This window comes from Peromyscus eremicus, chromosome 2 (assembly GCF_949786415.1).
Source record: "Peromyscus eremicus chromosome 2, PerEre_H2_v1, whole genome shotgun sequence".
NCBI classification, from domain to species: domain Eukaryota; kingdom Metazoa; phylum Chordata; class Mammalia; order Rodentia; family Cricetidae; genus Peromyscus; species Peromyscus eremicus.
Genome location: NC_081417.1, coordinates 19,037,365 through 19,109,453, shown reverse-complemented (window position 1 = coordinate 19,109,453; position 72,089 = coordinate 19,037,365). Strand labels below are relative to the sequence as shown.

At 39.9% G+C, this 72,089-nt stretch overlaps 1 protein-coding gene across 1 annotated transcript; it reads left to right on the top strand.

Moving 5' to 3' along the window:
- The first annotated feature begins 19,664 nt into the window (after positions 1-19,664).
- Positions 19,665-55,254, top strand: Ripk2 (receptor interacting serine/threonine kinase 2). Its single transcript, XM_059253896.1, has 11 exons — positions 19,665-20,084; positions 24,906-25,059; positions 27,619-27,774; positions 36,122-36,279; positions 40,177-40,226; positions 41,107-41,268; positions 46,222-46,307; positions 49,811-49,897; positions 51,080-51,173; positions 53,427-53,588; positions 54,123-55,254. The coding sequence occupies exons 1-11, from the start codon at positions 19,912-19,914 to the stop codon at positions 54,458-54,460; spliced, it is 1,620 nt and encodes a 539-aa protein (XP_059109879.1). The 5' UTR covers positions 19,665-19,911; the 3' UTR covers positions 54,461-55,254.
- Positions 55,255-72,089: the final 16,835 nt, after the last annotated feature.

The window sequence follows — 72,089 nt, the reverse complement described above, 5'->3', positions numbered from 1 at the left end:
TGGTATTGACATAATAACAGACACTTTGATCAATGAAATCAAATTAAAGACCCAGACATAATTCCATACATCTACAGATACATTGTTGCAGAATATTTGTTTAACTATGCAAAGATAAGTTGCATTTGTTTAACTATGTAAATATTGCTGTATTTGTTTATATTTCAGAATATTTGTTTAACTATGTAAAGATGTGTTGCATTTGTTTAATTATGTAAAGATGTGGTGATGTTTTACCTTGACTGTCTAATAAAAAGCTGAATAGCCAATAGCAAGGGAGGAGGTATAGCTGGGACTTCTGGGCAGGGAGAGTAAGTAAGAGGAAGAATTTAGGTTCAGAGGGAAGAAAAGAAAAGAGACACTAGGGAGATTCCAGGGGCCAGACAGACAGACACAGAGGAAGCAGGAAAGTAGGATATACAGGATGAAATAAAGGTAATAAGCCCTGAAGCAAAACATAGATTAATAGAAATAGTTTAAATTAAGTTAAAAGAGCTAGTGGGACAAGCCTAAGCTAAGACCAAGCATTCATAATTAATAATAAGTCTCCATGTCTTTATTTGTGAGCTGGTGGCCCAAAGAAAAAAACAAATACAATACCTTCCTTTGACAAAAAAAAAAGTCAAAAATACACACTGTAGAAGACAGCATCTTCAACAAATGGTATTGGCCAAACTGGATAGTTGCATATAAAAGAATGAAAATAGATTCTTATCCATCACTCTTCATAAAACTCAACTGCAAATGAGTTAACAGACTCATCATAAGACTAGATATCCTGAATGTGATAAAAGTAAAAGTGGGGAATATGTTTGAACTCATTGGCACAGGAAAGAACTTTCTAACAGGGCCACCTACAGCACAGGCATTAAAACCAAAATTAATGAATAAATGGGCCTCATGAACTGAAAGGCTTTACAGCAAAGAAAACCATCATTAGAGCAAAGCGGCAGCTGACAGAATAGAAAAAAAACTTTACCAATTATACATTTGATAGAGTTAGTATCCATTATATACAAAAACAAATGGACATCCAATTTCTACAATGGAATATGGACCTAAACAGAGAGCTTTAAAATATAAACACAAATGGCTGAGAAAAACTCTTAAAATTTTTCAACATCCCTAGCTATCAAGGAAATGCAAATTAAAACTACTTTGAGATTTTATCTTACCCCAGTTGAAATGCCAAGATCAAAACAACAAATGACAACACATGCTGTCAAGGATGAAGGGAGGGGGGACACTTATTCATTAATGGTAGAAGTACAAACTAGTTCTATGGAAATCAGTGTGGAGGTTCCTCATAAGCCAAAAAGCCATCTACCACACTATCCAGCTATACCACTTTGGGGCATATACTCAAAGGAGTCTACATATTTCTACAGAGATACTTGCTCATCCATGTTCATTACTGCTCTATTCCTAACAGCTAGAAGCTAAAAAAAAGAAAAAACCTAGATGTCCATCAACTGAAGAATGCATAGTGAAAATGTGGTACATCTCTGGAATATTATTCGGCTGTTAAGAAAAACGAAATTAGCAGGCAAATGAGTGGAGCTAGACATAGTCATCCTGAGTGAGGTAACCCAGACCCAAAAAGACAAATGTTGCATGTTTTCTCTTATATGTGAGTTTTAGCTTTTAAGCTTTTGATGTGTATCTTTCAATCAGAATAAGCAAAGAATGGGAAAGGGATAGAAGGGCAAGGTAAAGGAGGGAATATGGAGAGGGACCACTAACACTAAAGGCTGTTTGAAAAGTCATATGAAAACCAACTACTATAGAAGCTTCCGAAAACATATACGTCTATAAATGGAGTCACTATAGGATAAGAAAAACAATGCCCCAACTAGACATCATATGCCACCAAGTAAATCTCCAGTGACAGGAATGAGTTACATCTTGTTGATTCCTTGGCCAAAGGGGTCCCCATAGATCCTCCTCAAACATCACTCTATTGCCAAGGCTATTGTTTACTTCCCACAACCTGATCGTAATGCTCTATTGCTGAAAACACCACTTGTGTCATGGAGAAATCAAGCTGGTGCCCAATTAGAAGCGTCACATCTACTGACTAACATCCACAGTGCTGGTAGGTACTTTGTGTGCTACTGGAGGAGAAAAGTAATCACCCAGCTAGACATCCTGCAACCTACAACAGTGACCTGCCTACGAGATCTATTGGTGCAATAGTGGAACAAATGTTACTGTAGTAACCAACCACTTTTTGATTGGATTTAAGACTTATGGAACCCATACCTGACATTGGTGCAGTGGCCAAGAACCTGAGAGTAGATAGGTCTTAGGCCCTAGGGAAAAACCTACTACTATTATTCTGCTAAATGAACATAACAATAAAATTACTCCCGATGACATATTGTTATATCCATAGTTCAATGCCTCAATTAACCCCCATCAGAGAAGCTTCTTCTTTCAGTAGATATAATTAACACACCCACAACTACATAGAGTTAGAGACTTTGGAGTACTCAGACCTAAACGGGATTTTTTTTTTTTTATACACCACTCCCTTAAGGCTCAGGGATCTATGTGGAAGGAGGGACAGAAAGATTTTCAGAAGCAGAGGTGGTAGATGAACAGCATCTTCCAAACACAACAAGGCTGACATACATATGAACTCATTTGAATGATAGCACACACAAGACCTGCACAGGATCAAACCAAACAAAAAACAAACATTGAAACATGGAAGTGGACACAAAGTCCCACCCTAACCAAGAAGTTTGTTGCAATTGATGCCTCCCAGCAAAAGAAAAAAATTAGCTTTCCCCAGTTAGTGTCACTGAGGGTATCAACCACACTCCAGTTCAGGCCCCATGCTCAGAGGTAACTGCATGAGAATGCTTTTTGTTTTGTTTTAGTTTGGCTTGGTATTTTTTGTCTTTGTGGTTGTTTGTTCGTTTGCTTATCTGTTTTGATTCTTGTTTTTTGAGAGTGGAGAGGGAAGGAAAGAGAAAACAGTGTAGAGTTGGGTGGGTAGGAAGGTGCGGAGGATCTGAGAAGAGTTGGAGGAAGGGAGAGAATATGATCAAAATATACTATATGAAAAAAATTAAATAAAAAGACAACTTTATCAACCAAATCAATAAAAATTATAAAGAACTAATGAAATAACTCAATTACGTTTTCTGTGGGAAGATTTTGAAACTCTGCACTTTGTGAATAATCAGGTTTACTGCATAGATAATACTGAAAAGCTCAACACTCATAGCAAACACTACCTGAAGCCTGGGCAGCCAAGAGTGTGTAGGATGCTATGAGCAGTAACTGCAGCAAACAAAGGGATACAGAATTCTCTGAATACTTTGAGGTTTCAGGGAAAAAGTGTCTTAGAGAATGATTCTAGTCAAGTTGTGATCTAACTGCATTTAGAGAGAAAGTACGAAGCTCTTGCCTGAATCAGATGTTCTACATCAGACTCTATAACAAGTACAAGTCACAACATGCACGGGAAAGACAATAAATCAAAACCGAACTGGTACACTAGACTTTAAAAGCCAGTGTGATTACTCTGCACATTTGCCAATTCCCATGTGTAAGATCACCTGCTGTGTTGTATGAATGGAAGTGTTAAATCCCATTACCTGATTTGCCAGTCATACATATGATAGTCAGCAGAGAAGTATTTATTGAGCCTCCCACAGAGGAGTAATTTTAGAAACTATATTAACTAGAAAAGATCCAAGGGTAGAATAAGTACTAAGCTCCTTAAAAAAGCAACAAATCCTGTGTTCCTTATAAGAACCCAGCACAGAATTCACCCTCAAAACAACACTAGGCTAAAATAAAGAAAACTTAGTCTGAAGCACAGTCAGGATCTACAGTAAAGACAAACTGTGTTCGTGACGCCTTATCTGAAACATGCCTTATCTCATTCACTCCTCCTCCGACTCACAAATGATGAAAGCAAGTTTCAGCAAGAACAGGCAACATGGGTACTGAAGCAGAGACAGCCAAACCAAGCACAGGCCTGAGGAAAGGGTTTTACATACATAATAAGGACTGAGCACACAGTGAGATTTCCAGAGCTTTTCCCCACCTACCTACAAATCATAGATAGGGACTTACACATTCCTATTATGACACTCAACTCTTAATACTTGGCATTGCCCCCAGAGTGTCCCAGGGACAAGGCTGACAGAGCAGAACTACTGTTCCCTTGAACCATGCAGGCTCACCAGTAGTTCTGAATAACTCGGTCCTTGTTCTTGGAATTATGGTCCTCTATAAAATGTGTCACATAGAGCCTGGGGACACTTTCCTCTTGTCTTTGTTACACAAACTAGCCTTTCCCTTTAAATTACACCTTTAGATTGCTTGTTGCTTTAGGTTTAGCTGAATCTCAAAATACTTTGAACTCTGTTCTTTACTCACTACTTCCTTGGCAATATTCTCACGTGAGCATGAATGTTACTTTATCTCTTTATATTTCTGTTAAACATGTATTTGTATATACTTATTTACACTTTACAGGCTCAGGTTCACCTAAAGTTAGGAACTATTGAGGAAGATATCACCATCCCTCTGTCCACTGTGGACTTGTCAGGAGCAAAGTTCTTTTGTAGGAATAACACTCTTTGCCTCCCTACTTCTTCCTAAGCTTCAGCATTCCTCCCTAAGGGGGAAAAAAATATCTCACCAAGCTCTGAGTTTGAGAGCATGTCATCTCATCCCCTTTCTCTTTACAATCTTCTTGCCTTCATAAAGACTATCTTCTGCCTTACTTCTCCATGCAATACACATGACAGGGGCAGGCCTCTAGAGGGACAAGATTGAGTTTGTTCTTACTACGATTAGGTGAGTACAGAATTAGCAAACATTGTCAAAACATCTAAATCATATTCTTCAAATTCCACTAATAAAGTTTATGTTTTGGTGCCCATCAATACTGTCTTTTGCTGGCTTCCACAGTGGTTCTAAACTTTAAGTGAAGAATATAATTTACTAACATCATCATATCACACTAGAGATAATTGTTGCAGGATTGCTATAAAAGCCAGGGATAGTGGTGCACACCTATAATTCTAGCACTCAGGAGGAAGAGACAAGATCACAAACTTAAGTCCAGCATGCTGGATACTTTTATGTCAACTTGAAACAAGCTAAAGTCGTCTGAGAAGAGGAAACCTCAATTAAGAAAATGATTCCTCCAGGGCCAGATAAATTCAGCAAAATTTCTACTAGACGTTCAAAGAAGAGCTAATACCAGTACAACTCAAATTATTCCACAAAATAAAAACTGAAGGAACATTGCCAAATTCTTTTTATGATGCCACAGTTACCCCAATACACAAACCACACAAAGGCTCAACAAAGAAAGAGAATTACAGACCAATTTCCCTCATGAACATTTATGCAAAAATATGCAATAAAATACTGGCAAATCGAACCCAAGAACACATCAGAAAGATCATCCACCATGATCAAGTGGGCTTTATCCCAGAGATGCAGGGATGGTTCAATATATGAAAATTTGTCAGTGTAATCCACCATATGAACAAACTGAAAGAAAAAAAAAGCAAGATGATCTCATTAGATGCTGAAAAACCCTTTGACAAAATCCAACACCCCTTCATGATAAAAGTCTTGAAGAGATCAGAGATACAAGGAACATAACTAAACATAGTAAAAGCAATATACAGCAAGCCAACAGCCAACATCAAATTAAATGGAGAGAAACTCAAAGCAATTCCACTAAAATCAGGAACAAGACAAGACTGTCCACTCTCTCCATATCTATTCAATATAGTACTTGAAGTCCTAGCAGAGCAATAGACAACAAAGGGAGATCAAAGGGATACGAACTGGAAAAGAAGAAGTCAAAGTATTGCTATTTGAGGATGATATGAGATTATACATAAGTGACCCCCAAATTTATACTAGGGAACTCCTACAGCTGATAAACATCTTTAGCAATATGGCTCAATACAAGATTAACTCAAAAAAAAATCAGTAGCCCTCTTATATACAAATGATAAAAGGACTGAGAAAGAAATCAGGGAAACAACACACTTCACAATAGCCACAAACAATATAAAATATCTTGGGGTAACTCCAACTAAACAGGTAAAGGTCTGTATGACAAGAACTTCAAGTCTTTGAAGAAAGAAATTGGAGAAGGTATCAGAAAATGAAAAGATCTCCCATGTCCATGGACCTGTAGAATTAACAGATGTCCATCTTACTAAAAGCAATCTACAGATACAAAGCAATCCCCATCAAAATTCCAACACAATTCTTTACACACCTTGAAAGAACAATACTCAACTTCATATGGAAAAACAAAACACCCAGGATAGCTAAAACAATCCTATACAATAAAAGAGCTTCCAGAGGTATCGACATCCCTAATCTCATGATCTACTACAGAGCTACAATAATAAAAACAACCTGGTATTAGTATAAAAACAGACACATGGATCAATGCAATCAAATTGAAGACACGGGCATAAATCCACACACCTAGGGACACTTGACTTTTGACAAAAAAAAGCCAAAATTATACAATGGAGAAAAGAGAGTCCAGACATAAATACATATACCTATGGACACTTGATTTTTTACAAAGAAGGCAGAGCTATACAATGGAGGAAAGAAAGTATATTCAACAAATAGTACTGGCTATTGGATGTCAGCATGTAGAGGAATGCAAATAGATCCATATCTATCACCTTGCACAAAACTCTAGTCCAAGTGGGTCAAAGACCTCAACATAAAACCAGATATACTGAACCTGATAGAAGAGAAAGTGGGAATAGCCTTGACTGCATTGGAACAGGAGACAACTTCCTGAACAGAACACAAACAGCACAGACACTAAGACTGACAATCAATAAATGGGATTTCATGAAACTGAGAAGTTTCTATAAGGCAAAGGACACTGTCAATAGGACAAAACGGCTGCCAGCAGAATGGGAAAAGATCTTCACCAACCCTACATCTGGCGGAGGGATGATCTCTAAAATATATAAAGAACTCAAGAAACTAGACACCAAAAAAACAAACCAATCAAAAAATGGGGTGCCGATATAAGCAGAGAATTCTCAACAGAAGAATCTTAAAGGCAGAGAACACTTAAAGAAATGTTCAACAACCTTAGCCATCAGGGAAATGCAAATAAAAGCAATTCTCAGATTCCATCTTACACATGTCAGAATGGCTAAGATCAAAAACACAAATGACAGCTTATGTTGGAGAGGATGTGGAGCAAGGGGAACACTCCTCCATTGCTGGTGGAAGTGTAAACTTGTACAGCCACTTTGGAAATCAATATGACAGCTTCCCAGAAAATTAGAAATCAATCTACCTCAAGACCCAGCAATACCACTCTTGGGAATATACCCAAAGAATGCTCAATCATACCACAAGGGCACTTGCTCAACTATGTTCATAGCAGCTTTATTTGTAATAGCCAGAAACTGAACACAAGTTATATGCCCCTCAACTGAGGAATGGATAAAGAAAATGTGGTACATTTACACAATGGAGTATTACTCAGCTGGTAAAAACAGTGACAGGAAATTTGCAGGCAAATGGATGGAACTAGAAAAAAATCATCCTGAGTGAGATAACCCAGACCCAGAAAGACAAACGTGGTATGTACTTACTCATAAATGGGTAAAGGATAACCATGCTACAGACCCAGAGAGGCTAGGTAACAAGGGGGGCCCAAGGGGCGTATGCATGCATCTCCCAGGGAAGGGGAAATAGAGATCTCCTGGGTGGACTAAGGCAGGTAGGCATGGGAACTTGAGAGACTGGGTTGCAGGGTGGGCAGAGGGGTAGAGTGCTGAGGAAAATGACTGGAAAGGGGGACTTTACAGAGTCTGATGCAAGAGAAACTCCCATGAGTCTACAAGGATGGCCCCATCTAAGACTCCTGGCAGCAGTGGATGCATAGCCTGAATTGGCCATGCCCTGCGATTAGATCAGTGACTACCCAGTTGTCATCAGAGAGCCTTCATCCAGTGACTGATAGAGGCAGATTCAGAGACCCATGGCCAAACATTGGGCCAAGCTCAGGGAGTCCTGCTGAGGAGAATATAGGAGCCAGGGGGTCAGGGACATGGCAGGAAAACCTACATGAGCCTTCTCATGGGCACTCACAGAGTCTGAACCAACAACCAGGAGCCTACATGGGACTGACCTAGGCCCTCTGCATGTATGTGACAGTTGTGTAGCTGGATCTCTTTGTGAGACTCCCAGCAATAGGAACAGGACTGTCCCTGGTACTTTGGCTGGCTCTTGGAAATGTCTTTCTCATACTGGATTGCCTTGCTGAGCCTGAATACAGGGGGAGGTGCTTAGTCTTATGGTAACTTGATAAGCCATGCTTTGCTGATGCCCATGGGAGGCCTGCCCCTTTCTGAGTGATTATGGAGGAGGAGTGGATTTAGAGGGAAGAGGAGGGAGGGAGAAGGAGCGAGAGGTGAGGAGGGAAGGGAGGCTGTGCTTGGCATGTAAAAATAAATTAATTAATTTAAAAAAAAATGCTTCCATAATATCAAGCTGTAAGGCATTTTTGTAATTAGTTACTGATGTGGGAGGCCCAGCCCATTGTGAGTGGTGCTATATTAGGGCTGATGATCCAGGGTCTATAAGAAAACAGGCTGAGCAAGCCATGTTGAGCAAGCCAGTAAGCAGCACACCTCCATGGCCTCTACATCAGCTCTTGCCTCCAGGTTCCTCCCCGAAGGAGTTTCTGTCCTGACTTTCTTTAATGATGGACTATAATTTGGAAGTGTAGCCAAATAAACCCTTTCTTCCCCAGCTTGCTTATTGGTTGTGGTGGTTCCTCATGGCAATAGAAACCTTTACTAAGAGCCAATTTGTCTGTACAGACAGTTCTAGGCCAGTTCTAGAGCTACATAGCACAACTGTCTCAAAAACAAGCAATACACAAAGGATTGCATTAGAAATATTGTATTTGGTAGAGCATGAAGCACATTTTCTATATAAGTAATTCATATTTCAATTTTATCATATCTTTCATGTATCTCCTTCATAGTAAACTTTTATGATTTATTTCTTCCAGTGACTGGTATTTGATTAAATCTAACATTAATACATTTAAGTTTAATATTTAATTGAAGCAAGATATTCTCCAACCAAAGTGTTCAGTTGTACAGGATTTATTTTTAATATGTTAATATAATTTAAATTTCCCAAATCAGTTTTAAGAAATGCCACATTTGAATGCACACTAAAGTTGTGAGAACTATATCAATCTTGACTACAAAGATTTATTTTTTTCAGTACTAGACATCAGATATTGGATGCTATGCATGCTAGGCAAGAATTCTACCACTAAGCCATATCCCCAGCTCAAAGTTTTTTCATCTTTCTGTGAGTGTGAGTGAGTGAGTGTTTGTGTCTATGTGTGTGCAAGTGCACAGCATATATGGAGATGAGAGGATCAACTTGAGTGTTGTCCACCCTGTTTAAAAGAGGGTCTTTTGTTATTCACTAATGCACATGCCAGGCTAGCCAGCCCTCAACCTTCTGGGGTTTCTCCTATCTCCATCTCTGATTGATTGCCTCATAGGAGAAATGGGATTACAGATGTACAGCACTACATCCAGTCTTAAGTGTGTTCTGTGGATCCGATCTGAGATCCTCAAATATGCACAATGTAGGAAGCATTTTACCTACTGGGCTATCTCCAGAGCTCAAAGATCTTTAAACATGAACCTGGTAACTGAGAAACTGAAACTTGAAATATGTATGCCAGATAATCCTGCATGTTTTTAATCCAGGAATTGTTCCTGGATTTAATTCCACAAAGTTTAAATTACTCCTGACAATAAGCTGCTGAAGAGACATATTAACATTTCAAGGTTGCTAGACTTCACATCCTTAACAGAGATAGCCATGCTCACAGCTAAAGCAACTCTTCAAGTAACAGTGTGCTAAGTAGTATCAACTCATTCGTACTCCACCTCTCAATAGCCTCATGACATTCTGGTAGAAGACCTAACCACGTAGAATGTAAAAATATGATTTCCTGAGTTCAGATCTGGACTCTTTTACTCAACAATGAGGAACTATACACAAACAACAGCTCTGTACCTCAGTTTTCCATCTGTAAACTGAGAATGATAGTAGCCCTTTTTGGAAAGTGTTGTTTTACATAAATTATTGTGTGGAATGTGCTTAGAACTATCTAATACACATCTTACCATCCAATGGCATATACATGTTAGCTATTATTTTTGTTATTTTTAAGAAATGTAATACCTTGGGTTCATGCCCCCATAATTCACAAAGTGAAGGATGATATTATGTCTAGACATAATCATTTGTTGACAAGCTCTGTTCTTTGAAGTAGCACCAATGCCACAGAAAAACCCTTAGAAAAGTCCAAAGAGTCATCACTACCTGAGATACAATAAGGGCTGGTGGCTGGCTAATAATTACATCAACATTCTGTAGCCAAAGACTATAAGAGCTCCATCTACAGTGACACAAACTGGATTTATTGGTTCATTTCAAGCAGGAAAAACAAGCACCATAGGGCCCAGAGGGAACTCCAATAGAGAGTGTTAGGAAGAATTTATTGCCGGGGTTGAATCTACGGAATGTCCAAGGAAATAAGGATCCTCCTCAGATTGGATGCTGTCTAAAAGCAGGGATCATTCTGAGTGAGCAGCTTAACGTTTTTAATCCAATCATCGAAAGATAAAGGCTGAAGTAATGCTATAATTGGAAAAGAGGCAATGGTCACTCATTAGCCAGGAAAGAGGATTGTTTGGTCATTGTCTTGGTTGACAGTGTTCTTTTTTTTTTTTTTTTCCTTAGGGCATCAGATTTTATTGCAGATGGTTGTAAGCCACCATGTGGATGCTGGGAATTGAACTCAGGACCTCTGGAAGAGCAGCCAGTGCTCTTAACCACTGAGCCATCTCTCCAGCGGTTGACAGTGTTCTTAATTTTACCTCTTCAGAGATTCCCATGAAGAATCTACTTCTGTCTAGCTGCACTACAGGCTCTAAGTTGTTTTGTATCTGAGGTTAGTGTCCTATGAAAAGTATTTACCTGAAGAAGGAAGCTCCTGCCCTTCCCAAAACAAAGGATTGAAAGCTAAGAAGGCAGTGCTGAAAGGTGTCCCCAGCCACAGAAAGAAGAAGATTCATAGTAAAAGGTTTTCTGCCCCCCAACCCCACCCAATAAGTTTCTCCACACACGCAGTAAAGCAGATTAAGCTGAACTGAAAAAGTATAAAAGGTATATAGCGAGCAACTCCCAGGCAGTTTCTCCATTGGGACTAGAAGAGTTATGCCCTCAAATGAAAGCAGGGAGATTTTACTGGTTGTAGGTGAGGGGTGATGACTGTCTGACACAAGCTAGATTTGTCCACACAAGTATGGTCAAAAACTCAGTCCTTAGACAGGGACTTGGGCAGCTGGCAACTTCAAGGGAGGAAGCTGCAGGAGCCACCAACAATGTCGAACTGAACTTTTTGGCACCTTTCCTTTGTCTGAGCAAGTAGTCAAAAAAGGGGAAGAGGGGGAAGGGAAGGGAGAGCCAAAAGAGACAGGGATGGGCTTTCCGGACCATGCACGGGCGAGCTGGAGGCTCCAACTGAACATGCATGCCACCAAGACCCTACAGCTCCGGAGGTAATCCAAATACCCTAGAAAGAGAGTGCCCAGGAGAGACAATCTTGACCACTATGCCATCATTAAGTACCCTCTGACCACTGAGTCAGAAGAAGACAGGAGACAATGTACTTGTGTTCATTGTTGATGTCAAGGCCAACAAGCACCAGATAGAACAGGCTGTAAAGAAAGTCTATGACACTGCTGTGGCCAAAGTCAGCACCCTCATAAGGCCTGATGGAGAGTAGAAGGCATATGTTTGATGGGCTCCTGATTATGATGCTGTGGATGTTGTATTGGGATCATCTAAACTGAGTCCAGCTGGCTACTTCTATACACTATTCTATTCTATACACTTCTTTCTCCATAAAAAGGGGTGGCGGCCAGTGCTTATCTTCCCACAAGAGAACTCCACACATTCAAGGTGAATACTTGGAAAGCTCCTGGCTAACAGAGGATTCTCTGTCTCTCAAACTAGATAAGAAGGTTTTAACCAAATGTCAGGGCTGATGAGAAAATAGTAACTATCACTGTTAGTACATATACTGTTGGGTTTAGTTTAAAGTCCTTTTATAATTGTGTAACTTGAGCCTCAGAATAACCCAGGTAAGTAGGGCAGAGGGCCTTCCCTTACTCAACTCCAGAGACTCCCAGCATATTTCTTGCAAACGATACCTTCCCAGTGTAAATAATGCCTTCTGGAGTTGTGATCCAAGACTTCCCTTCAAGTTCTCCCTAGAAATCTATCCGTTCAAGTGCTGGTGTTGGATCTGATTAGTCACAGTCTCAGCTTCTACACGGCTGTGCTAGCCAGCCTGTTAAAACTCAAACTCCAGAGGCTGCAACAGTGAGGATGGTTTTGCCTTTTGTCCACAGCCCTGTCTCTGCTGAGACAGGATCTTTAAAAGGGTACTGAACTCACATCCACTTTCACATAGTAGCTTCCTAAAACAAAAATAACTGTGCTGCCTTAAAAGTTAATATTCCGCAGCATGCTTTGCTTACAACCTTGGAATGAATGACAGGGAACAGGATTTTTGAGCTCCAAGGGGGGGAAAAAAGGAAAGGACAAAATATTCTGCTAAATTCAGGCACTGAAATTCCAAGATTTAGACAAACCAGCTAGTTATAGGTTCTTTGCACAACCTGCCAAATAAAATCCCAAAGGAAAATGGAAATTCCCAGGAAACTTTTGTGATAATAAATCTTTGTCCAGCACCGTCTTTTGCAGCTGGGAATTTCCCTTCTCACTCTCTTTCTCCACTTCGACATTGTACAAAGTGAAACTGAAACACACCACACTGCTGGCTGTTATGGAACCCAAGCAGTTCCCAGAAAGAAGACAGGCTGTGATCCAAACAGATGTGTTTCAGCAGACTGACCAGCAACTCACAAACTGTCACTTCTGGAAAGTCACGTAATCCCTGTGAACACCGCTTTCACTCCAGTACCCAAACGGTGTCTGCCTGACATTGAAAGGAAACTTGAGCAGCACACTTACCACCTGTGACCACATGTCCTGGCAGCCTGTCCTTCCTAGGACACTCAAAGCATTCCGAATGCAGAGACATTGACTTCCTTGTCTTTGTACTTGCGGCACTTAGGATGATGGTGTATAAAATGTCTGTTAAATATGTTGCCTGGGGGTGGCTGCACTGGAGATCTGAATTAACAGGAAGGTCCAATTTTTCATTTGCACATCACTTAATCACAGCTGAAGGTCTTACCTACTTGGTGCTCATTAAAAATCACAGTGACGTGGCAGCTCACAGAAGGTTATTCCCTTTCCTGGACTCTGTGGGTACCAGTCGTCATGTACATAAAATTAAATTAAATTAAGAATTTTAGCCAGGTGTGGTGGCACACACTTTGAATTCCAGCACTCAAGAGGTGAGACAAGCAGATCTCTCTGAGTTCAAGGCCAGCCTGGTCTATATAGTGAGTTCCAGGAGATCCAGGGTTATGTAGAGAAGCCTTGTCTCAAAAAAAAAAAAAAAAAAAAAAAAAAAAAGAACTAAAAAAATAATACTGAGGAAACCTAAAATGTTTCTTGATGGATATATGATTGAACAACTATAGCATACCCATACCTTGTCTTTGCAATACTCTTCAGCAATTTATAAAAAGCTATTGATACCAACAAACTCTCCCATGGATCTCAAGGTTATGGTGCTGAATAAGCTAAGGCAATCTCAAAACATTACATATTTTATAATTCCATTAACATACTTGTTATGGTTTGTATATGATGTGTCCTTCTAAGAGCCCCTACATTAAAGGCTTAGAGTCTCCAGCTGGTAGCACCACTAAGAGGTGATCATGAGGCTTGCTCCATTTATTGGCAATATATTGATTAGCTCATAACTGAATGGGTTAGCAGCTATCAGGGGCCTACCTGAAGAAAGCGGGCCACTGCAGGTATTGGTAGCATGCTGTCTTTGAAAGACAAAGCTTGTCCCCTGTCCTTCCTTATTTCTCTATGCTTCCTAGTGAACAGGTTTGCTCTACACAGGATCCCTGCCATGATGTACTGTCTCAATGGAGCCCAAAACTAAGAGGCAAGATATCTTCCACCTTGGAAGAGATTTTCTCAGGTAATTTGTCATAGTGGTGGAAAAGCAATTTTGAAACAACAAAATAATAGCAAAGGAAAACAGATTCAAGATTACAGAACTTTTCCTTCTGTCAGCAATGAGGGACAATCTGTCCAAGTCCTCTCTCCCAGCTTGTGGCAACCTCAGTCATTCCTTGACTTACTGCAGCTATCATTTCCCCTACATCTTCACACTGTCTTCCCCCTATGTATGCCTGTCTTGGTATCCAAATATCTTCTCCTTTTTAAAGAAATTTGGGGTGTGTATGGCGGGGTCTTGTTATGTTACATGGGCTGACCTCAAACCCATGGGCCTACTGCCTCAACTTCCCAAGTAATGGGATTACAGGTATGTCCCACCACACCTGATCCATTTTTTTCCTTTTTGTCTGAAGAGTCATCTTTGATTAAGGTCTAGACTAATGAGCTTACCTTAACCAGCTCTACCTTAGACATTTTCCTGTGGCTGTGATAAAATACTCTGGCTAAAGCAACCTAAGGAAGCAGGAGTTTACTTTAGGCTCAGAGTTGGAAGGTACAGTAGATTAGCGCAAGGAAGTCAAAGTAGTAAGAGCTGGAAACAGGTGGTCATATGGTGTCCACAGGAAGAAGAGGGTGGTCAACGCTGTGCTCATGAGCAAGGGCACAGTACAGAAACCACTGAAGTGGCTGCTCCGTGATTTGGGAGTAAGGAGTTTATTGTGGATAAGAGAGAGAACATCCAAGGTCAAGAGAAAGGGAGCACACTGGACATGGCCAGGGTTTTCTGGGAGAGAAGCAAGAAGAGCAAGAACAGCAGCAGTGGCAGGGGAAAACCTTGCCATCATATAGAGAACTAAGGGGCATCTGGGAGGAGGGAGGCCTGTGAACTGTGGCAGTCTGGGAGCTAGTGTCTGGAAGAGAAGTGAGAGAGCTGAGATGGCCAACGAGGCTAGCTTGGACTTTGAAATGCACTTGTTATGAAGGTGTCTGGAGACTAGCATTGGCTTTGGTGTGTACTATAGGTACATGTCAACAGGGAGTCAGAGGCCCCATCTGACGGAGGAGGGCTTTATAGAAAAGAGGCTCTTTCTGGCAGACAGAAATCCACTTAAAAAGATTCCCCAAGGAAAGAATTTTCTAATCTGCTTTGATGTAAACGGATACTGATGAAATAAAATGTTCATAGGATCACTGAGTCTGAAAAGCAAACTGAAGTCATTGAAGATGCCAAAGAATAAAGAAGGCATGATACCTCTCTTCAAGGTATCTTTAAATCCCCCAGACCATTTCCAAAAGTAATGTGGAAGGATAATTTTAAATGATCTGAAGCAGAATTAAATTACTTGATATAACACAAGTAGATAATTTGAAGACCAGAAGAACATTTAGAATGTTAGCGGATTGTAACATGAAAAACTTCTAGCCAATAGAAAGAGCTTGTTCAAATTATAGTGAATGCCATTCACAAGGAAATGTTCAAGAAGCTGGCCCACTTTCACTGGGTATTCTAGCATTAGCTGTATTGCAGCTGTCGGTATGAGCTCAGTGTCTCCATGCTTTATTTAATTTTCATTATTTTGCAGAAAAACATGTTAACCTTCTGTATTAGTTACTTTTTTGTTGCTGTGATAAAATATCGTGAGCAAAAGCAACTTATGGAAGCTTATTGTGGCTTACGATTCCAGCCAAGAGTCCATAGTGGTGGGAAAGACATGGCAGCACATGACCAGAACAGGAAGTTGAAAGATCACATCTTCAATCATAAACACGAAGCAGAGAGAGTCTGAACTGGAAGTAGGGGGAGGATATAAGCCCATAAAACCCATCCCTAATCATGTGTTTCCTCCAGCAAGGCTGTAACTCCTACATTCCCCCAAACAGCGCCACCACCTGGGATTAAGAGTTCTAACGCCTGAGCCTATGGGGACAGATCTCATTCTAGCCACCTTCTTAACATTTGTTAGACCTTCTTAACATTTGTTAGAATGCTAACTGATAAAGATGTAACTTTCTATTAACATATACTCCAGAAAAATTGTGTTAGGAAATGCCACATTGAAAGGTTGGTTTTAGTATAGTCTTTACTAGTAACTCTGTTTAGTTTTTCCTGTTGACAGATAAAGCAATTTAATTTAGCTAATTATCTTAGAAAAACACTTCATTTAATCATAGGATTGACTATAGAATATTCATAAAGAATGAGAAACACTGTTTATTAACTGTGAGAACTGAACAACTTTCTAACTCCTTGTATAAGATTCTACATCACTAAGATTAAAGCAATTTTGATTTTAGATTTGGGGCAGGAGCGTTCCAAATGTGCCCCAGTTATTCAATCACCTGTGCACACCAATTTCTCTAGCACTTGTGTTTGTAGACTTTTCTAGATGTTTTGAATGTGAGATGGCTGAAATTCTTGGAATTCTGTTTCTTCTTGTTTTCTGTTCTGTTCTGTTCTATAACATTCTTTCTTGTGATCTCCCCCCTCAGCTTCCCAAATGTGGACTTTTAAGTGAAGGATTATGGGAATCAGATAACGGCCTGGTAGGCAGACAGGGAATCACACCATAAATAAACAAAATTGCAAACTCCTGGCTTTCCCCACAAGTGGGCCTTTCTGGCTGACTTACCTGGACATGCTCTAAGCAGGCCCCGGCTATGTTGAAGCTTGCACAGTGACATCCTATGGACCTACTCTCCTGTTTCCAAGCTGACCAATCCAAAAAGGGGAAGGAAGAACCATCCTACAGTACCAACACACCCAAAAATCCCAGTCCTCCAGGGCAAAGCAGATTTTGGTTTCTGCCTCCTCCCTACTTGTGACTAGTCTGTTCTTTTGTGTGGTGTGTGTATGGTGTGTGCTGTGTATGTGCGATGTGTGTGTGTGTGTGTGTGTGGTGTGTGTGGTGTGTGTTGTGTTGTGTGTTGTGTGTGTGTTGTGTGGTGTGTGTATATGTATAAATTGCACACATACCCACTTCACTTTTAACAAATCTTGATTGCTTGTTGTGACTGTGTTTTTTTTTGTCTTCTAGTTCTTAAATTGTTGGAGAAAATGAACTCAATCCATGACCCTAGATGGTAACATGTACCAACATCACTGCATTTGTGCTTTTTAGAAAAAGTACTTTCTTTTTTTTTTCTTAAGATTTATTTAATGTGCACTAGTTTGTTGGTTTTTTGTTTTGTTTTGGTTTTTTGCATATATATATATATATATATATATATATATATATATATATTCTGTTTGAGGGTGTCAGATCCCCTGGAAATGTAGTGAGAGACAGTTGTGAGCTGCCATGTAGGTGCTGGGAATTGAACCCAGGTCCTCTGGAATAGCAACCAGTGCTTTTAACCTCTGAGCCATCTCTCCAGCCCTGAAAAAAAATGCTCTCTTTTCCAAAATGTTTGTGTCTTATTTCTAAACAAGACATGAATGACTTAAAGCTGCTATGCTATTTCCTAAACTAACGCAAAACAGGCACAAGTAAACTTCATTCACAATAAAATTTTGGCATAGTTTTATAGAATTTTGAATAAATGAGTTCAACATATAGATGTGATGCTTATTTTTGAGGCCAATTTGTCCATTTCATCTAAGCTTTTGTTTCTTATTTAGTAGATTTACTTCTATATTAATATCTTAAGCTTTCTATCTTTAATTAGTTGATTATAGAAATTTAATGTATATATGCAAATTTAATTGAGGATTTATACATATATAGTTCAATTCCATATGTAAGTAAGTACATATTTTTAAAGTTTTTTTTTATGTACTTATTTATTTAGGTTTTTTTGTTTGTTTTTTGAGACAGGGTTTCTCTGTGTAGCTGTGTCTTGGAACTCACTCTGAAGACCAGGCCTCAGAGATGCCTCTGCCTTCCAGAGTGCTGGGTTAAAGCTGTGTGCCACCTCTGCCGGCTTATTTTTATTTTTATTTATGTGTGTGCGCGCGTCACCTGGAAGCCAGAAGAGGGGGTCAGATCCTCTGGAGCTAGCGGTACAGGCTGCTGTGAGCCACCAGATGTGGTGCCAATAAGAAAACCCAGGTCCTCTGCAAGAACAGCAAGTCCTCTTAACAGCGTGCCTGTATCTCCAGCCCAAGAACACAAACTTCTAAACTGTAGACTTGTAAAAACTACGAAGAACTAAAGTATAGGAAAGGATGTATCGATGTTTTATATATATTACACTATCATATAAGGGACACAATTGCAGACTTGGTGTCCTGGTGGGTGTAGGATCATGAAACTAAATCGTTCACAAATATGAGGTATCATCATATTTGTGCCAAACACCCTATTGAACAGTCATCTAAGTAGAAAGGTGTTCAAAGTAAAAAGATGGAATAGTGATTGGGTTTGGGTAGTTTGTTTACTTCTGTTTGGACAGCAGCCTTCCCAAACACAAGAAATGGTTATTCTTTTCAATTTCCAAAGCTTGTAGGCTTGGGAGAATAAAAGGAGAAACAGTTTCCTGGTAGAAGAGCATGTCACAGGAGCTAAAGACCTCAACTTGTCATACAATGACAGCGCTTACCTCTCGACCTCACTCCTGAAGTGACAGCCACTGAGTAAAGACAGGAGTGGAGGCGAGCAGCCGGTGACCGCTCAGGAAGTGGGACGATATCGAAGTCACCAGGCTACCCAGCAGGAGTCACCCCCACCCCATCACTTCTGAGGTTTGGAGATTAAGGCAGACGGCGGCGGGCCAAAGGAAAATCCGGCCTACCCACCTGACACCGGCGTGGACGCCACTGCAGGGACTTTCCCCAGAGGAAAAGTGCTCCAGGCCTGCGTGGAGCCCACACGGCTGGGGGAAGGATGGGAGGGGTCCGGGAGGGGTCCGGAGGCCCCTGAGCCCCGCCACCCCTGAGCCCCGCCTCTGATGACGTTACCCCGTGAGCCTGCGGAGGGCGGGGCCTGCGGAGGGAGGGGTCTGCGGAGGGAGGGCCCTTCAGAGGGAGGGGCCTACAGAGAGGAGCCTGCGGAGGGCGGGGCCTGAGGAGGGAGGGGCCTACAGAGAGGAGCCTGAGGAGGGCGGTGCCGGCGAAGGGAGGGGCCTACGGAGAGGAGCCTGCGGAGGGCGGGGCCTACGGAGAGGAGCCTGCGGAGGGCGGGGCCTACGGAGAGGAGGAGCCTACGGAAAGATGAGCCTGCAGAGGGAGGGGCCTACGGAGAGAGGAGCCTACGGAGGGCGGGGCCTGAGGAGGGAGGGGCCTGCGGAAAGAGGAGCCTGCGGAGGGAGGGGCCTACGGAGAGAGGAGCCTACGGAGGGCGGGGCCTGCAAAGAAAGAAGCCTGTGGAGGGAGGAGCCTGCGGAGGGAGGGGCCTGTGGAGGGAGGGGCCTGAGGAGGGAGGGGCCCGCGGAGGGAGGAGCCTGAGGAGGGAGGGGCCTGAGGAGGGAGGGGCCCGCGGAGGGAGGAGCCGGCAAGGGAGGAGCCAGGGTAGGAGAGGTAGGCTGCGGAGTTGGGTGGAGGAAGGAAACCGCAGAAGAAGCAGGCGGAGGGTGGGGTCGGCGGAGGGAGGAGCGCGGATCCTGAAGGAGGGCGGTGGAAGGTCCGCCCTAGCGCGGCCGCAGATCCGACGGGCTCCCAGGGACAGCCGGCCGGGCCGGAACTGCAGCGACCGCACGGGAATGGGCTGCCCGGCCACCTAACGCCGCACAGCACCGGCCGCGGCCAGGGTCGAGCGGAGCGGCCGCTCAGCCAGAGCCATGAACGGGGACGCCATCTGCAGCGCGCTGCCTACCATCCCTTACCACAAGCTCGCCGACCTGCACTACCTCAGCCGCGGCGCCTCGGGCACCGTGTCGTCGGCACGCCACGCGGACTGGCGCGTGCGGGTGGCCGTGAAGCACCTGCACATCCACACGCCGCTGCTCGACAGGTAGGATGCCGCCGCGGGGCCCCACGCAGACGCGGGCCGGCATGGCCACAGTCCAGCCGCACTGACGGTGATGCGCCTAGCTCCCCGCCGCTGCGAGTCCTTAACTACCCCGGTCCACGTGAGAAACTGCCCTGGGCGTGCGTCAGACTTTCCAGCTCGCCTCTCCTCCCATCCGTGGTGTCCACTCTCCTTCAAAAACCTGCAATCAGGCCACCTCTAAAAGCCTGTTTATTGAACTAGACGTGTGTTGATACAGTGCATGCAGGCTTAGCTTTATTTTTAGCTAGCTATTAGCCACAAGACCTGTGGAGTTCTTGAAACCGGGCTCTCGGAAATGAAATACGCAGTGAGCGCAAAATACACACCGGATTTTGACATTTAGTACTAAAAAAAAAAAAGTACCGGTGTTTTTATATTGACTACATGTCAAAATATTTTTCTAGGATTATATATGTGTTTCGCTTCATATTTTTATTCATCAGTGCTTCTCCAGAGCCTGCATGTTTTGGTTTGATTTGGTTGGTTGGTTTTGTCTTGTTTGTGGTTTGTTAGGTGCAGTCATGAAGTTCAGATAACAAACGCTACATTGGCAGTTGCTACTCGAGCTCTTACTTTGGAAGTCCTCAAAGGAAGTGTGGCGTGGCGCTGCTTTTGTCACAGTAAATTGAATTCAAAGATTGTTAAATGGTCAAAAATTGTGACTATAAAAAAAAAATTGACTGCCTCATGTCCCGATACTATTTGGGTCAAGTTTCCACATCAGAAAAGAAAGAAAAGAGTAGCTTTGGTTTCTGTTTCCAGGAAAACACTACAACTAAATACCATGGGTCTGTGACTGTATGTGTTAGTCAATGGGTCTAGTCACTCTTGTGTGTTTTCCTTTCGTCGAGAATTTAACTAGACCTTCATTCAATTCTTAATGCACTGACATCTGTGGTTGCAATGTTCTCTTCTCCTGGATCTAGTGTGAAAATGCAGAGATAGTAGCAGTCCCATTGGCCAGAGGCTCTTAATGTCTGATATAGGTCAGATCCAGCATCAGATAGATACCTCTTTTGGCTTTAACCCTACTAGAATGAATATTGGACTTGCATATGCCTGTAGCTTTTTTTTCCCCCCACAATGTGCTAGATCACATTGTCGTTTGAAACACTAAAACGTTTTGTGTACCACGATCCAAATTCAGGAATATACAAGGTGTGATGCCTGTTTATACTGGTAATAGTCGGTGGAGCCAGTGCTGGTAAGTGTGGGGGCCAATAGTCAACTTTAAAGGAGGTTGGTTAGGAGCCAAGTAAACAAATATTCTATGGGTATGTAGCACTAATAGACGACTAAGTACTCCAAAGCTAATTGATTTCTCACTTTAGATTCTGCTTCTCAAGATTTTAATTTACCTAAGCCGTGTGCTTTTTGTGAGCCAAGGGATAAAGATGGAGTTGCTTTCCTATGTTCATCAACCACTTCATTGTATAATTTCATTGAATTGGATAGAAAATTGTCTTCCTAAGACCAACAAAATTCTGTGACCTTACTACATTGCATTCATTTCTCTTGTTGCCTAAGATCTTAGCAAGTGCATAGGCCTAGGCTGATGCAATTGACTTTGGGTATCTTATTTCCTCACTTATAAAATATGAATAATAAACACGTACGTATATTATGCTCTCGTGTAGATAAAGTACCTATTGTTCTTTAAGATGACCTGAAAGGAAAATAAGTTTATGTGACGTTACATGTTATTTTAATGATTAATGAGTCATTCTCTGAAGCCAATGAGTGGGTCTTCCTACCTTAATGAATAGATGACTCCTATTGGTTGTTCAAGTACCCTAGAGATGGGGTAACCATTTCCTACTGAGTTGGGTAATTTTGGTGATATAATTATTGAAACTGTCTTTTACAGTTTTGGCTTTTTTTAATCTTTTAATTTTATTTTCCCTCTCAGTCTTGTTGAAATCTAACCTTACAAACCGTCCAGCTTGCTTTTCTGGTCAAACAATAGAATAGGAAAAACATAGACCTTAGAGTACCAGGACTACACTTTGAATCTGACTTGATCCTGTCACTTTGTATTGTTGTGGTCACCAGAGGGTCATTCCTTTTTCTGAGTCTGGGTACCCCTATATGTAAAGCAGAGATAATGGAACCAGCTTTAGAGAGTTGGTTCGAGGGTTGGAGTGCGTATAAAGTGGCTTACAGGAAGGAAGAATACATCAGCCTGTGTGTGTGTGTGTGTGTGTGTGTGTGTGTGTGTTTGTGTTAGTGTATACACATGTTGTATGTGCTGGTCCATGTGCATGATATGGAGGCCAGGGGTCAACTTCAGGTATTATTCCTCAGGAGCACCATTTATCTTGGGGGAAGTTGTGTGTTGGAGTGTTACTGCTGTTGACTTTTTTAGGTGGATTTTAAGGAGTCAAACTCAGATCCCCCTGCGTGTATGACAGCCACTTCACCAACTGTGCAGTCTCCCAACCCCTTTTCATACTGTGGACAGGAGGAAAGGTGTCTTAATGTGCATTCACAGGGACTTCCAGTGTCCCCTCTCTATGGATGCTTCTCAGTGTCAGGAATCTTCAGGTTCATCCTGTAAGCAGTAACAGAGCGACTGTCTTGTCGGCCTCTATCTCTTGGGCCAGTACAGAACTTGAGAAATGGAAGTTTATTTAAATGGGCCTCACAGATTGATAGAACTGGTTTCCTTACAGTCAAGGTCAGGAACAGAGAAGAGAAAAACTTTTTGCTTTATGTTTTCTTGCAACTCGTAAATTTAAAAACATAAAATATATTGTCTACTCAAAGGATAAATAACTTCTAACCATGGTTGGGTGTGTGTCTGTGTCTCTCTGTGTGTGTGTGTGTGTGTGTGTGTGTGTGTGTGTGTGTGTGTGTTTTAGGCAGTCTGGTCAGGAATGTCTGTTGCTATTCTCATTTCAACAGCCAGCCAGTCGGCCAGAGCCAACTAATCATCATCACTTACCCAATAGTCTTGTTCTGGAAGCGTTTCTATTTATGTCATTGCTACCAACACCCATGCATCTGGGGTGTTAAAAAATGATGATGGCATCAATGTAATTTCTCTTCCTTTGTAATGTTCTAAAGTCCTTTATAGCCAGTCAGTCCCAGCATCTGCCATTCTATTCAGCCAGTGTTTTCTTTTTTCTTTCACTAATACTTTATAGTTTCAAGTTCCCTATGCTTCATGTCTAAACTATTATTACAATCCCCAAAACTGTTCCTCTTTCTATTAATCTCATATACTGTACCAAGGTAATTATCTTCAAACTTAATTTTACTGATTTCTCTTGCTCAAAACCTTCGATCACAGCTGATGGTCAGACGAAGTGTCTTTGGGAGTCCTAGGATCCTGACATGCTTGTTTTCCTATCACTCCTTTTACATTTTCCTGTTACAAATGCTAGTTCCTATTAAGCAGTCACTTTTAGTTTCACTTCCTTAGTTCATCTGACATATAGATGTTGAACATCTAGTGTGTTACTGGATTGGAGGCATTGTTGTAAGTCCTGGGGATGGGTACACATGTACAAAAGAGAAGCAAGGTCTTGCTTTTTATGGAGGCATCATTCACTTTCTATGCCTCCCCTCTGGTGCTGAATTCTAGCCATAACTTCAGGTTCCACTGAAAGCCTGTGTCTTTGAAGACCATGGTGACTTCACCTTGCTCAAAATTCTATCTCCTCTGAACACCCCATAGTTTGCTTTTCCTTTTTCTTTATATGTATGTGTGTGTACATATATATATATGTATATATACATGTATATATGTGTAAAATATATGGTACTTAAAACATTCTTCCTTGTATTATTTATTTTTATGAGAATTATGGGCCTTTAAAGGCAAAGATGCCTTTTTGTCTTTGTATGCTCTGAAATACTGACCATACTCTATTTGTACTAAAAGTTAACCATTTACCCGTTTTATTCATGCCCAAGGCACATGGTATACCAGGGACCGGCTATGAGTGCCTCCCTGTTCTCTACTCTTCTCCTGAGCTTGGTATGTAACTTTTAGCGTTACTGACTTTGATGTAGCCATCATCATCTAAGCCAGCAGTTCTCAACGTATAGTCACGACTCCTGTGAGGGTCAAACAACCCTCACAGGGGTCGCCTAAGAGCATCGGAGAACACAGATATTTACATCACGATTCATAGCAGATTCATAATTACAGTTAGGAAGTAGCAACGGAAATAATTTTATGGTTAGAGGTCACCACAACATGAGGAACTGTGTTCAAGGGTTGCAGCATTAGGGAGGTGAGAACCATTGACCTAAGCAATTGCATCTGCAGTATTTGAACAGTTTAGAATTCATGTTTGGAAAACTTTTACATGTTATGTAACCATAAAGCATAATGTTACTCCAATCAGATATGTTTCTTTTAATATAAAATAATCCTAATAATGTAATTAGTTCAAGCATCAGTCATGCTAACACAGGTCAACTTTCGGAGCTTCCTCTCACACTGTTCCTTCTCTTTCCTAGGAAAGGTACAGTAATAACCATGTGTAGCACTTTTACATCAGTGGAAAGTACAGTAATAACCATGTGCAACACTTTTACCACCAGTGGTTTATAGATGTTATTTTGGCTATTCCCTAAACAGACCAGGAGAACACATAAAGTAGATATTATCTCTATTTTAAATATGATGAAACTAAGGGACACAGGAGTTGAAAACTCATATGAGGCTACATAGCTAATTAATGAAAAAAAATCCAAGCCTAATTAATCTGTGGGCATGGTCATTGTATGTTTTTCATTATCTGAAATAATTATCTGTTTTTTTTTCCTTAGTGAAAGAAATGATATCTTACGAGAAGCTGAAATACTACATAAAGCTAGATTTAGTTACATTCTTCCAATTTTGGGAATTTGCAATGAGCCTGAATTTTTGGGCATAGTTACTGAATACATGCCAAATGGATCATTAAATGAACTTCTACATAGAGTAAGTACTGTTTGTTTTCAATGACTACAGTTATTATCTAGTCTGCTCAAACTATATATAGTATTTTTGTTCTTCCTTCAAGCATATTACTTTGTAGTATAGTATATAAATGAATCAAGTAAGAATATGAAGCACCATTGAACTGATGAACCTTTTGTGGCTTTGTTTGAGTTGTTACTCTGGAGTTGGACTTGAATTCAAAGGTCCTAGATTATTTTGCATAGGTAACTGTGACATTCATACTAAATCCCAGTATCCATACTGTGTGTGTGTGTGTGTGTGTGTGTGTGTGTGTGTGTGTTCATACACAGATAGGCATGGGAAATAGATGAGATGAGTTCAATACACTATATAGCCCATTGTTAAACTACATTTTATATTAGTGACTATTTAGGATCCAAATTAAGTATTATTAGTTAATGGACCAAGTAAATTATCTTCATTGACAAAATACATGGCATTTTTCTATCTATAGCAGTTTGAACCATTACTAATTTTTTGCAAGGTATGAGTTGCTCTGGCTTTTATTTGTGAATCCTATCAACAAACAGACTTAGGGGTCCTCATTCTCAAAATACATGTATTATATTTTTATTTTTATTTGATCTTACACCCTGATTCTTTCCCGTCTGCATTTGCTCTCAGAAATCTTTTTAGATCAGATGCTCCAATTCCTGAGGATTTGGGCTAAATAGAACTGCATACGACCTGTGAATACCTATGGCACGCCCACATGATAGCACATCACAAGCAAGGGAACGTGGGCACCACTGTCAGCCGCTCACAGAGTGACTTCCTCTTTGTTTCAGAACACATCGCATTCTATTCATGACTTGTGACCATCTGAAACAAAGATGGACTGAAGTAACTGGTGTCAGTCTGTAAGGTTTGTGACTCTGCCCCAGCAATCAAGTTACAAAGATTCTGTAAAGCACAATCTCTTTTTTGTTGTTTGAGAAATGAAGTTTAAGCAGAAATTCTAATGTTTTCTTTCCACGTCCTTATAGATACTCTGGCACCCAGATTTGGAGCCCACTGGAAATTCTGTAGCCTCCTCTAGGGATATTCCTAACTCTTAGATGTGACCATAAAATAGAGAGTGCATGTCATTCTACCTTTGACTCCATGAGGAAAAGCCTCCATAGGACACTGCCATTCAAAGGCCCCATTGTTACCTTAAACTTCATATTGAAAAGTTGCCTCTTTATAAACCAACAAAAGATTCACTTACTCTGAGGCATTGAGCTGTATGTGTTTCTCAGGAGGTAATGCTCTGTGTTAGTGTTTCAAATTTCTTTTTATTTCCTTGGTTTGTTACCCTAAATAATACACCAATTTCTCACAGTGTGATTTATCTTGAGGCACTCACCCCCAACATCATAAAAGATCATTGAATAAAATGGACATGTGTTGTAAACAGCCTAAAATATTTTGAACCATCCCCCTACGAATTGGTCACTGAAATTTAAGCGAGCTTAATTTCAGAAAGAATCCCAAGTCAATTTTGGCACTTCAGAAAGGTGACTTTTACGAAGCATTTTGGAAAACGAACCCATGGGTTTGGGCCCTGATAAGCCATTGCCACCTTTCCCAAGGTGTCTGACTTTTCGGAGTGTACACATTCTCCTGGGAAACTGCATTAACTCTTATATTCAGAAAACACTTAAAAAAACTCAGGTGGATATGTGTTTACAAACAAAAAGTGATCTTTATGCCACAAGAAGAAAAGTCTCAAAGGCTAGTGTTTCAAGAGGTAATGTAGAAAATTTTGTAATTAAAAGTATGAGATACAGGTCAGTGAGTGACTCAGAAGGTACGGGCACTTGCCACACAGCAATGCAAACCTGGTCACCTGAGTTTGACCCCAAAGCTCCTGTAAAGGTGGAAGGAAAGAACTGACTTCACACAGTTGTCCTCTGACCTTCACACTCACACCCTGGCACACGTACCCCCCATCACATTGTGTGTCCATGCACACACACACATACAGACTATAATAACAAACTCTTTCAGGAATGAGACACTTCAAATAAATATAATCTACTCTCAATTTTAACTGATGTAGAGATTATAGTGGTAATTGTAGTTTAAAATTAATATAAAAAGTTAAAATTTTGAATGAATAATTTGGTATGTCAGAAGCAGATTATATTTTTTTTCTGTATGTACATATGCTTATGGCTATAAGTTATTGGATGAAGCCATAGAAGTGAGCAGTGGATTGGAGTATAAATACCTGAGTCTGACTATATATGCATACAAATAACAGAGAATTGTGTCTGCTAAAGAACAAGGCCGTTCATTACCATTCTGAACAATACCATTCAGTTGCATGGCCAATATAAAAAGAGAAATACCACTGCTATAGTCATCATAAACATCTCTAAAAATTAAAGGAAGTAAAATATAAGAATGCCAAACCATAGCAGTTGATACTATGTTACAAAATTGAGCATGTGTTTTATCTTAGTTTACAATCTACTTCCACGTGGAATTCTTAATCTTTAACTATTAAATTAAGGTAGTAACTTTTGTTTTGTTTCTTTCACCCATACAAAGAAAACTGAATATCCTGATATTGCGTGGCCATTGAGATTCCGCATCCTGCATGAAATTGCTCTTGGTGTAAATTACCTGCACAACATGAACCCCCCTCTACTTCATCATGACTTAAAGACTCAGAATATCTTGTTGGATAATGAATTTCATGTTAAGGTAACTACTTTGGAAAAAGGTTTCTCTGGGTCTTTGTTCTTAATAATTCTGAAAAATCTTTTAAGCTGTGTCTTAATTTCTGTCTTCAGTACCACTTCCCATGCGGCTTGGGGCTGGGAAACCTGGCTCAGCACATGAAGGAATGAAACAGCTTGGGCTGTAAAGATCCTGAGCTTTGAACACACTGCCAACATTTGCCCTGGGTCCAGGGCAAGGCTTTGCCACTGCTATGGGTCTGAGGCATTGGGTGCTTCACATGGCCTTGCCTATGGCAGCAATATTCACCAACTCAGGGCTTCCTTGGCTGTCTACACTTCAGCCCCTTTCTTTCAGTGGCTTAGTCATTCTTGTTTGTTTGTGTGTATAAGGCAGGGTCTCACTGTGTATCGCTGGCTGTCCTGGAACTCACAGAAATACTCCTGTCTCTGCTTCTAAGTGCTGAGATTAAAGGTGTGTGCCACCACACCTGGCTTAAGGCTCAGCTATTCTTAAGCTTAACCATAGTATTTAGTTCAAAATAGCAGCTCACGATGTTTCAAAACATTTTTATTTTTTTTATTTTCTATTTTGAAATTCCTGTAGAGTCACAGGATGTTATAAAGATAATACAAAGTGGTTCCATGTACCTACCCTTTACCCAGGTTCCCTACATAATTAGATACAGCTTTCAGACCTGTAACTGGACAGGAACGGGTGGTTTTGAACACCTTTTCATGTGCTCCCTTGTCACCCATAGAGCCTTTTCAGTGAAAAGCTTCTTGAATGAGCCCATTTTCTAATTGGGTTTTCATTTTTACCACTCAATTTTAAGATCCCTGTATATATTTTAAATACGAGTCCTTCATTCACTCATCAGATAATAATTTTCAAATATTTCCTTTCAAATACTTCTCCACAACTTGTGTTGTTATCCATGTGTTTGTGTTTGTACTGAATCATGGAGAACATGTGTGTCCTGGTGTGTGCACATATGTGTGTAATCATTGGCTATACTGGCTGGCTAGTGACGGAGATCCTCTTGTCTCCAGTTCTCTAGCACTCAGATTATATCCTGCCACACCTGGACATTTTATGTGGGTTCTGAGACATTAAGCTCAGGTTCTGTCATGTTTGCCCAGCAGGGCTTTACCACTGAGCCATTTCCTAGACCTATTTTTATCCTTTCAACAAAGCCTTTTGCCAAGAAAAATTTTATCTTTGCTGAGGTCCGGTTTATCACTCTTGTCCCTTATGTACCATGCTTTTGCTACCACTTGTGAGCACTTGTCCCTAAACGCTAGGTACTGACGATTTTACTCTGTCACCTTCTAAGGTTTCTTAGTATTATGCTTAGTGTTATATTGAAATCTCATGCTTTGAATTTGTTTTTGTATAAAGGGCAAGGTATACTGTAACCCTATATAGAATGGGGGAACTCAAAAGAGGGGTAATTGCTGAGTAACTAATACTAAATGCAACTCACTTTATTTTTATGTAGTATTTTATATACCTATTTCTATAGCATACGTAGTCAGATGATTTAAAATGTTCAAAGAAATGCCTATTTCTCCATTACTTAATAAAAAAGTTGTAACAGAAAATTTTAACACAGAAGTATGAGAAAAAGTAAGTTGAAAAAAATTACTGCCAGGTGGTGGTGGCATGTAGCTAGAGTTTTTCTCTCCGGGTCCCGCCAATCCCCGGCAGTCCTGTCGCCCACTTATAAAATAAACATACAAACGCTTATATTATTTAAACTGCTTGGCCATTAGCTCAGGCCTATCATTGTCTAGCTCTTACTCTTATACTCAGCCCATTTCTGTTAATCTATATGTCGCCACGTGTTCCATGGCTTTACCTGCTGCCTTTACATGATGCTCCCTGGAAGGCAGGATGGCATCTCCTCCTCTCTGCCTTCCTGTTCTCTCAATTCTCCTCTCTGCTTGTCCCGCCTATACTTCCTGCCTGGCTACTGGCCAATCAGTGTTTTATTTATCAATCATCCACAGCACTTCCCCTTTTTCTTTTTTTTTTTCAAAAAGGAAGGTTTTAACTTTAACATAGTAAAATTACATCTAACAAACAATTATCAAGCAAGAATTACAGTTACAATATTAAAGAAGATATCCTATCTATCTTATATTTGTGAGTCTAAGGTTTTATATCTGACTTGTCTTTCATCATAACTAAGGAAATTATAACTATCTAGTCTTCAACTACATCAAAGACCCCAGAAGGATATACCTGAGAAATGGGAGAAGGATGCAAGCAACTTTCAGGAGTCTTACAGGGTAGACAGAGACAGCTGGCAGCCTGGACAGTCACCTAATGTTCCTTTGTAAAGTTGGGGCATCTGTCTTTAGCCCACAGGTCTAGAGTCTCTCAGTCATTTCTCTCTGTGTCCTGTAGAATGTCTGGCAGTTTCCTCTGTGAAGCAGGAACCTGAAGGACCATTTCGCCAAGCAAAGTTCAGTGGTCACCTTCCTATGGGTCCTGCATGTCCAGTTGATCAAGCAGTCCAGGCAAGAACAGTTTCTATCCCAAATGGCTATTTTTGCCAAGGTGAAGATAAACTCCATATGGAGTGTCTTCGATGCCCATCCTCCTCTCGAAGTAAATGGGTGCTGCCAGGAGCAGACATGTCTCATCGTCCAGAAAGTCTAAACTTTTAAAACATTTTAAATTCCATATTCTGTAGGTCTCTGAAGTGTTTGAAGATTACCTGCCTAATTGAATTATATCTATGTATACCTAGAAAACTTAACTAACATGCTGCAAGTTTGACTATCATAGAAGACTAATTATTAATCTATATTTCTTAATTATCCATTACAATTTAAATGAGTTACATAAACATAATACCTCAAACAAGAATAGAAATATATATACAGTATAACAAAATTAAGTTTAAACTTGTATCAATAAACTAAAATCCATAGCAATGTAAAACATTTTAAACAAGTTGCTCTTTAAAAGTAGATTCAATAATCTATACTTTCATCCTATCATATCATATTCCCTTTTCTTCTTTAGAAAGAGATCACATTTATAATCAACCTGATTTAAATAAAAATGTTGGTTTTTCTCTATCCCACATCAGAGGGCTCTTCTGATATGGGACAAAAGAATTTCTTAACCTCTTTTTTTTTTTTTTTTTTTTTTTTTTTTTTTTTTAGCAGTATATTTGGGTTTAGAGAAGTAATGAGCCAATTCCATCTCCAAAGCCAGCTTGGTATATTTGGGAATTGGGGCATAGCCTCTGTTACTACTTCCTGCTGGAGGGGGGCACTGTATCATATGGAGACACAAAGAAAATTTTAGGATTATAGAGTAGTTCGTGAGGGTGTATCACCTGAGCCAGTTGCCTTGAAACCATTCTAGATGTTGGATCATCTGGGCCATGGTGACATTGGAGACCTTTCAGGGGGTCTTGGCTGGTCAAACCTGATGTATCTTAATCTGGAACAAATCCATAGCCTCTGGCTTTCTGTGGAAACAAAAGCAGAGCCTCCTTTCCAAAGCAACATATCCTTAACATCCAAATTTTGAAGTCAAGGTACCTTTAAAATATACGTATTTGCTTAACTCAACAGCTTTTACGATCAAATGTTTTTCTGCAGTTAAAAATCCCAAAGACAACACAATCCAGATTCTCTGTGTAATATCCATCTTTATGTGGCTTATTTTTTATTCTACCTTTACTGTCTCTTTAAAGACTTTATTTTTAAAAAACTATTTTTTATATAACTGTATATATTTCTTTTTTTCTCTCTTCCAAGCCTACGTACATTTTTACACACATTGTAAAGCATTTAAAGTCTTGTTTCATCTGAATCTGTCTTATTGTGAATCTATTGTTTTAAACTGCAGCATTACTAGGGCTAAAACAGCAGCTTTGGCTGGTGACTCTGCTCACCTTAGCTTCCAATATGGCAATGGTACGTTTACCTCCAGCTCTGGGCCACCACCAGCTCTGGGAACCATCAACTCTTAGAAATAGTAGGTCTATGCTTCTATCAAAGCAGTGTGTAGCCCAGAAACCTCTTTTTTTTTTTTTTTACTAGCAAAGACTAAATCTACCACGCAGCGTAATGTGCCACTTGTAGACACCTCATTTCCACCATACTGCCAGTCAAATGCGCACGCCAGGAACCCGCCAACTTGAGAGAGACAACTAGGAAGTTGTTTTTAGCTCCATTTTAGAATCTTTTATCTAAGGTTTTAGGTGGAAACTCTTGCCCCACGTTGGGCGCCATTTGTAGCTAGAGTTTTTCTCTCCGGGTCCCGCCAATTCCCGGCAGTCCTATCGCCCACTTGTAAAATAAACATACAAACGCTTATGTTATTTAAACTGCTTGGCCATTAGCTCAGGCCTACCATTGTCTAGCTCTTACTCTTATACTCAGCCCATTTCTGTTAATCTATATGTCGCCACGTGTTCCATGGCTTTACCTGCTGCCTTTACATGATGCTCCCTGGATGGCAGGCTGGCATCTCCTCCTCTCTGCCTTCCTGTTCTCTCAATTCGCCTCTCTGCTAGTCCCACCTATACTTCCTGCCTGGCTACTGGCCAATCAGTGTTTTATTTATCAATCAATCATCCACAGCAGTGGCGCACGCCTTTAATCCCAGTACTCGGGAGGCAGAGCCAGGCAGATCTCTGTGAGTTCAAGGCCAGCCTGGGCTACAGAGTGAGTTCCAGGAAAGGCACAAAGCTACACAGAGAAACCCTGTCTAGAAAAAAACAAACAAAAAAAAATTACTGAATATACTTCCTTTTTCTTGGAATAAAGTGGTAGTTTGGGAACAGAAATAAAGGTCAAGGTTGTGGCCCCACCTTCCTGAGAGGGAGAGGAGGCTGACTGAGGCATCCCCTCATTTCTACAAGACCTGACAGTCAGCTGCAGCTCTATCTCCAGAGTAGCTACTCCATAGCAGAGGACATCTTTTTGTGAGTAACTGACACTTTCCTACATGATCAGGCTTCCTTCCTGTTGCTTTCATCCATTAGTTCTACCTCATTTTTTATTGATAAATGTAGTAAATTCAGTCCCTCTTCAATACAACAGCCATTCTAATATTTGGAGACAGCAGTAGTGCCTCTGCTTCTCCCAGCCCTAGGTAATTTTCCTTTTCTGCACTAAATAGCTTTACCTTCTTCAGTCTTCATTCAGTCCCTTGTTCATATGAGTTTATTCCCTTGTGTAATTTGAGTGCACGCTTTGGCAGTAATCACAAGTTTTGATCCTTAGAACTAAACAAAATACATCTGACATAATCTAATGCATGCAGACTTGAATCAAAGTATGATTTTTGTAATTCTAAACACTTAGTAGTAAGTTTTTAGCCAGGGATGGTAGGTGAATGCTGCCTGTAATTCCAGCACTTGTGAGGTGCAGGTGTGGGGATCAAGAGTTCAAGGCCAGCCTAGGTTACATAGTGAGTTTGAGGTCAATCTGACTGCATGAGACCTGTCACAAGAAAAGAGAAATAAGAAAGGGTTTTGGTAATTAACCAGTTGCCACAGGCAGTCATACTACTCAAAGTGGACTGTCAGCCAGAGGTCCCCAGTGGTTTCTTTTTATGCTTTTGTTGTCATTCTTGTTTTCCGTGTATTATCATTTAAGCTACCTCTCCTTATCATGTACTTTTTAGAATTCCTTTTGTACAGTATCAGCCTCCCTTAACAGAGCAGCACAGCATAACCCTAAGCACCTCCCTGAACATGAATACCAGTCCTTTTGTTAATGCATACTGTTGGGGAATCATCCTTCAGCTTCTTAAGGATATTCTGGTAGGTACCATTATTCTTTCTCCTCAAAGACTCCTAGAGGAGTCCTTGTTTGACCGCTCTTCCCAAGTGTCCTGATGGTTTACTCCATCAGGAACAGCCAGTCTTTCCATCATAATCCACCTACTTCTCTGTAGCCTATTGTAGCCTATACCTTATGCTTCCCCAGGATATTTCTCACCAACTGACATGACTTTCTTAATTAACATGATTAATTTGAGTGTGAATGATGTGACTGTGTTGTCACACCTATTTCCTTTTCTTGTCAAAGAGTCCTCATGCAGCCCAGACTGGCTGGTCAGTTAGACTTAAGTTTCATGAAGAAAACAATTTGGCCTGGATTGTTATCTACCACATACCTAGCACATGCCATAGAGTCGCATCCCATAATTAAATTAAGTGAGCTAATGAATTAATTTCAGATCTTCTACATATAACAAATACATCTGCTCAGTTAATAGTCAAATATGTTATTATGTGAGTAAAACAAAATATCTTATAGATACAAACTTTGAAGTTGGTGGTACAGTAGCATTGCTACCAAAGAAATTTATCTTCTTTTATTTTATTATTTGTGGAACGACTCTGTTATGTGAAATGTGAAATTGAGCACTTGTCCTTTTTTTGTTATTTTTGTTTTGTTTGCTTTGCTTTGCTTTGCTTTGGGTTAGTTTGGTTTTTTTGAAACAGAGTTTCTTTGTGTAGCCCTGGCTATCCTGGAACTCAATCTGTAGACCAGGCTGTCCTCAAACTCACAAAAATCCACCTGCTTCTGCCTCCTGAGTGCTGGGATTAAAGGCATACACCACCACCACTTGGTGAGCACTGATCTTTCTAATTTGTTTTTCATAAATTCTTGCTGACTTCTCAATTTTCTAATCACTTTTAAAGTTTCTTTTTGATAACTTAAAGTACCCCTTTACAAATTCTTCCAAAGGCTTTTTAATCAGGGTTAAAGAATAGGCTCTTAGTAGAATGTAGACTTGCAAAGAAACACTTTTTTTTCTTTTTTAAAACTCAATCTGACATTACTTTTTAAATGTCTTTGTTTTCAATTTATAAATAATTTCTATATGTGTAAATGGAATATAGTGTACTAATTCAGTACATGCATACATTAATAACAGTGACTAACTCGTGTGGCTAGTGAGTCATGTGACAGATGCTCTTCTGAATAATTCCCTAGAAGGACTAGTTTGAATTATTTCAACACACTTTCGTTGAATACATTATCCCATTACAGATGAATAATGTAGGACACAGAGAAATTAAACAGTTTCCTCGGGGTCTCACAATTAAGTGGTAGAATTACACTGTCAATTGAAATAACCTCAACTCCAGAACCCAGTGTTCGTTACTGAAGTTCCTTTGCCTTTGGAACTAGCCAGGCCTGACTTCCCATTGCGTGGCAGCTTATCTCCCCTTGATCTTTTCCTCTTTGTCACCTCTTCAGCTTATAGTAAATGTATGAAAGGTTTGTGCATTCTGTTTTTGATGGTCTGGGGCTGCAATGTCTATCTCATTCACCTAAACACAGATATAAATTATTTCTTCTATTAAAAAAAATACAAGAGATAAATACTCCAAATGGAGCTCATCCTACTTTGTTAATTTCTTCAGTATACATTATAAGTCTAAGTAATTTAAATGTCTTTAAAGTTTTCCCATACTCCTTGCCCACTAAATAATTGTTTCTAGTCTTACATTTTACCTTTTATATTTAAAAAGTGAGAAACCTTAAACATTTAGAAAGTTATATAACCTATATAAATTACAACAGAAATAAAGCTGTAAAAGACATACTAAAAACAATGTTTACCATTGGTCAATTATTTAACTGTGCATTCTTGGGGGCGGGACACACATGATATGATATGTGCCATCCAAAATGACTCTTAATAGTGAGCATAAAAGCATATAGTGATGACTTTTACTGTTGTAAGATTTTTACTTATTTTAAAATTTAATGATCCCACTTTTAGAACAAGACTAATACCATATAAACCTGGGCTGGCAATCTGTCTAGCTATTTAAGCATTCTACCAAGCCTAGTGACTGAAGTTCTGTTCCCAGAACCCAAGTGATGGAAGGAAAGAACTGACTTCTGAAGCTGTCCTCTGACTTCCATGGCCACACCCTTACACATCCATACACAAATGAATAAATTTAACAAAAAGAATTATTAAAGACAATTTGTAAGCAATGTTCAATCTAGTTATGGCATATGAGGAGGAATAGTCAATGGTGAGGGGATTGGAAAGTACAGCCTACCCTAAAGCTTCATGCCATAAAAAACAATATTCAGTGTAGACTTATTCAAATTCTGAAGCAATTAGTTTCCCTTAAACATGTGTAATGTTCTGCTACAAACCTTATCAGAATATAGTGCATCTAGAGTTATTGGGCATAGCACTATAGTATTTAATTTGTTAAGAAGCTATGGAATATTAATAGTACATAGCTTTTCCTGAGTCTGATAGCCATTATAAATGCAATATATGAAAACGAAAGCAGTTAACTCTTAGATGTTTTAAAGAAAAAAAAAGACAATTTTAATTCAACTCCTTCCTCTTACAGATTGCAGATTTTGGTTTATCAAAATGGCGCATGATGTCACTCTCTCAATCACGAAGTAGCAAATCTGCACCAGAAGGAGGAACAATCATCTATATGCCACCTGAGAACTATGAACCTGGACAGAAATCAAGGGCCAGTGTGAAACATGATATATACAGGTACCAGGCATTGCTTTTGTTTTATCAGAAACATAAGATTAATCAGCCAGAACTTTCAAGCTACATTTTATAATGAAATTTTCTTCTAAATAACTTATGATAAAAATTAGAGGCCACAATGGTTGATATTTTTCAAATTAAACATTTTTGCTTTAAATGATTTCAACATTATTTAAAGATACGAAGGTATATATTTTGCCCTATGAATATGTAAAAGTGCTCAAAGTTTTTTAGCATAAGTAACTTGGGAAAGCATGGGGAAACAGTGGTCCATAACATTTAGTCATTTTTATTTACACATTACTCGTTTTTAAAAAGAAATAAGCAAACCTTTAAACCTATTAGGGATGTTTTTATTTAAATATGGATGGATCTTTTATATAGTGAGTTAATGTGTTTAATAGAATTATAGTTTCATGTTTCATTTACACCTAGTTACAACCTCACAGTACAGTAATAAGCATAATTCATTGTTTTTAACATTGCTTCTTTGACAAGAGAAAAGGAGGATAATAATTTATTATGCACAGAATTAGAGTATGGGAGCTCTTACCTCATATATAATTCACATCTGTCTCTTCACATCCCAAGGAATATAAAATCAGGCTTCCTACATGTGTTTTAAATCCATGTTCTAGCCCTTTCAAACAACTTTTGCTATCTTTAATAATTAACAGTAAAAATGAAGGTTCTTTTAGTAGTAAATGATATATGTCTTGACTAGAAAATTACATAACAAGCTTATATACCCCTTTTGCCAAGAAAAGACTTTTTTACTCCTTCTTATTAAATCCATGGCAACCAGTTCATGTCAGTGAGCACCTAGTACAAGTATCTTTCACATTCATATTATTGTATGGAAAAAAGTTTCTTCTTCTGTTGTCCCCCAATATACTTATTCATTTACATGGGGTGCCCAGTAAGGAGGAACAGGAGGGATTTGTGTCTGCTACGGGAAGACTACACAGTCCAGCTGGTTTGAGTCTCTGAACACAGACCATTTGGTTTGGTTTGGTTTTCCCTGCATTGAGCGATCCCCTGGTTTCTGTCATTGTATCTCTTCACATGCTGGACCACACTGACTGGTTTGCAAGTATTGAAGCAAGCTTGCATACCCGAGATGAAGCCAGCCTGGTCAAGGAATAGGATCTGATTAATGTGGTTTTTAATTCGATTTGCAAGAATTGTATTGGGAGTTTTTTTCACATATGTTCATGGGTAAAGGGGAACGTAGTTTTTCCTTTTCCATTGTGCTCCTATCCAGTTTTGGTGTCAGCGCGATGCTGGCTTCGTGGAATGAGTTTGGTAGTGTCACTTTCCTTTCCGCTTTATAAAACAGTTGGGAGAACGCTGGCATTACCTCTTTTGTAAAAGCTTGATAGAAAGCCAGTCTGGTGCGCATACCTTTAATCTCAGCACTCAGGCGGTAAAGGCAAATGGATCTGTGCACGTTCAAACCAGCTTAGTCTACGGAGTGAGTTTCAGGACAGCCAGGGCTACACAGAGAGACTCTGTCTCAAGAAACAAAAAAGCAAAAACCTTGATAGAATTTGATGGTGAATCCTTCTGGTCCTAAGATTTTCCTTATTAGGAGAACTTTACTATGACATAGGTATCGTTGTGTGTGTGTGTGTGTGTGTGTGTGTGTGTGTGTGTGTGTGTGTGTGTATGTGTGTGTGTTTATGTCTTGATTTAATTTTGGTGGTCATATATATCTAAGAATTTACCATTTCTTCTGGATTTTCCAGGTTTATTTTTAAATGAGTTTTCTAAGTCCTTTCTAATGAGTCTTTTATTTTATTGGAAACAAAAATAGCTTCCCTTTTCATCTCTGATTTTATTAATTTGGCTCTTCTTCTTTTAGGTGTTCAGCTTAAAGTTTGTCTGTCTTATTTATGTTTTAAAGAACCAACTCTTAAGCTGATTCTATGTATAGTTCTCGGGCTGGAGAGATGGTCAGCTGTTAAAGGGTAGACTCACAACCAAACACATGTCGTTGTTTTTGTCTCCATTCCATTAAGTTCCGCCCTGGTCTGTGTTACTTCTTGCCATCCAGTACTTTTGAGTTTGGATTGTTCTTGTTTTATATGTTTATTTATTTATTTTAGTTTTTTGAGACAGGGTTTCTCTGTATAGTTCTGGCACTCACTCTGTACCCGAGCCTGGCCTCAAACTTGGAGATCCACCTGCCTGCCTCCAGAGTGCTAGGATTAAAGGCACACACTACCACCACCCAGCTAAGTTGTTCATTTTATTAAGTACCTTGAGGTACTTTATTGGGTTATTATTTGAGATCTTTCTGATTTTTAAAGCACTCATAACTACAAATGTTCCTCTTACCTTGAGGTTGTGCTTTCATTTTCATTTGATTCTAGGAACTTTTCCTCTCTGACTTTTTGAATGACTCAGTGGTAATTCAAAAGTTTGCTCTTTAGTCTCCGTGTATTTGTATAGTTTCTGTAGATTTTCTTTCCATGTTTTGATTTATACTTTTATTGTTCTAGGAGCTGAAAAGATACAAGAGGTGGTTTTGATTCTTTTTTATTTGCTTAGGCTTGATTTGTAGCCTAGAATGTGGTCCGTTTTAGAGATGATCCTTGGGGCTGCTGAGAAGAACATGTATTCTGTTTCAGTTGGATGGAATATTCAATAAATATCTGCTCAGTCCATTGACCTATGATGTACTTTAACTGTCCAATTTCTTTATTGATTTTAGCATGGTTGGTCTAGTTACTGACTGATTGAAATCACCCAGTATTATTGTTTCAAAAATCAAACCTTTTGTGTCCATTCTTCTGTTTTATGAAATTGGGAGTGCCAGAGTTTGCTGTGTAAACATTTACAACTGTTACTTCTTCTTGGTGAATCCATCCTTTCCTTCTCTCTTCTGACTCACTGTGGGTGGAAGTTGGCTCTATCATCAGAAGAACTACTCAGTTTTTGATAGATTGTTTTATCTTTACCAACGAGGTATGATTCTTAGAGACAACAAAAAGTAGGATCTTGTTTCTTAATCCAGTCAACTCTGCCTCTGTATTAGTAAGTTGAGGCCATTGTCATTTAAGGTTACAATTCAGAGGTACTTACTAATTCCTGTGGTTCTGTTGGTTGTTTTTCTGGTGGCTTGGATTATTGTTTGTTCTTTACTTTCTCCCCTATTAGTATCAGGAATTTAAAACAGACTAATTTCAATGTACTTATCCTTTGTTTTGTGAATTGTGTTTTTATGTTCAAGCTCTGTAAGGAGAAAATAGTTTCCATTGGTTTGGGTGGGATTTTCTCTGTAATCCTCACTTTCCCCAAAGGTAGTGTGCTGGTACCTAATCAAGTTCAGGTATCCTTTTTGAGTATGTAATTTGCTTGGAGATTCTGCAGAATTTCTATTTTCTACTCATTTATTTCAAATATAAAATCTATTTAGCTTAACTAGGTGATTGTAACTGAAATGTAATTGTTATCAAAATATTTGCTCTACGAAAAGACTGTATTGAAACCAGAAAAAAGTCAGTAAAATGGTCCTGAAAATTAAGCAAAAGAAGACAGTCTTCTTTTATTGCTCTTACTTTTGTGTGAAAAATAGGGACATCAGATTAGAGGTTAAATTTTATCTGGATGCTCAGAGAAACTTAAGTTATCACAAATATTTACCTTGGTATGTAGCACTAAGACATTATTGTGGTAACTTCATATTTTTAATTAAAATTAATTTTTTTAAGACAAAGCTAATTTCGTTTCAGACATACATAAGCATTCACTATCCTGACTATGTATGGTGATCCCTTATAAAATATCTCATTACATTATCATCTTCAAAAATGGTTTCATTTTTAAATACTGCTTTGCTCTAGTTTATTGTACAAAGTTTGCTTATGATATATAACTTTTTAACTTAAACAGCTATGCAATTATCATGTGGGAAGTGTTATCAAGAAAACAGCCTTTTGAAGGTACGTATGCTCTTGATTTCCTTATTGCAGAAGACATCGTGTTGTTGGTACACATTCAGAACTCTCTAAGCTCATCATTTTAAATGTACCTGCCATTCATTCTGTACACAAACCACACTGTAAAAACAGCGGTTTACCAGGTCTGTATCTACTGCACCTACAAAGCGCACTAGATTACGATCAGTTAGGAAGAGCATACTTGACTTACGGATCAGAAGAATCTAAATTCCGGTCCCTTGTTGCCAGACACAAAATCTCAAGTCCTCATTTTTAGTCTTTGCAAAATGAGATTACCTTTTTTTGAAACAGGGTCTCACTATGTAGCTCTGCTGTGTAGAATGTAGACCAGGATGGCCTTCAACTCACAGATCTGCCTGCTTCTGCCTCCCAGGTGCCAAGATTAAAACCATGTGCCATCAGACCTGGCTTTATTACTACTTTCAAGACCCATGCTAGCTATAAAACTCTGTGTGAAAATTTAATTATTATTCCTTTTATAAACACCAACAAACGTTGAAAAATAATCTTTGTCATTCTCAGATAATATTGGGGCTTTTTTTTTTGAAGTTTGTAGTGTTCAACTTGTTATGTAGTGAATATCCTCAACATTTCAGTGGTTTTGCAGATAACACTTATCTCTCATTTGTATTAACTATTACTTACTGTCCCTTGTTGGCTGTACTAGGCTCAGCTGAGCTCTGCCTGGCTTGGCTCTTCTCACATCCTGTGAGAGCTGCACGGGTCTGGCACTGGCTGGAAGATATGTCCTCTTACAGAAAAGGGTGTTATGAATTGGTCTAACATACTAAGATTGCTTCATTTTTATTTGATTAGTGTTAGTAATATCTTTCCAGTTAATGAAATGTATTTGTTTTGACAGAAGTCACCAATCCTTTGCAGATCATGTATAGTGTGTCACAGGGACATCGGCCTGATACCAGTGAGGAAAATTTGCCATTTAATATACCTCATCGAGGTCTCATGATCTCTCTAATACAAAGTGGATGGGCACAAAATCCAGATGAAAGACCATCTTTCTTGAGTGAGTAAACAGTTTTAATCTGGACCTTTGAATTAGAGAAATTGTTAGTATACTATAAATAAAATATTCCTTAAACAATTATGCCTATCTTGAAGCTGTTATATAAATTATTTTGCTCTTGTTATTTGTTGCATTTGCTTCTAGAAAAGACTTGAGAACTCCTAACAGAAAAGTGAAATTGTTTGGTAGGAGTAACATCTGTTCACTTAGGGAACACCTGCCTTGTGCTCTCTCGCTGGACAAGCACAGGGAGGAGAGAGTAAGTGTGACATCTCAGTTTAACATTCTTCTGGAGAAAGCATTGAGAAAATTGAAAGGACCAAGCAGATGCCATAACAGGCTGCTCAGTCTTCTCTCAGAGATCAGGCCTCAATTTCAGTTTCCTGAGACTTGAGCAAGTAGTCTCTGGGAGAGCCGTAACAAAAGACATAGTCCTTGCAGTAGCTCCCTTTCTGCATGTACTCTGACTGCTCAAAGTTCAGCCAGATGTTTACTGTCTGGGACCCCTCACCAACTTAGAGTTATGTGCATGAGTCAAGGACAGAGCCTAGACCACTGAGCCAGCCCCCACAGTCAGTACATGCTAGGCCAGCCAGCCTCCATGACAGCTTAAGGACAAAGCCTGGGACTTTTCCCGGACAGCCCCCAAAATGATAACTGTAACCCCCAAGCAGTAAATTCAAAGGTTACATACCCTCACCCAATTAAAAAAGAACAGAGATAAAAATAAACCAATCTGAGTTGCACCTATGCCAACCTCCCCCCCCCCCCAACCGCCCTGAAGGGCTTGTGGTTTTTGCCTTTAAAAAGCTAGCCTCACAAAGAGCAACTCCTCCCTGCCTCACTCTATTGGGTGTAGGAATGAGTTCCCTGTCTAGACTTGTATCTACAGAATAAACCTTGCTGTTGCATTCTGGACATCCAAGGTCTTCAGTGGTCTCTTTGGGGTTGTGATCTGGACATAACAAAAATGAGTAAACAAATGAGACACAGATTGTGAGGTCATCCTGTAAGAACACAAGTGTGGAGATACACAGAGAGAGGGGTGAGAGGCTTTCGGGAGCTGGCGTTTGAGCTGTTTGCCGCTTGAAGCAGAGCCCGTCCTTCACAGACTCAGGAGAGACGAGTTCCAGCAGAGAAAACATCCAGAGGAAAGATCCTGAGACCAGAAGAAGAAAGTGTTTTGTGTTTGCAAGCAATGGAGAGACAGCCCATGTAGCTAGAGCATAGTGAACCAAGATGATGGTAAAGATGCCTTAGAGAGCAAGGGAGCAGCTGCTCGCCACTCTCAGACCTGTAGTCCAAGCGCAGTGAAAATCCATTCTCACCATCTCTTCTGGAAGCAATGTGATCTAATATAAGTTTAGGTCAAAATCACTCGTGACTGCTCTATGGGGAAGTGACTAAGGGAGGCCAGAGAAGAACAAAAAAGCAGTTAGGAAACTCCCTCAGTAATTTTTAATTCAGGTGATAATTCTGGTCAGAGAAAAATTACCCAGAATACATTTCAGAGAAGAATACATTTCAGAGAAGTATGTAGGGCCCCATCCCTCACCCCACATTTCCCCAGAGTACTCTTGAGTAGGAGCAGCAGGAAATATTCGTTAGAAGGATAGAGGGGCGAGAAACAGATAGAAAATACAGGATAGCCTCAAGAGGGCCTGGATCCTAATCTATTGGCCCTCCATTGTCTCTGCCCTAGGGTATTTAAAGGAATGCCAAGGGGTGGAGCAAAAGACCCCACCCACCCCCACTTCCCCACCCCCAACCCCCAGCACAGCCAAGTACAGACCATCTCATACACCTGCCCTCAGGCCCATGGTTTAATCATCCTCTCTATGCAGACCTGCTGAGTAAAGCCACTAGGAAACGTAAAAATGGGCTCCAACAGAAGAACAGATCAGGTCTCTTAGTATAAACAGGAGAAAATCTTAAGACCTCAGTTAGGCAGAGTTCTTAGATTGAATCCAAAGGATCTAAAAATTTTTCAATAAATAAATAGACTTGGAGATAGAACTTAAAAAAATTAGAACTTAGCCGGGTGGTGGTGGTGGCGGCGGCGGCGGCACTCGGGAGGCAAAGCCAGGCGGATCTCTGTGAGTTCGAGGCCAGCCTGGGCTACCAAGTGAGTTCCAGGAAAAGGTGCAAAGCTACACAGAGAAACCCTGTCTCGAAAAACCAAAAAAAAAAAAAAAAAAAAATTAGAACTTTGTACTCTAGAGTAAAGTACTAGGCCATGGAGCTGGCGCAGAGGAAAATCTGCTTCCGCAGAGGAAAATCTGCTTCCATACTAGCCTGAGGACCAGTTTGTATTCCCAACACCCAAGTTATATATGCCCTGTGCCCTGCAGGTGTGCAGCCTCCCTGTAATCCCAGCACTTGAGAGGTGGAGACAGGGTCCTCAGAACAAGCTGACTAACTAGACTAGCCAAAGTGGAGAGCTCTGGGTTCAAGTGAGAGGCCCAGCCTCGGTATATAAAGTGGAGAGCAATCAGGGAAGATAGCTAGTGTACACTTATGGCCTTTGTAGTCACACATACATGCGAACATGTATACAATATGTTCACATCACACACACTTGGAAAAATAAGTCAACACTAAAACAAAATGACAAGATGCAGGTGGTGGAAACATATTTTTATGTCATATATCTATTGAAAGGACTTGTGTCTGGAAATAAAAAGAATTCTGACTAATTGAATAAAAGACAAATAATAAAATTTTAAAAAGTTGTAGGAGATTAGAATTTCATCAAAGAAACTATACAATTGGCTAAAAAGTATATAAAAGGGCTTTTCACATCATTAGGAAATACAAACAGTGAGATACCAATCTAAGCCCATTAAAACAGCTATAGTAAAAAAGACAAATGATAACATATTGGCCTTGATCTAAAGTAATGAAACCCTCAAATATTGCTGATTGTGTATGCCCAGTCATATAGGCATGATTCATGTAACCAACAAGTAGAAGGAATTATAATTACTGTTACTACTATAATAACATGTAAATGTTCTTATCCAAGAAAGAATCTAGGATTCATGATATAAAATCAAGCGTCAATAACTCATAAATAATTTAAACTAGATCACCCTAGATAGAGAATTTAGCCTGACAACAAAGAATAAAATATCCTTATTAAACCTCTGAGGTATTCTTAGAAATTGCATAAAGGAACAAGAAAATGGACCGCAAAGGAAAGAAATGGACAGTGTAGTCTCTCGTGTCAAGGAAGGAGCCAGAAGGAATGCTTCAAGGAGGGAGTGGTCAGTCATGTCTGTCTGACCGTAAGTCATGTAAGCAAGACTTCAACTGACTTGTGGTAGTGAGGATAAGTAGGAGAATCTGTTGAACTCAGGAGATTGAGGCCAACTCGGGTAATAAATATTCAAGCCCTTGATCTCAAAAAAGAATGAAAGATTTTTCTCACACTGGCATCATTGGTAACCCATTCAAATGTAGTTTCTTGTTTTGAAAGATTTTTTGTGTTATGTATGTATTTGTGTGTGTGTGTGTGTGTGTGTGTGTGTGTGTGTGTGTGTGTGTGTGTCAGGGGGTGGGGGTATGTACATATGAGTACAGGTGCCTACTGAGGCCAAAAGCATTGAATCTCTGGAACTGGAGTTGCAGGCAGTTGTAAGCTGTCAGATGTGGGTTCTAGGAACCAAACTTGGATGCAAGAACAGTATGTGCTCTTAACCACTGAACATCTCTTCAACCCCCACATGCAGTTTCCATAGAGATGTGAGAACAGAAGAATGGTGCTGATGTATATGAAGTTAATTAGGTGCAGACAAGGAGGACAGTTAACACTTTTACATGTATTCTTCTCTCTGTTAATGGGTACAAGGAGGACAGTTAACACTTTTACATGTATTCTTCTCTCTGTTACTGGGTACAAGGAGGACAGTTAACACTTTTACATGTATTCTTCTGTTACAGGTACAAGGAGGACAGTTAACACTTTTACATGTATTCTTCTCTCTGTTACTGGGTTTTCAGTTCTTGTTCTCTCTCACACACACACACACACACACACACACACACACACTTCTCTTTCTCTTTCTCTTTCTCCCTCCCTCTCTCCCTCTCCGTGTGTGTGTGTGTGTGTGTGTGTGTGTGTGTGTGTGTGTGTGTGTGTCTGTGTATGATGTATATGTATGAGTACAAGCATACCCCATCAGTGATCATGGGCAACGTTCCAGACTTGGTTCTTTCCCTCCACCATGGTGCTGGGAATCAAGCTAAAGCAGTCGGGCTTGCACAGGAAGCGCTTCCACCCACTGGGCTATCCTGATGGCCCAGCCTGTAAAAATTCTTCACACATGCTAAATACAAGTCAATTTAGCACATACGCAACTTGAAATATACTCTCATACTCCTGTTCTGTGGCTTTGCTTTTCTTTTTTTCTTAAGAGTAACTTTTTTCTAGAGTACAGTTTTCAAAATTGTTTTTAGAATTTGTATTTAGAATAGTCCAGTTGTCAGGTTTTTATGAATCTTATTTTTGATGTCATATCTAAGAAATTTCCCTAACTCGGGGTTTTGAACATTTTCTCCTATTTATATTTAAGTGAATGATCTATTTTGAGTTAATTTTTATGTATGGTTTATGGTAAGGGTATAAATGACCTGTTTTTCTGTGGTTATCTAAATGTCAGTATAGTTTATTTTAAAAGACTGTCCTTGCCTTGAGGAATGTAAGGCCCTCTTTTGAAAATCACTTCCCAGGATTGTAATGGTTCACTTTCAGGCTGCCGATTCTGCTCTGTTGACTATCAGGTCTGTTTATGCCAGCAATAAGAATTCGTAAGACAACTGGATGTCATCACTTCAGTGAAAGATTGGCATGAAGCCTTATAAGATAAATGTTAACATTTCAATTTAATTATTACAAGTAATCTGAACTTAAAACTGTTGGGTTTTTGTTTTTGTTTTGTTTTTCTTATTTAGAATGCTTAATAGAACTTGAACCAGTTCTGAGAACATATGAAGACATAACTTTTCTTGAAGCTGTTATCCAGCTTAAAAAAACCAAGGTAAATCTCCCTTTGACACTTTGTAACTTAGAATTGTAAACAGCTGTATGTTACTCACGAAGTTTTAATGTAGTTTCCCAGATACAGGCTAGAGTTTGGAGGTGAGAGAATTTACAAGGGCCATGGTTACTCCCTTAGTCACTGAAGGGTATTTCCCTTTCATTCAAATGGACCACCTTCAGATTTAACAGTATCAGAATTCTGGGCGTGTCACAGGTGACTTAGAATGTGTGCTGAAGGCCCTGTGTACAGCAGACCCCCTACGTCACTCACTGCAGGTGCATGTGACGTGTGTTAGACTATTACTTCTGCTAAGTTCTTGCTCTTCTGTAGTGGACTTGACTTTTTCTGAGATCTATTGTCAAGTAAAACAGTGGCATGTTATATTTGAACCCCCCTATTGTACTTCTCTTGCTTGGTTTTTATTTTCTCACCCAAATACTTCATGTTGCAGACTAAACTGTCAGAGACATTCATGTGAATGACCGAGGGCCGTTGTGTGATCAGTGTAGCCTGCGTGGTTTAGCACAGCTGAGGATTTACACAGCAGCCGCAGCTCTCCCTTCGAGCCCAGAAAGCATAGGCTAGCACCCGCCAGGTTTCAGTACACTGCACTTCATATCTGATAAGAAAACTGCCAGCTAGCCAAACTCCTGGGCGACGAGCAAGCACGATCTCCAGCTCCTTACTGACTAGCAGTTTGCTTTCCCCTCCTGGTTTGCTGGACCTACCAACGTAACCTGTCATTTAAAGACTGGCATGTAAAAGAAACAAACACTCATAATCAAACTTAAGATTTACCATAGCAATATCAGTATCCAAGCTGTAGGAGGATCTAAAAATGAAGTCTTCGAATTCTTTTCATAACTTCTCCAACTCCCCCATTTTGGGGTAGGGTACAGCCTTTTCCAGAGATACTAATGTCAATACAAACTTCTGAGACTGTTTCCTTTTGTCTTATCTGTTCTTTTCCTATTCTCTCCTTACAAGTTTCTCTTTTTCTCATCTCTTTCTAAGCAAAACTAGATGAGTAGGGACCTGGTGGTACCATCCTGTAATCCCATCTACTTGGGTAGGCTAAGAGGAGGATTGCAGATTCAAGGTGTGTCTGAGCTATGGTGTGAGCTCAAAGCCAGCATGGGTAAGTTAGCTAGACCTGTCTCAAAATAAAAACTAAAGGAGGGAGGGGACCTGGGGTATAGTCGAGTGGTAGATCATGAGACAAAAGAAAGAAGAAGAAACAGGAAAGGAGTAGAATACAAAGGCCTATTGCCTTGGATATGAAGAGAAAGAGAACCCCGCCACGTCCCTTTTTTGTCTCCAGTTTAAACACTAGGATCCTATATATGTGACTTAATGTTAAAAGTTTATCTTCCTAAGTAAAGTGTTTTCACATAGTTTAGTAACCCCACAATGGAGTCATCATTGTTTTTATGTCACAGTATTATTTTCACATAAAGTTGTAGTTGGGGGTTTTCGAAATTCTAGTGTCAGGTGAGATTATTGTAGTATAGAAAAGTTAGTAACTTACATAACACCCCACATAAACAGTGAAAGTAACAGTAGAATAGAAATTTCATAGCCATGCCTGGGGATGTGCCTCTAGTCCCAGCCACTCTAGAGGTGGAGGCAGTAGAGTGGAAACATGAGCAACATACGAGATCCTGTCTTATACAAACACACACATACACATTTTATATTTCTCTCTTAGAATGGCTTGTTTTATTTGCATGTCCTCTATTTTTAAATTCTTTTAACCAAATCTTGTTATTTTGATGTCTCCAAGTAAATATTTCTTATATCTTGAAAAATAAAAACTGAACCAAAAAGGTTTTCTTTAATGCTTTCTTGTATTTCTTCTTTGGAAATGATTTACTAGTCCATAAACAAGTTGAGTTATCATACCTCATTAGTTATTAAAATATAAGGTATCACTAATAAAATGATAATTTTAAATGTTTTAGTAAAAGTCGGGAAAACTTTATATAACAGACATAGCCACAGGCTAATTTGAAGATTCATATACAATTCTGTGTGCATCAGCTGTAATGGTGCATGTCTTTAATCCTAGCCCTCAGGTGGCAACGGCAGGTGAATCTCTGTAAGTTCAGTAGCAAGATCCAAGTCCTCGAGGTTGCATGGTCTCAAACACATACATATACACACACTTACTGAACTAGGTTTACGAGTAATAAACTAGATCCATTATGTACACAGGTGGATGGATATGAGTCTTTTCCTCTGAATGGAGCAGGAAGTTGTAAATTGGACAGTGGAGATTCAGGTTTCTAAACCTGAACCCACTAGTTTCTAAAGTTCTGAAGAACAATTAAAGTATTCTGTTATAGAGAGGAAAAGTAGACTTGGCCATCTGTGGTAGTTTGCACCTGTAATCACAGTACTCTAGAAGCTGAGGCCAGTGGATTCCTGTGAGTTTAAAACCAGCGTGGTCTACATAGTAAATGTCAGGCCAGTCTGACCCTGACTGCAGAGTGGATATTCTCTGTCAAATGGGTGGAGGCAGGGGCTAGACTTCCAAATCTGTCTTTAAATGACTTGGTAGTAATGACAATTTGTCTAAGCCATCACTTTAGTATAAAGTTATAGTAGTTAAATAAACAAATCACCTGTTTAGCAGCTGTCTTTTATTGAATACCTGCAAGTAATTGTAGGGCCCTTTTCATTTATTGCTTCTAATTCTTCTTACAGTAACCCTACAAAATGGGTATCCTTGTCTCTAATATGTAACTAGGAAAACTTGATGTGAAGTTTTATCCCCCCACCCATGCACATGCAAGCAACCCTAATTAAACTCAATAGGCTGTTTGTTTGTTTGGGAAGTTTTTAAGACATGAAGGTAGGACAGGGGACAAGATGAGAAGTAGAGTTCCAAAGGGAGCAGGAGGGGCTTAAGAGAGGGGATGGAGTGATGACCATGACCCAATATACACACAGGGGTCAGATAGTTAAATATCCTGGGGCTCTAAAACTGATCATGACCACCCCCCTCGTGCCATAGTAACACAGCACCACCTTTACATCATCCCAACTGTGGGTTCTTACCAATACAGTAAAAATAGTAATAGGACTTAGAACATAGTACTTGAAGTATATTTTTGCTTAGTAACAATTATGGATAGATAGAACACACAGCAAAATTAAGTATGTTCTTATAACCAAATACTGTAAATATACTTTTAATATTATCTCAATCTTTAAACAGTCCTGTTTGTAGGTATTACTTTAAAGATGAAGCTGCAAGACTCTTGTGAGAGAATACTTACCAAGATCAACCAGTTAATATGAGGCAGGATGAAAAGTCTGTTCTCTAAGCATTTCTTGTTGTACACTGTCTCTACCTAATTAAGTTATGTATTCTCAAATGATTTAGATTTTGTCTCCATTGATTTTTGTGTAAACAGAAAACAAGTAGATTGTAATTTACTTCTGTAATTTTTAAGTCACATCCAATTAAAGCATATATGTGTATGTGTTCATTCCAGATACAGAGTGCTTCAAGTATTGTTCACTTATGTGATAAGAAAACGGATTTATCACTGAACATACCTGCAAACCATCCTCCACAAGAGGTACAAATATATGTTATTTAATGCGAGAAGTGTTTTAAAAAATCATTTAGTCTAACCTCCTTTCTTATAGATGGGAAGCTAAAGTCCAGGGAGCATTTATAATTGGTTAGGTAGTCATGACAGTCTCTAACCTGAAATCCCACGCAGCTCTGTCCTCTCGTGATGCTCTAGGGTGGTGTTCAGGTAAACCTTCGGTGATAATTTCACCACCGTTTCACTACCCTTCCACCTCATAGTAATAAGAGAAATGTCTGCTGCTCCCCAAGAGGTATTTCTTTAGTTGATCATTTTATGAATCGTTTTAAGATCATATGTCCACTTTACAGATTCATAAAAGTAATAGTGCATTCAAAAGAGCATGAAAGCACAACACATAGGGGGTTTTCATTTGTTTATATAGTGTGTGCACATGTGTGTATGTGTGTCAAAGGATAACTTGCAGAAACCATTCTCCTTTGCTCTGTGGTTCCCAAGGATCAGATTGAGGCCATCCACTTGGCAGAAGCCACTTTACCCTCTGAAACACCTCACTGGCCCCAATACATAGTTTCAAAATCACTTTTATATTAACTATCTAATCTGATCCTTGAGTATATGCTAATTTTTGATGAAACCTGAAAGCCAGAGTGTTTCAATGCATTGTTGAAGGGCAATTAGCAATTCCATGACAGAGCTGGGAGTGAAGATATCCATGGATTTTCCATCCCTTAGGGTTGAAAGAACTTGAGAACAAGCATTTGCTCTAAATCAGTAGATAACTATGAGTTTCTGATTCACCATTATAGCCACTGAACAGATCTGCTGAATCATGTAGGGTGTATAGCTATTTCCAGTCCTTAACTGTTGCCTCATCCCTTCCACTTGAGTTGAAAATGAAATTAAATTTAGAGGTTGGGGATATAGCTCAGTGGTAGAGCACTCACTTAGCATGGGTGAGGCCCTGGGTTTAATCCCTGATAGAGATGGAGGTGAAAAAGAAGTCACGTGGATTTGTGATGGTTTTCTATGTTATTTCTTTGGTTCTGTAAACAATAATTTATAGTAGTTCTGCATCTTTGTTTTTAATAAGCCAAAGGCAAATACAGTTTAGAAGCCATAGCTATATAACTTTAAAGATGATGCCTTTCACAAACTTGTGTGTGTACAGCTCTCCTCAACCTGTCGGTCCTCTGTTTACTTCAGGAATCGTGTGGATCCTCTCTGCTCTCCAGAAACACTGGTTCTCCTGGAACCTCCAGGTCTCTGTCAGCTCCTCAAGACAAAGATTTTTCGTCTGGTATGCCAGTTTCCCAATCAGTTTGGTTACACAACTTTTCCACTTTCTTTCAAGGTCAAAGCATTAGCCAACAGTGGTATGCATGGAACACATTTTTCATTTGCGTTCATGCTCCATTTTCTTTCTTAAGTAACAAGCCTATACATGTGAAGGTAATAGTGGAATGATGAACAAATACATTTATATTAAAAGCACTCTGTGATCACGATGGAAAGGGTTTTTTTCTTAATCTCACAAGAAAAAGGAGAAATGTTTCTTAGTTACCATAGTAACTATATTTTAAGAAGGATACATACTTATATAACTACAGGGCATGAGACACATTCTTTACAAAGCACTTTTAATAGCTGTGTGAGGGAGCTAGTCCTTGTTTTACAGATTCTGAACTCTGTGGATCACACAGCAAGTAGCTAGCAGATCCAAGACTTGATTAAAGCCAGGCTTTCTGATGAATACTTTCATGTCATTCTACCATGCAATGTCAACATGCAGACTATTTCCACCTAGAGACTGACCTCTAGTTATGACAGGAGAATATGAGTCCAGAAGCAAGGAAACAAAAAACAGTGGGTAATTTAGTTTGTCTGATCAATAGAGTGAATAAGAAGAGATAAAAAAAAAAAAAATGAGGATCACAGTCATCCCAAGAAGCCCAGGGGCTCAAGATATGGCTCAGTGGCAAAGAGCACTTATTACTCTTCCAGAAGACTTAGGTTCGATTCCCCGCACCCACACAATATCTCAGAATGGTCACAACTCCAGTTCTAGAGGATCTGCTACCCTATTCTGGCCTCCATAAGCACCAAGCTTGCACAGTGCATAGAAATATATTCATTTATGTCTATTCACTTATACCATTTTTTTTTTTTTAAGAAAAAAAATTCCGGGATTGGGGATTTAGCTCAGTGGTAGAGCACTTGCCTAGCAAGCACAAGGCCCTGGGTTCAGTCCTCAGCTCTGAAAAAAAAAAAAAAGAAAAGAAAGAAAGAAAGAAAAAGAATTCCTGCATTCAGCTGACCTAATTTAGGCTCTTAAGTTTGGTAGGTGGTGATTCTTGAAGAAGGGTATAAAATGAGAATTTTTGCTTTAGGAAGGCTCATTCTGTCTGGCATATACACAACATTTTGAAATTTATTTTCATGTATTGTTTGTATGTGTGAGGTGGCAGAGCAGCAGAGAGAGAGTGGCGCATGCCGCGGGACACATGCAGAGTTCAGATGACAGCTTTGGGGAGGCACTTCTTCCACTGTGGATTCTGGGCATCAAATCCAGGTGAAGCCAGTGCTTTGACCCACTGAGCCGTCAGCCTGGCCCTGGAGAAGCTACTTTGCCACAAACAGGAGACTTGGAGTATGAAGGAGAATTAAGAGTGACAGTGGGGAGGGCGGTGTGAGAGATTAGATGACTCCGGGTGCCTTGGCTTCTCACTTGAGGAGCTGAGAGAGGACAGGTAAAGCTGAGTAAGTTACGCTGGGAAAGCACCGCGACTGCTAGAACCAACACCTGAAGTGGGATACAGCTAGGATGGATGACGGTCACGATTTCAGTCTTTGTGTTGTTTTTTGTTTCTACTGGGGTGATGTGCAGGATGTTGAAGAGACAGTGTGTTTAATAATGTCAGAAAAATAATTACATGAACTAAAGGGGGAGATAAACAGTTGAAGCACTGCAATTGTTTTCTAGAGGAGAAAACACATCAAATCCAGATGTTTTACACATAAAAGTCTGTGTATCTAACAGACATACATATGTAAGACATGTTTAAACTGGAAAAGGAAGAATTCACAAGGAAGTACCAGACGAGGAGAAGAAGGGAAATTTTATTATTTTTAATAAGCATAGACTAATCAAGCACTAACAGTACTATTCAGTATAAATGCTTATTACTCTAAAAAGTGTTTGCAGAGCTGGCACGATGATTCTGTGGGTAAAGTGCATTCAGCCAAGCCTGCAACCTGAATTTGATCATCAGGACTCAAGGGACTCACATGGTAGGAAGAGAGCTGGCTCTTTCAGGTTGTCCTCTGACCTTCACAGACAGACAGACACACACACACACACACACACACACACACACACAAATGAATGTAATTAAAAATAGTTAACATATTTTCAGAATTGGATTTCTGAAGTAGCTTCAATGACAGTGAAAAACCTGAGCCATTGCAGCCTACCTTCTGTGTGACCCACCGTGGATACTTTACTGATAGGAGTGTCTAATGACCACTCTGCCCCTAACGACATGTTCTGTAGGAGGAGTACCAGACTGCTCTTCACTGAAGCTGCATCACTGTCCTGGAAACCATAGCTGGGATGGCACCGTGTCTGCATCACAGAGGGCAGCCATCTGTGATCACAGACCCACGCTGTGCTCTCTGGCTATAATAAATCCACTCCTGGTTGAGAAGAGTTCAGGTAAGTCTATGCTGTGAGATACACTGCAAAGGCTGGTGTTTACCTTACAAGTACACACTGCGTAGAGTCACCATATAATAAGCTTTCTTAGTTTTCATTCCCTACCCTAGTAAACATTTACTAGGAAAGCGTTTCCAACCTCGTGCTGATATGTCTTAGTAGGGCCTGGTGTACTCCAGAAGTCTCTACTTAGGAAGGAGTTTTAAGAGGAAGCATTACTTATTAGGTTAGTAAAGGTGAAGCTATTTTTTTTCATCAGATATGCAAGTATCCTTTGTATTTGAAACGAAACAAAAATTAAAGTCATTTTACCCTACAACATAGAATATAAAAAATACGGTATTCTTTCAGGAAGGTGAATGGGAGATAAAATGCAAGTCTGAATAGTTCCTGAAGCATTTTCAAAAAATGCTGTTTATACTGGCACAGTCATACAAAAATGTCTGTTGTGCTTACTCAATTTTACACAGAATTATACTGGTTGCTCGTGTCTGTCCTCAACTTTGTAAATTGTTTGTGCTTTGCCCTTTACAGAGCGCCTGCAACCGGGTATAGCCCAGCAGTGGATCCAGAGCAAGAGGGAGGACATCGTGAGCCAAATGACTGAAGCCTGCCTTAACCAGTCGCTGGACGCCCTTCTGTCCCGGGACCTGATCATGAAGGAGGACTATGAACTCATTAGCACCAAACCCACAAGGACCTCAAAAGTCAGACAGCTACTGGACACCACTGACATCCAAGGGGAAGAATTTGCCAAAGTTATAGTACAGAAGTTGAAAGATAACAAGCAAATGGGACTTCAGCCTTACCCAGAAGTTCCTGTGGTTTCCAGAACACCATCTTCAAATTTCCTTCAAAATAAAAGCCTATAAGTGAGTCTTTTTTGAGAGGAAAGTCAGTTTACAAATGGTTATTTATATGTCTGTTACCTGGATAATATTTGTATAAAAATGTAAGAGTATTAGACGCTTCACTGAAGGTTTTTTGGGAGAGATAGTATGTCTTCTTCCATGACATTGCAGTATTTTTTTAAATTAATATAAGTAAAAGTTTTGCATTATGCTGTGTAGTTTAGTTTTTTATGTTAGTTTCGTTACTTGAACTTCTTTATGTAATAATTACATTTTTCTTGAATATAACAGTGCCTTAAGGTAGCCTTTGTTTCTGTTGGAAAACATTTCCAAACTCACTTTATCTGCAATCTTCATTTTCTCTACAAATGCAATTTGACTTTATGTAGCAGTGATATAATATTCCCACTTTGCAACCCCAAGTTCAGATCTCCAAAGGAGGTTGTTTCAAGCTATACAAGGTGTATAAAGAAGAAAAAAAACACCTTTTCTTACCACTGGCCATGAATCCACCTCTGTGGAGCCTTTGCCTCCCTCTGTCAGCCTGGTGAGCAAGCCATTGCTCATCCTGATCAGCTGCTTCCTGCTCCTGTCTTGAGCATATGCTGGCTGGGTGGAGGCCCTTCCTTAGTGTTGCTGTTTTCTTTGGAACACAACATGGTTTCCGCACTGAACGGTGCTGCAGGTACAATCTTCCAGCTCAGATACACATCTAACTCATTCTGTTCAGTTACCACACAATAGCCATGCTGCTCCATTTTTTTATTTTCTAGGCTTGTTCACACCAACTTCACCACAAACAATAAAAATATAATGCAATGTGAGTCCTTTTTTCTTTTGGCTTACGTCACTAAAGGGAACCTATAAGATGTGAAAACTTTTTCTTAAAACTGTTTAACAGTGTTGCAAAAAGTGAGAAACAAGATAAACTTGAAAGCAGAGACTTGCAAGATCCACCAGACTCAGAACCTGAAAAAAATATGAATAGAAAATGAATGGATGTAGATGGCATTCAGACAATGAACTATTCAGTATTTGAAATAAGAATTTAAGCACCAGGGTTGGAGAGATGACTCAGCACTTCAGAGCTGGCTGCTCTTGCACAGGACAAAGATTCTCTTCCCAGCACCCATATGACAGCTCATAGCCGTTAATAATTCAGTTCCAAGGATCTAAACCCTCTTCTGGCCTCTACAGGCGCCAGGCACATGTTCAGTGCACTACATGCAGGCAAAACACTCATATACCTAAAATAAAAGGAGAAAAAACATTTAAGAATTTAAATTCTCTTTTAAAATGACATTAGCCCATGGTATGACTCTTATGGGACTTTCAGAAACATAAATTTATAGGGAAAAGTAAAAAGTAATTAGACTCATGAATTGTCTATTAAATTCTTTAAAAAGTATTAAGATAAAAAACTTATATGTGGTGGCACACACCTGATATCCTAGAACTCTGAAAATGGAAAAGACACAGTTCAGAGTCAACCTCAACTACCTAAGTTCAAAGCCAGCCTAGACTATCTGAAATCCTGCCTCCAAAAAAATAAACAAACAATAACAAACAGATTTAATTTGGAGGGAAAAGGAATAGTTCTTTTTATTTTTAAGATTGGTTTTGCTCTCTACCACCACCCCCCATCTCTTTCTCCTGTGTGCATATTTAAAATTACATTATAGAATAGAGTTGCCCTTAGCTGGGCAGTGGTAACACATGCCTTTAATTCCAGCATTCAGGAGGCAAAGGCAGGTGGATCTCTGAGTTCAAGGCCAGCCTGGTCTACACAGCGAGTTCCAGGACAGCGAAGGCTACACAGAGAAACCCTGTCTCAGAAAAAAAAAAAAAAAAAAAAGAATACTGATGCCCTCAAATGGACTTTTATACTGATGTGTGTGATATATGTAGTTTGATAAAATGGACTTTGTCCTGGTCTTGCCATTTGCTGCAAAGTCTACCATTCATAGTGTATGAGCCCCATCTGTAGGCACATACGTACCACCCACCTGTTTTCCCCTGGTGATTTACTGTAACCAAGACACATGTATAGTCACCCATTGTCACGGCCCTACAAACTGCATGAACACACCATGAGCCCCTCCTGTCATAGAATTACTAGTGTCAGCAGATGGTTTTTCACTGTGACCTGAACTTGATGTTTGCATATATCTGTGTTTGAGGGGAGGGGTAACTGCTGAGTATGACTAGTCAGCAGAGAACAAGGCCTGGCGTAAAGCAGGCACTTTTTAAATAACTAATGAACAGTGAAATGAACGCTGCAGAAGGGGACAGGATGCTCCCCAAGTCCTACTTCCCAAAATGTATGCAAATACAGATAAGGGTAAATAGAATTCTTTCTAAGTAGAACAGAGATTCAGAACTTTGTCTCATTCGAGCCACATAATAAGGTTTTTGTTTTGTTGGTTTTTAACTTTCCCATTAAGTAAAGGAAAATGGCTTAATTTTGTGCCAATTGTGTGTGTGTTTAATTTTAATCAACATTATTAAAGAAAAGTAGAGTTTGAGCACAGAAACTTCACAATATTTAGCAAGAATTTTATAGTTTGTAATTATAATTACAAAAATTATAATTATAAAATTACAAAAAGTTACATAACGTGTAACTTTTATTTTGAAGAAGAATTTCTATACAGGAGGAATGGTACTGTTTTTCTCCATGATATAAAGTTTTATAATATCCAAATAAAATGACAGTGTAAAGTATTCAGTAAGTTATAATGAAGACAGGGCTTGAACATGCCAACATTGCTGAAATAGCAAAGGAAATGTTAAGACTCAGTCGCTCTAGGACAGCACTGATGGGTCTCTCTCACTAGCCAGTGCTAGATGGAGGCGGTGTCTTTGTAGTGCCTTTTATACCCTGCTACCTACAAATACAGTCCAGACACAGCATCGTGTGGATTATTAGAAACAAGTTCATGACCTCTGTGTGTGGCCCTGAGGTCCAGGAATCCGCTTTAACAAACCATGTAAGCAGTTCTTATCGGGGCTAACATTCAAGGCTCTTGTTTGGAGGAGAAACTATGGAACAAGCTATACAATAATTTCTCCTTAGGCTCCCAGATCTCTTTTCATGACATCTTTTTGCCACATTTATCTTGAGAATGTATAGTCTCTGAACTAAGATTTGGATGGAAAATTTTAGCGGATGCACCTACCTTGCATTCCTGTTGGTCATGTTGCATTGTGGAAAGATCACTTAAACACAGTATTCAGGCCAGATTCCCTTCCACAACTCACCCCTTCAGCCCTGAAAGCAGAAGAGCCATGTTGATTCAGGGAGAACAGAAGGGAGATTTTCGTCTGTGTTTGTTTGATGGAAATAAAGCTTTTTTATTTACATATTTTTATTCTCTGAGAATTTCACATGTACAGAATGAAATATGATCCCCTGGTCCCCATTTTCCCTCTCCAGTTCCCACCATACCCCCAATACCTCCCTCTGCTAACCTCTTGGCTTGTTTTTGGTTATTTCCCACTAACCCCGTTAGTGCAGCCCATGGGTGCATGGGTGTGGACGTAGTGGGAAGCAACACCGGCGTGTCAGGAACCTACCCCTGGCGGCATCCTCCAAGAAAGATTCTCCCTCAGGTTGATTTTTAGTTATCTTCATTAATCTAAACACCAGCAGCATGCTCGTGAAAGACTACATTTTCTAATTTGTGAAGAAAAGTTATGACCAATTGGGAAAGGAGGAGAATTAATCATTTATGTAGGGCCATGCTCACCAACATCTCAATTTTCAGAATATCATATCATCTCTAAAGTTATACCTTCTGCATGTCATCCAGACCAGTTCTCAAATTATCTTCCTTTTCCCCCTTTCTCAAATCATTTTCTTTTCATCTCAAGTGCCCGTATTCCTTATGAAAGCAAAATTCCTTCACTTGGCCTGTGTATCTCTATTGATCTTTTTCCTGAGGAATTACTCTACATTGACCCCTAACAATCCCTTTCTAAATTGTTTAAAGTTTAAGGAGCTTTTTTGGTCTTGTAAGTTTCTTAAAAACTAATGTCATGTAATTAATGAATGGATTAAATGGACAGTTATGCATCTGATGCTCCAAGCTCCTCTATAAAAAAAATGTTAATGCACCTGTATATTGTAGTTAAATATTCCATTGATGAAGGGAACTACAACCTCTTCATTAGTTTGTCACTATACAATATCATTTGTACACTGCTACATTGATGTTTAGAACTCTGTTTCTCAAGGTTGAGCAGATATCTCAGTGGGCCCAGGTGCTGCTGGGCTGTGTCAATTCGATACATAAAGTTAACTCAGTCTCTAGCATAACTGCAGTTTGCTAAACTTAGAAATCAAAATACATGTTTATATAAATATATAAAATAAAAGAACCCTCGTGTTTTTCACAATGGGAAAAAATGGTGAGAAGTATTTTGCAACTCTCTTTAAGGAAGATTAAGTAGAAGCTGTTTGCTCAGATCTACTTTCAGTCTGTTCAAAGTTGCCTCCATAGAGGGGGGGACGGACCCCCATTTTCTACATGTGAAGGAATGGCAGTGGGAAGAGCAGAAACAGAATTTATGAAAGTTTGACCTCACAGGCCGCTAGTGGGGCCCAGGAGTATCAGGACCAGACTTTGGGAAATGTTAGCTTAAAGCAACAAAAACTTGGTTAAGGATATTACTAAGTGACCCTCCAGACTTTTCAATGAGCGCTCACACAGTTCTGTTAAGCAGGACCAAAACCAGGTTGGGTGGGAGGAGTTATTTCTGCTCATTGTGTGGCATTTGAGTAGAAGTAAGTACCCCTTCCACCAAAAATTAGCCTCCCTTCCTGTACTTCTTGTAGATTTTCCCTCTCCACCCAACACAGGCTCTTCCAGTTATCTTGACTCCATACTCCCTCAGAATCTTCACTCTTTCCCAAACTCCTGGCTTTTTTTTCCATTTCATCCCAATTTCTTTTCTTTTGCGCACTGCTCTCTAAAGGTAAAAAGTTAAAAAGCACAGTCTTATGTAATCCACAGAGTTAAATTAGCTCCCACAGAACAGCCACAATTCAGCATGTGATTAGACACCAGGAAGGTTTTTCTGTACTCTCACTCCACAGCTCTAGAACTAGGTTCCTAATGTGTTGGGACACATCTTCATTTTAAACCATTACAGTTTATTCCATTGTGTAGATGCACCAATACTTAGCATATTTCCTGTTAATGGGTACTTAATTTTTACAACTTTCTGCTATCAGAAACAACACTGTCCTGCCTGTTCAGCTGTAACTTTTCAGAGAAGGTCCTAGTGCTGGTAAATGCTGCCAGGGTCACATTTTCACACTAGACCAAGGTTAAGCTGGTTCCCCCAACCCCTGCTGAGCTCCCTCCAGCTATTCAGGACATGAAAAAAATTCAAAGTGCTAAAACTGGTAGCTTCAAATCCTCACAGTTAAAGAAGCTATGCTGAATGGTTTGGCGGCCACTGAGGTGTGGATGTGGTTTTATATTGGAGATATCATAGGCAAATGTGGCATCGTTGGCTACGATGTTTAAAGACCAATCTTTAACATCTGGTTTTACTTGAGTTATTTGAATGTTCTTGGACCACATGTAATGAGTGCACTATCTGAATAAAATATAAGCTGTCAAAAAACAAATGAAAAAACAAGACAGTGGTACCCAAGATGGAGCCCAGTCCTAAACAGGTCATTTATACCATCCCCTCCAGAACAGGGGACAGGAAATATGTAAGAGCTAGACTGTAGGTAAAGGGCTTTCATAGACTGGGTGTAACCACTGTAATTAGTAACACATGAACTGTAGTTACCTGAGCTGGGTCCAACAACCAGCTCTATCAACTCATGGGGCTCTACCCTTCCTCTCTGAACTACTGGCTAGCCACAGTGAGAGTCACTGTCTTTGGTTGTATACACATGCTAAGCCTACTAGGTTCTGATGGACAGCTCCAAACCCACAGTCACACAGACCGTTCTGGTTAATCTTGGTGGGATGTAAAATAAAATGGAAAGGATAAATATGAGAAAGAGACCTGTGGAGATGAGGGAAGGTTAACAGAGGTGATAGGGAGGTGGGAGATCTATGCAAGGGAGGTCGGTATGCATATATGAAATTGATAAAAATTACCTTAAAAAAGTAATACCAATAAACACGAATAACCACTGGAAAACTTAAAATATTAGGAAACATGTCTAGGAATTGAACTTCTTGAGTCCAAGAGTAAGATGTCAGTAAATTTTAGCAGATTTTTCTTGCACAAGTCCATGTCAACTTACTGTCTTACTGGCCTCGGTGAATTGTGGCCAGGCACCGTGGGGACACTTTCGATGGCAGTTCTTACCTTTGCATCTCCCTGGTCCCTCCCTTTCTCAACCCTCAACCATTTAATCTGCCTTCTGCCCAAGCCACGCCCCTGAAACCTCTCTTGCCGCAGATGACTAACACACCCTCTTTGTTCCTAAATCTAGGAAGCTTTCCAGACCGGCTCCCATGTGATGTGGCTGAACACTCCCTCCTTAGCTAGTGGTTTGTGGGGGATGGAGAGCACCACAAGGCCCTGCACTTTCCTCCTACGGTGTGGTCCTCTCCTGGTCCAGGACTTTAGGTATTCTTCTCCTCTGAGTTCAGTATGAGCCTTCCTGTTTTGGTTATCTCTATCATTTCCCTGATCAACCTCATCCCCTTTCAAAGGTCTTAATCACCACCCAGACACCTGTGGCTTCCAAAGTCAGCCCTTTGTCTTGTACTCCAGACTCACTTCCCTCTAGACCTGCCCATGTGACTGCTCCACAGGAAACTCCACATTCCACAACTGACCTTGACACTCCTCACTACCACATACACCCCAAACAACTTGCTTCTCATGTTTCTTTTCCCCACCTGCTGCCAAGTTTGACTCTTCTGACCCTCTGCTTTCTCTTCCCTCTGCTTTCAACCCCCATCATTCATACCTCAAAAATCCCAAGTACTGTCCATTCTGTCTCCAAAATATGTCTTTATTCTGACAGCTTTTCCCATCCCTGTTGCACCTCCATGTTTCTAATAGACAGCTTCTCTTCTCCAGCTATCTGGAATTTAAAAAGTAAATCTATCCAAGCCATGCACTGGCGTTAACGGTTTTGTGGCTTCTGTGAAGATGTGTCTCTGCCAAGGCACCTTCTGATTGATTTAATAAACAACTGAATGGCCAATAGCTAGGCAGGAGAGGATAGGCGGGACTTCCAGGCAGAGATAGAAACTCTGGGAAGGAATCAGAGAGGCAAGATTCACCAGCAAGACATAGAGGACGTCAGACATACAGTATGGAGGAGAAGAAACAAGCCATGTGACAGAATGTAGATTAATATAAACAGGTTAAGTTATAAGAGCTTGTTGGGGTTAAAGGTGTGTGCCTTTAACCTTTAGCCACTGCCTGGCTCTGTTTCTCTCCTAGACTGAATCAATCTCATGTAGTCCAGGGTGGCTTTGAACTTACAGAGATCCAGATGGATCTCTGCCTCCCAAGTGCTAGGATTAAAGGTGTGTGGCCCACTGCCTGGCCTCTTGGTTTAGTCTAGTGGCTGGCTCTGTCCTCTGATCCTCGGCAAGCTTTATTTGATACACAGTGTATCACCACACTCAGGCCACACCACCTCCTCACTTGCTCCTCTGAGGCTTGCTGACATCCTCCTTTTTCCTTTCATAAATGGATCTTTATGGGAATCTTTTCCTGGCTTCTTACTCTTCAGTTCTCAACTCAACCTTTGTGTCCTCTTAAAGACTGTCCCTGAGCAACATCTAAAGCACAGTTTCCAGGTCCTCTCTGACATCACTATGTGTTCCTTTATACTATACCTCAAGGTGTAAATATTTGGTTTGATTACTTATTGTCTATTGGCCTTATTTTCAGTAAATCCATTCCATAAAGGTAGGTTGGAACCACATCTAGCTTAAACTAGGTACTTTTTTAATTTAGCATTTCCTAGTGTTCAAAAACTATTTGTTGAATTTGAACGCATGTTTCCCCAGTCCATTTCAGACACTAGACCTGGGGACACAGTGTGGCCTGTCTCTCCCCTTGTTACCACCCTTTCATGGCTCCTTTGCCCCAGAACATGAAGACCAAAGACCTCCAATTCTGGCTTCTGCCTTCCTGACACTTCCATAAAGGCCTTAATTGAATTTCATTCACTCAGGCTGTCCGCTGTGCCTTGGTTCCTGGGAGTTCTACTATTTTAATATTCTCTTTCCTTTTCAAGTTATACTAAACTTCTCTGCAAGATCTCACCGTTTAAATCTACCACTAAGCCAGCCATGAGTCTCTATGGGTGTAGTTCACTTTCCTCACTGACAAAAGCCAGAGTATCTCAATCTAAGCCCAGGATGTAGTTCACTTTCCTCACTGACAAAAGCCAGAGTATCTCAATCTAACCCTGGGAACCCTTAAAGGCCACCATAGATGACCAAAGACTTTTTATACATGTGACTCAAGTGGAGGATCTTGAAAGAGGGAGATCATCTTGGCTCCCAGGAGTGGACACTAAATGGAATCCCAAGTGTAGAGGAAGGAAGAGGAGAGTTATAACGAAGGAAAGGAACCATGTGATCAAGGAGTGAAGAAGGTATTGGAGACGTTACACTGCTGTCTTTAAGATGGAAGGTGGGGCTCAAGAGCCAAGGAGTGCAAATGTGCAAGTTGAAAGAGAGAAAATGATTTCCACTCAATCATGCCAGAAGGAATCAGTGCCGCAGACACCTTGACACTAACTCAGGGAAATCATCTTGGTGGTTTCCACTTCCACTGAATTCATAGTAATCTGTTACAGCACCAATAAAGCCTAGTAAAACTGCCCAGTTACAACTTCAACTCTACCTTACAGTTGCCTCCTATGGGTCTGTATCCCTCACTGAGCCATAAACCCTTTAGATCAAGAAGTATTTCTTATTTACAGTAACTTTTTTAAAAAGCACAACAGAGCTGCTAGAGAGGCTGCTCAGCATTTAAGAAAGCTTCCTGCTCTTGCAGAGGATGGGAGTTCAGTTCCCAGCACCACATTGGAAGACTACCAATTGCCTGTAACTGGAACTCTAGGAAATCTGTCACTCCGTTCTGGCCTCTGTGGGTACCTGTACCCACATGCACACACAGACACAGACACAGACACAGACACACACACACACACACACACACACACACACAATTAAAAATACAATAACTGTGCAAATATGATGTTTCTTGACTATTTTTAAGTAAGTTATGACTGGACTGAACAACAGAACATGTATTTAATACCAGCATGAATTATAGCAAAAATGCTTAATGTCATTAAAATGTGAGTAGAATATAACATATTTTATATAATATAATATCTGTTATATTATATTGTATTATATTATATTATATTTAGTAAAAAATTTTAGATTATGAGTGTATTATGTACAGAATATACAAAATATTTAATAACAATGATCTCTAGGTATTGGGATAATGATCATTTTAACATTTTAAGCTATCTTTAAATTTTTTTCTACAATAAACAAACATTGGTTTTTTTAATAGAAAAATGTATTATTTAACCAACTTAAGTTGTCTTAGAATCAATATCACAGTCCTAGCCATAGTCATAGTCCTGTGTTTTTTTTAAGTGTTGAAACCCAGATTTTTATACACCCTAGGCAAGAGCTTTCCCATCATGCTACGTCCCCAGCCCTAGGACTGCACCTAGCAAGATAGACTCCTGCATGAGAGTAAGAGCAGTCTGCAAGATAGACTCCTGCATGAGAGTAAGAGCAGTCTGCATGTTTAAATTCAAATTAGTATATTCACCAGCCTGTGTGTGTAAAAATTTTTATATAATGGTATAAGGCTCTTATTTCTATAATAAAGCAAGGGATATGTATTTCTTGTATAAGCACAGTATGATGAGAATGTGCAGGTGTTAGGAAAGTCACCAAAATTCTGTGCTGAAAAATAAGTTATATAACAGTTTGGTATAAAGGAAAGCTGTTACTAGGATTTTAACAGGTTGAGCACCTCCTATTTATTGCCAAGTCATGTGCTTCAGTGGCAACCAGGAAAGGCATCTCTGCCTTAGGGACTTTTCATTATCGTGAGGCAAATAGTGACCATAGTCAACATATAAAATATTTACAGCTTGTTATTAGAGCATTGATGGTCATGGAGCAGGGATGGTGATGTGACGAATTGAGAGATTTGCATTAAACAGAGTAATTGGGGCAGGCCTCCTAATTGGGGCAAGTCACTGAAACTGAATCCTAAGTGAGAAACAAATTTCATATGATATGACCTGCTAGTTATCCTTAGAGAATAATGAATATAATCTCAGATGAGAAAAGCTTTGAAAACAATAATAACAACTGGAAATGGAAGTCAATGGAATCCCAACACTTGGGAAGCAGAGGAAGGTGATCCTCTGTGAGTTCAAGGCCAGCCAGTCTACATAATGAGACTGTCTCAAAATAGATAGGAGGGAGAATATAAGTGGAATAGAAAGAAAATAAGAGGAGGTAGGGGAGAAAGACCACAGGGGCTTTATAGAACACAAAAGTGTACCAGGCTTTTTCCTTGGGGCCACCAACCAGCTCCCAAATCATGACACAGACACTTATTATTAGTTTTAAATGCTCAGCCTTTACTTAGTTCATTTCTAGCTAGCTCTTTTAACTTAAATTAACCTGATTCTCTTTACATACCTTCTGCCTTGGGGCTTTTTACATTCGCTTACTTTCTTGCTATATCTATGTCTGGCTGGCTGGTGTCTGCCTAGCTTCTGGCCATAGGCATCTCCCTTGTTCTCTCCTCCTTCTTCTCTCATTTTTCTCTCAAGCCTAGATTTCTCCTCCTACTTATTCTGTCTGTCAGCTCTACCTATCTTTTCTGCTGCCTAGCTATTGGCCAGTTCAGCTCCTTATTGGACCAATCAAGTGCCTTAGGCAGGCGATGTGAAACAGATGCAACACATCTTTACATAAACAAATGAAGTATAAACAAATGTAACACACCTTTACACAGTTAAAGTAATATTCCACAGCATAAACAATTGTTACCCAACTTTACGTAGTTAAAATAATATTCTACAGCAGGAAAGGGTCTTTTACATCATCCCCATGAAAAAAGAAGCCTCATGGAGGGCTTTTGGAAAAGCGATGGTGTGATGGTTTGGAAAAGTCACAAGAGCTATTGTGTGTGGTGTGGAGTAGCAGAGGGAAGTAAGGGAGTCTACTAAGGAAGTCCAGGTGGGAATCCATGCTGAACAGGAGGACCTTCTTGATGGTGGAGAGGGCAGCTGGCGGAGTCCAAGCACATTTTAGAGACAGAACAGCAAAAGTTTTGCCAATGTATTGGCTGTGAAAATATAGAATAAGAAAGAAGATGCTGTCAACATGAACCCTAAGGTTCTAGCTGTAAAATGTGGCAAAATAATAATAGTATTTTTTGAGATGGAAAAAAAAGTGGGACTAAACAGGTGTGAGGTGAGAACATCAAGGGTTCAGATTGGGGTGTGCTGAGCATGAAATTGCAATGAGAAGTCCAAACTATGCAGCACAAGACTGCGATCAGACAAGTGTGAGCCAGGTAAATAATAAGTCTAAGATATCAATCTATTGATGAAATATAAATATCTAATATCATGAAAATGAATGGGGTTGCCAGTGATGAGGCTAGAGAAACCAATTTTTTTTTTTTTTTTTTTTTTGAGACAGGGTTTCTCTGTGTAGTTTTGGTGCCTATTCTGGATAGACCAGGCTGGCCTCAAACTCACAGAGATCCACCTGGCTCTGCCTCCTGATTACTGGGATTAAAGGCGTGTGTCACCACCGCCCCGCTCCCCCCACCCCCGTGCCCCCCCTCCGCAAGAAACCAATTTTTATAGTTCACTGAGATACAGTAGGCGATGGTGACTGTCCAAAAGCCAATAAACAGAAGAACCATTGTCTCTCCTCCATTACCATATACCTTTTCACCACCACCACTCCCCAACGTAAACATTTGACTTTCTGATCAAGAGTCAAGTCAGGGGAGTAAGACTAAGATTGAGCAAAAAGCTCCCCAAACAAGACAAGAAGCCCAGTGCATCATTTTCCAAGGAAGAAAAGTCTGTAGATTCCCAAGGAAATTACTATAGCTTTATTTGCATTGGAAAAAAAATCCTTCATTACCTTGACTGTTTTCTATCTGAAAAATCTTAACTCTGGCTGACAAGCTGGCTTAGTGAGCAAAAGCTTTGCCGTATATGCAAGGCTGACAACCTGAGTTCTGTTTCCCGAGCCAATGAAAAAAGCCAGGTGAGGTGGCTCACACCTCTGCTCCCAGATCTCTTACTGTGAGATGGAAGGCAGAGAAAGGAGAACGACCTGAAAGCTAGCAGTCCAGCTACGGTTGAGTACTTGATGTTCCAGAAACGAGAAGAGGGACCCTGTCTCAATGCAGATGGAGACAATCAACTCAAAACTGTATTCTGATTTTCACGTGTCCATTGTGGCATGTGTGCGCCCCCACCCACATCACACACACATGCACAATTACACCCCACATAAATATACATACACACACTAAGAATGATAATGATAGAATAATAATATGTAATTTTTAAAATTGCCTCCTTTTCTTTTTTGTTTCATTTTCTGACCCAAACTGTGTCCAAACTCTCTCAACCTCTTCTCTCTAAACAGATTCCAGACTGTATTTTTAATTATTTGAGAATAAGTCATACAATCTATTTTAATCATATTCACCTCCTCCCAACTCCTCCCAGATCACCCTCTTCTCTACCCACCCAACTTTTTGTCTTCATTTTTTAAAGTCTGTGGAGTCCAATTTGTGTCGCCCATGTACTCTCGGGTCTGTAGCCAGCCACTGGAGCATGGTCAGCCTACCTGACCATACATCCAAAGAAAAGGACTTCTTCTCCCAGCAGCTATCGTCTACCAATGGCTCTCAGCTAGGGGCGGGACTTTGTGCTCACCTTCCCTCTCCATGCTGGGATTTTTTGCCTGGCTTGAGCTTGCACAGATCTAGTGAATGCTATCACAACCATTGTAAATTCGTAAACACAACTGCCCTGTTGTATCCAAACAACAGTTTCCTTTTAATCATCCACCATCTCTGGATCTTACAGTCGTTATATCTCCCTCCTTCACAATGATCTCTGATCCCTGGGAGAAGGAATGTGATAATCGGTGTTCCATTTAGAGCTAAGCACTTTGCAATCTCTTATTCTCTGCATCTTGGCCAGTTGTGAGTCTCTGTTAATCACCGTCTACTGTAAAAAGAAGCTTCTTTGATGAGGTTTGAGAGAAGCAAGATCTATGGACATAGTAAGTCATTAAGAGTAGATTTAACACTATTTCTCTTTAGTGGAGTATTAGTAGCAAGTTCTCCCCCAGGTCCTGTGACCTGTCTAGCAACAGGTTCTTGGTTCTGATAATGATGCCAAGTATTGGTTCCACATCAGGGAATGGACCTCAAATCCAATCAGAAAGAGATTGGTTACCCATAATGTTCATGCCACTATTGCACCAAATGGGCAGATCCTGTCAGCACGGTCATTATTGTAGCTTTTATGGTTTATAGCTAGATAAAACTGATGATTGCTTTTCTCCTCTGTAGCATGCATAGCAATTCCAGCACTATGAAAGCTAGCTAGTAGGATTAAAATTTCCAGGAGAGTGCTAGGTTAATTTCTCCATGTTCTATGGCTCAAGTATGTGGTATCTTCTGCAGTTGGCTCTAACTGTCAAATTCTGGAGTAGCGGAATGTAATGAAATGTGCTATATTTACACAGTGGAATATGATTCAACTGTCTAGAAAACTATGAAATTCACAAGTAAAGTAACCCAGACTCAGAAAGACAAACATTGCATGTTTTATGTCATATTTGGAGGTTAGTTTTGAATCTTTAGATATGTATGTTTCATTTGTATTGTAATATGTAAGTTCCTTACCGCAGTGCTAAGGAACTTAGTAAGGGGCTGTAGGATGTCCCTTCTGAGGGGAGGAAGGTAGACTGCAGTGGTATAAAGGATTAAAGGTGAATAATTGAACAAGAAGGGTTAAGTGGGGTGGGGGGTGGGAACAGTGGAAGAGGGACTATGTGGACAGATGATAACACTAAAGACTGTTGGGAAGCTCCACTCTGGCCTCACTCCTCCCATCCCAGACTCCACCCCTGAGAAAGCCCACCAATGGTCCGCTCCTCTGCTGGAGCTCTCAAAGACCGCACCTACAGGGTATTTAAGACCCTGGCCATAGACTTGCCATGTAGTTTCTCCTCTTCCCCTGGGACTACCTGGGAATGCTTTGCTCAGATTAAACCTGGACTTATTAATTTGACCTGATCTGACTTACTGCATCAGTGTAGTTACTCACTACTGGGGGATATTTTACTTATCAAAGACCTTTTGAAAAAGTTCTATGGAGTCAGATGGCACATGCCTTTGATCCCAGCAGGCAGATCTCTGAGGTCAAAGCCAGTGTAGTCTACAGAGCAAGTTCCAGGACAGGTGATGTTACACAGAGAAACCCTGTCTGGGAAGGGGAGAGAGAGAGAGAGAGAGAGGAAAAAGACCTATGGAAAAAAAAGTTTCTTAAAATATATACATTCACATAAATTGAAAAGAGTACAAATGGAGTTACCTTATAACAGAGTAGCAATACTCCTAAGAGACATCAAAGGCTAACAAATAAAAAGCCCGAGCCAGGAATGGGTTGATGACCAGTAAGACCGCACAGATCACAAACATTAGATTCAGTGCTCTTTGTATCCCATTGTGTTAAATCGTAAAACTATGCCGGGCAATCAGACACAGTGATCAGCGCTTTCCCATGGCATCAAGAGCACACCTCATGCTAAGATCAAGTTGATAAGCGAGTATTTGTTAACTAGTCAGAGCCTCTGCTGAGGGCACAGACTGTCATCTGACTCAGCTCCTGCCCTACTCAAATCAGCAGGGGCAGAAAAACATGGCTGGGTTTTCCCCAGAAGGAAGTTTGTATCTAGGGGTTTCAAACCACACACGATAACTCTGACTGGAGCACACTTTTCTTTTGGGGAGTTCCTAACCATACATAGCTAATGAATCTGTACCTATGAAACTTTGGCTATATTTCAAAACTGTGTTTTACTGATTTATAGTGTGGTAAGATGATGTGGGTGTGATTTAAATGGTCAGGAGCTCTGGTTTTTCACAAAAGATATAAGCACATTAGGTAAAACGTTGATTTATTTTTCTGTACTTTAATAATCAGAAATAATATTACATTTCTGACGTTATATTGTTATGTGACTTGTTAAGATAAAATGAGTAATCTTATGTCCTAGCTTTTCACAGGGGTGAATATGCTTTTCTAGGCTGTTAAACCTTAATTTTTGTCTTAATAAAATTGAATGAGAACTATACCATTTTCTGTACTATACTGTTTTGTTTTGTTTTTTTTGTTATTGTTGTTTTTTTTTCCCCGATGCAATTTGCTTTCACCAATTTTCTGTCCTATATGCTTGTGGTGATAATTCATAGAGAATGTCTGGTCTGAATGAAATTCTTTTTAACCATGATAAACACAGACTGCTTTCAGAGACTCAGAAACTTTTCATTTGTCTGCATCTAGGAAAATTTACATTTTGCTTTTATACTTCCACTCCATAAAAAGTACACAAAAATGCCTATTTAAGTATTCTTTGAACTTTAAAAACAAAAATAGATTTATTGAATGTGTTAGTGTAGAAGAAATGCAATAAAATGAATTGTAATAAATGCACTTTTACTTTTGTTAATTCCTTGGGAATTTTTATATACTTATGTTGGTTGGATTCACTGCCCTCCCCTAACTCCTCCCAGATTCAGTTCCCATTTCCCACCACCCAACTCTTGTCTTTCCTTTTTATAAGCCCACGGAACCCAATTTGTGCTGCCTATATACACTTGGGTCTGTGACCTGTCACTGGACCATGTTTAACCTACCAGGGTCACATCCTTAAGGAAAACTGATTCTCTCTCCAGAAACTGTCAGTTACCAATAGCTCCTCGCTTAGAGGTGTAACTTCCTGCCCACCATTCTTTCTCCGTTCTAGGATTTTGTCTGGCTTGAGTTTGCACAGATTCTGTGTGTGCTACCACAGCCACTGTGAGTTCACTATGAGTGCAATTGCCTTGCTGTGTTCAGATAACAGTTTCCTTGTGGGCATCACACTTACAGTCTTTCTATGTCCCTCTTCTCAACAATCTCTGAGACTGGGAAGGTGGGGTGTCATATAGATGTCCCATTTAGGTCTCTGTGGTCTCTTATTCTCTGCACCTTGGCCACTTGTGAGTTTCTGTTAATCACCTTCTACTGAAAAAAAAAAAAAAGCTTCTTTAATGAGGTTTGAGAGAAGCACTATCTATGGGCATGAAAAAATTCACTAGGAGTTGATTTAATATTATTTCTCTTTAATAGAATATTAGTAGTAAGTTCTCCCCCAGGGCTTATGACCTATCTAGCAAGAGGTTCTGACCCCTGATAACTGTGCCAGATACAGGTTTCATACTATGGAGTGGACCTTAAATCCAATTAGAAAGTGATTGGTTACCCCACAGTGTTCATGCCGCTATTGCACCAATGGACATATCCTGTCAGCACAGTCATCATTGTAGCTTTCAGACTTTACAGCTCAATCAGATTGCTGATTATTTGTCTCCTCTGGCAGTATGGTGAAGCACTATGAAAGCTAGCCGGTGGGGATGAGGCTTCCAGGAGAATACCAGCTTATTTCTTCATGTTCTATAATTCAGGTATATGGTGTTTTCAACAATAGGATCTAACCATCAAGTTCTGGATGGTAACTAAGGACAATGAAAAATAGCTTAGAGTATTTTGGTTTCTATAGAACTTCACTAGCCAACAACTCCAATAGAAGTAAACCGTTCCTGGCTTTTTATGTTAGTCTGTGATATCTAGCAGGGACATTCATACAACAACATAGGATGACTACATATACTTTACGTATATGTAGTAATTCTTAATGGCAAACTCTTTTTATCAGCCATGAAATACCCTACAACTACCACAACCTAGTCTGTTCTTTGAAATTACAGATTTTTCACTAAACCACTGCAGAAATCTCAGATGGGGTTTCAGAAGAAAGAGTTCAACATAAGTAGCTTTACTGATATCCTGGGCACATTCTAATACGAAAAAGAGAAAAACACACATAATTGCCTCAAAAAGCTTTAACTACATTGCTGTATTTCTTGACTTGTTCTAGGTGTACTCTTTACCCTACAGAGAATGCAGTGATGAAATTTAGACTCACTCATTCTAGAAATTGCTAGTAAAGCCTAACAATGGATCAGGCAATATTCTACAGAGTAGCAATGCAATTAAAAAGGCGAATTTGCTGTGTTCGAGGGGTTCAGGATCTAGTGTGAACGGACAATAGAAAAACAAAAGGAATGAATGGGTGGATTTAAGAGAGTAGGATGCCATCAGATAATGATCCATGACACAAATAAACCAAAGCACAATGATGGGTTTCAGAAGGATTAGGGGAAGACGGACTTACTTTAGATTTTAAAAATGGTAATGGTACCCTACTTTTGTGATTAACCTTCATGGATTTACTCAGTGAAGAGAGGGAGCATAACAGGTGAAGGCTTGAAGAAGGAATTCTGA

Coding starts and splice junctions, on each gene's coding strand:
- Ripk2 (XM_059253896.1), top strand. CDS start 19,912: ATGAACGGGGACGCCATCTGCAGCGCGCTGCCTACCATCCCTTACCAC. Junction 36,280..40,176: donor GTGAAACATGATATATACAG/GTACCAGGCATT, acceptor TAACTTAAACAG/CTATGCAATTATCATGTGGG. Junction 41,269..46,221: donor TGAAAGACCATCTTTCTTGA/GTGAGTAAACAG, acceptor TTTCTTATTTAG/AATGCTTAATAGAACTTGAA.